The sequence below is a fragment of the Silene latifolia genome, chromosome 10 (assembly GCF_048544455.1).
Source record: "Silene latifolia isolate original U9 population chromosome 10, ASM4854445v1, whole genome shotgun sequence".
NCBI lineage: Eukaryota > Viridiplantae > Streptophyta > Magnoliopsida > Caryophyllales > Caryophyllaceae > Silene > Silene latifolia.
In genome coordinates, this window is record NC_133535.1 from 20,895,068 (window position 1) to 20,967,156 (window position 72,089).

The window sequence follows — 72,089 nt, forward strand, 5'->3', positions numbered from 1 at the left end:
CAACTCATGGCAACGACATATATTAGACTGGAAATACTACCGTTAACATAACCACACCACTAATTAATTCCTTAGTCAGTGGAATAACCTTCTGATGAAGAATCCTTTGGCTTCCATAACTCCTCCTCAAGATAACTGAAATAAATCTCGTATAAATCGATCTTCTCAAGCGTGCCTGCGAATATCTCACCGATGGCCGAGCATAGGTGATGTATAGTCATGGGAGGGATGATCGTTTCACACCTCTTGAATAACTCAATAACCTCAGCCTCTAGATTGCCTAATTCATTCCTTTTCAATATGACAATTTCTGAATAAGAACATAAAGGTATAAAGTTAAGAAAAGCGAAAGCGAAAATGTATATTATAACGAGTTAATTATAACACATATTTGTACCTCTCGTTATGTTTTCATCAGGGGCGTGTGGATTATTGTGTCTGTAACGCGGTCCCATCATTAGTGCTAGTGACGTGAGACGGGGTTCACCTTGTTCCAAGAAGTTCCAAATAACGTCATTATTCAGCACTATCATTAGGCGGTGGAATAATCCCTTGAATCCATTAACAATTTCATCAATTTTATTTTGTAAATAATGAACCTCTTCAACATTATTCATAGGCATAATGAAGAATAAAGAAATTGATAAGAGAGATTTTAGAGAGAATAAAGAAGATAAGGGGAGTTGTGTGCAAATTATGGGTTGGTGAAGCTCACTTTAAATAGAGCAGAAATTAGGGTTTGTTCTATCCAAATTACGGATAAGATTGTTTAAACTTATCTTTGTTGTTTGATCATGGTTGGTCTACATGAATTACAGATAAGATTGAATAAATTTGGATAAACAATAGCCCAGTTGTTTGATCGTGGTTGGTCTATCTAGATTACAGATAAGATTGGATAAACTTGGATAAACGATATCCCAGTTGTTTGATCGTGGTTGGTCTATCAAGATTACAGATAAGATTGGATAAATTTGGATAAATGACCTCCAAAGGCTCCTACAAATCGGTGCTCACCGAGGGTTCCCTGGAATGATGGGAAGTATTGATTGCATGCATTGGCAATGGAAGAATTGCCCGGTTGGTTGGAGGGGGATGTATCAAGGCCGAAGTGGTAGAGCTACTGTCATTCTTGAAGCAGCTGCCTCACAAGACCTTTGGAGATGTCATTCTTTTTTTGGGATTCCAGGGTCTTGTAATGACTTGAATGTACTCCATCGCTCTCCTATTTTTGATGATATGATGAATGGGCGCGCACCTCGTGTTAACTATATGGTTAATGGAAAACATTATAACACGGGGTATTATCTAACCGATGGGATCTATCCACAGTGGACGACTTTCATACAATCAAATCCACTCCCACAAACACCCAAGGATAGATTCTTTGCAGAGCGTCAAGAAGCGGCTCGTAAAGATGTTGAGCGGGCATTCGTCGTACTACAAGCTAGATTTGCAGTCATTCGTAAACCAGCACTTACTTGGAGCGAGCAACTAATGCGCAAAATTTTAAAATGTTGCGTCATAATACATAACATGGTAGTGGAAGATTAAAGGGATACGTATGCTAACTACTCTGACCCCTCTGAGTTCGACAATAACGAGAATGAGGAAGGTCATCTTCATGTTGAAGATCCCGAGTATGAAGTTGGATACACAACTCCTATAACTGCGTATATTCAAAACAGAAATCGTATAAGAAATGCAAGGGCACATCAAGTCCTAAGAGCAGATCTAATTGAAAATATTTGGCAAAAATTTGGTGACCACAACTAATATTCGTATACTTTTTTCTTTTTTTGTGTTCTTTTTTTAAAAATAAAAAATAAGGGTCATTTTTTTCGAGAGATGTCCTTTCGTTTGTTTTTTTTTTCTTTCTCCGTTTTTTTGTTTTTGTTAAAAATAAATACAACATGAAATGCCTGGTGTCTAATTCAGCAATTTGTTTGGTTTCCACTTTAAGCTAATTAATTTGTTTAATATCCCAACTCAGGAATTAAATCAACTATTTTATAAATTTGTAACCGGTAATTATGGATGGCCATACATTTTTTTAGCGTTTAAACTTTGTCAGACCATAGTCCCCATTTGCAAATGAATACGTAGGTGTTTTTTTTTTTGTTGTATTCAAAAGGAAGACAGGCTAGAAACGTTTATTTTGAGAAATTTTAAAATGGTAAAAACAGGATTGTTTATAAGCCGGATGGCATGCATAGATAGTTTTGGTTGGGAGCCTGCCCTAGAGACAGTGGAACCCTAGAAAAGGGGGAGTCGGGTGAAACAATGGTGTCGCTCATTCGAGGAAGTAGAAGTCAAAAGGGGAGTTTATTTCCCTCCTTTACGAATGCTATTATAACTACTTATTTGGGATCTAATCATTAGAAGGTGCTTGCCCGAAACGAACAACCATTAGTGCTGGAACACATATTTAATTTACATATAGGAGGGATAATTTTTACATCAACTTTCTAATAGTTCAAACTTAAACTTCGATGGTGTCGTAGCGATATGGTTTAAGTACATACAACATTTGGTGCATTACAGTTATTTACAAGAGTTTACAGGAGTCGCAAACCACGGATACCAGTTGTGCAACAAAATATAGGAGGTGGCAGTTTTCCATGACAAAAGATTGCGGTGTCGTTCAAAGATCAGGTAACACATTCTTTACTTGTTGGTACCATACATAGTAAGCCGTAGGTTGTGGCTTGCAAATGTTGATTTCCAAATGCACCTCTTTAGTGTTGATTGTTGAGGCGACCTATCATAGAATTTACGGAAAAATGTAATGCTTTGTCGTACATGGATGGACACCAGTAATGTGTGCACAGACATAAGAATGGACGTCCATTGTAATCACAATAAATGAGTAATTGAGTGTTTAGACTTACATTGTAGCAGATGAGTAATCAATTATTAGGAGCCAGGTCTTCGCTGATGGACATACGCATATAATGCAGCCATGAGCCCACGGATCAACGACAGCATGACATACCCACCCACCAAAACATCTTTTGACTCAACGGAACACTCAAGACAATGAAAAAAGAAAGAGCCAAAAAGAGCAGAAAACAATTAGAGAATAAGCCACCAGGAGAACCGGCATACTCTAGAAGTCAGTTTAAAAGCAATCAAAGCAGTACGAGGCAAAATTTGATTTCTATTTCAAGCTGACACAGGTTTTCAAATCGTAATACGTAGTTCACATTACAAATGCAATCATCAAGTATTTCAAGCAATGTCGTGGAAAGAAATGCTAACGAACTATTGAAAGCTCACCAAGAAGGCCGGAGTACTTTTAAGGTGCAGCACATCCAAGCGTTAGTTCTTATTAACTGCCTTCCATCCGCCATCCGGCTCGTGATTTTATAAACGGCCAGGTTGTAGTGAGACAAGTAACCGAGGTTTTCTTGGTGGGATTCAATAGTTCCTTAAAACAAATCCAACCACTCTAAAAGCCAATGCACACCCACCATAAAGGTCACAATGAATGGTATATCATTATTCACATTACATACTTGCTTGATAATGACTTGAACTTACCCATAAGGAAAGGACATCATTTATTAGTAAAAGTGTCAACAAAACATGATTATTCATTTAACATCGTCAACAAAAATGCAAAATAATGAGAAGGGTGAAAAAAATGAAAAAAAAAATGGCTATTCCTAGGGACAGCATGGTACACTGTACAAGTTAGCACGCTTCACTCTACAGAAAACTATAGTTTACCTTTAAGTGGCAGCTGCTGAAACTTTACCAGCAAGGAACAAAACTTCATATGACATGACATTCTTGTTCAAAGTTGCAGGTGTTGTTGCTTGTCTCGATGCTGTGATCACTGTAATCTGTGACGCCTTCAGTGCCTTTGCCAGCGCTACATATAGCTGTCAAGGAGCAAAACATGGTCATGGTAAGTACATAGTATACACGCAAGCAAAGGAGGTAAAGACAAAATTAGAGAACTACCAGTCGCAGGTAGTTGTCATAAGTTACTATTGGACCGGACACGGGTAGTGTTAACACGCATACAACATCGCGCAATTTCTTTAAAACGTATGGACAAGCGAGAAGTACTGATAGATTGTATGCATGCGCAGCGGCATTGCACGTAAACTTCCAAATACCAAGTCTAAATTTCGGAAGTAGCCCTAGCAGTGGTTGGTATGAACACGCCAAGCGTGGCAACAGCCATTGATGATTACACTAATCAATAAAACCAGGCATATTTGAAGCCCCTTAAGAGACGGCTAAGGAACACAGCTACTTGTAACGCGTGATTCAATCCACCAGGCCACTAATAGATACACCAGTGAATGATCACAATTTCCAATCGTCGCCTTCCCTCTAAATAGCGTTAGTGGCAGAAGTGATAATGCCTTGACTATATGGAGTGCCCGCTAGGTACGCGTGGCAATCTATGTGGAGAGGATAAACGGGTGGGGGGGGGGGGGGGAGAGTAGTGGGAGCCGGCGCTTAAACAATAACAGAAACGCCGCCAACGTTTACTCCGTTCATGTGTATTTTAATTTTTTTCCAAAAGCACGATTAATACACATTGACCCCCTTTTTTGGTGCCTTATAAATACCTGACTGATAAAGTCGATACCTCACTCCGTATTTCAAATTAACAAGATAGGTTGCACGGTGTCCTGCCCAGACACTTTGGGTTTTTATTTGTAGCTTTATCTGCATTTCACACAACTTAATGTTAGCGTCAGAAGGATCGTGGGAATGTAAACTACAATTTGCAGTTCATCAGTTTATAACTCGATACGGTTCATACCTGCAGGCACAAACTCAAATCTGTTAGTCGAACTCATCAAGGTATCGCTTATGCATCGTGCCGTAAACATATGAGGTTTAGCGGCCTGTCCTAGTACCACCTTCATCCGAACTGCTAAGTACTAGCAAAACATCCATTTTAAAACACTACAGACGTCAAAGACGCAGGTAGATTAAATAAACCCCAAAAAATTTTAAAAAAAAAACCCAAAAAAAAGGTAGAAACTTACTTTGGTTTAGGGTCAGCAAACAAAGCCTCTTAGGTAGTGCAGCTTGGGTCTACCGGTGTTAGTTGGTAAACAGGTGGCCAATTCTATTCACAAGTAACGGTTGTTGCCAAACGAACAGGATCTCGAAAAGTAACAGGTGGTCGATTCTTGGCAGGAGCGACCACACAAAACACTACCTAAATCTCGAAAAGATCAGGAAATCTGTAATACCGAGGAATAACATACAGAAAGAGGTTAGGAAACCCCTAAAAGTTCAAGGAATCTGTTTGTTACTAAATACCCCCCCCCCCAATGTATCTACAAACAGCAGAACGTGCAGGTGCCTACCAGGCACCGTCATTTCTAAATAGGGAAGCTACCTGGGTATTCAAGACAAGGTTGTTCCCGACTCTTTAGCCCTATATGTAAAACAACAAAAAGCTCAGAAATAACAATAACAACAGAAACAACAATCACAACAGTCACAACAACGGTAACAACAACTTCACCTGTAGTTGCGCGAGAGCCGTACAGGCTAGCGTCTCCGCGGTTCAAACGGAGAAAGCTAAGAGTAAAAATAACAATCGGTTAAAAGAAGGACAAACGTATACAAAGCAAGTACGTCAGTTAACCAGTAATATGAGAACACTATAAGCATGCAGAGCCCCGGGGTGGAACTACCACAAGCAAGTAAGCGTGCATAATCAAGTTAAAAGTTTCAACAAAAAGAAGAAAACATCTTGACGTTCAAGCTATGAGGATACCACAGTCGAGAAAACACACGTTCAAACCACAGGCACCAACCGCAAAATGAACATAGAAGGCAAATCCGACAGTCCACAGCAGCCCGTAAGCGACACAAGTAAGTTAATGCTCTTCTTTAAGATACCACAGTTAAGACCGAGCAGAATCAGCGCCTAAATATGCACTACCAAAACCCTAAATTAGCAAGCAAGAACATACGAACGTCCTCAATAACCCTGACAAATTAAGATCCAATAAAAAACATATGCTTAAAGATTAAGCCCAACACCATCACTGTTTGTAACAGTGTTAACCTAAACTAAAAGAACGGAAAGTGTTCACCAGCTAGACACCTAGCGGTACCCTCAGTTCCTGGAGGTTTTAAACACGCAAAATCAAAATCCCAAACACAAATACTTCACCAATGGCACAAGTCTATTCACCGATAACCTATGGTCACCAACACAAAGCACTCAAATAGGCATTTAGCAAAAAAAACAAATTATGCTAAACTATTTCAGACACTAAAACTTTCAGCACACTATGTCTTGTGTCCTGTTCCAGATTAACAAACACACAGTTATGTTGTTTGTTTCAGATCGGGGCAGGCCACCATAATGTCTGGTGTTTTTACGCCTGTAATGCCTGGCTGCTATTTTTTTTCTTTCTTTTTATCCCCCCAATGAGGCTCTGGCCCACTTTAATTAATCTCGAAATCCAAATTCATTCCAAAGAAATAGAACAAACAAACTACAAGTCACCTGAAGAGTGCAATAAGCCAGACTTAAGCCACAACTCCCTATACAGTTTGCGATACTTCACCAATGGCACAGGTCTATTCACAGATAACCTATGGTCACCAACACAAAGCACTCAAATAGGCATTTAGCAAAAAACACAAATTATGCTAAACTATTTCAGACACTAAAACTTTAAGCACGCTATGTCTTGTGTCCTGTTCGAGATTAACAAACACACAGTTATGTTGTTTGTTTCGGATCGGGGAAGGCCACCATAATGTTTGGTGTTTTTACGCCTGTAATGCCCGGCTGCTACTTTTTTTCTTTCTTTTTTTCCCCCAATGAGGCTCTGGCCCACTTTAATTAATCTCGAAATCCAAATTCATTCCAAAGAAATAGAACAAACAAACTACAAGTCACCTGAAGAGTGCAATAAGCCAGACTTAAGCCACAACTCCCTCGACAGTCTGCGATACCACCTACAACAAGTATCGCAATACACAATAAGCACTTCCTAACTATAAACTGACCGTTGTTGGATCTGCTAGTAACCTTAAAACGGAGGTAAAATCACCAAATGTAGCCGTGATCGCTAGGTAGCTTAAAAAACAACTAACCCATCGTAGGGTTGCAGGCTGTGACTTTAAGTCTTTAACCCCAGACAGAGGCAAGCAGCAGCCCCAGAAATACAAGCGCATGCAACAAAAAACAATTAGAAAAATATCCTCGGACACGTAAACAGAAAATTAAATGAACAAACCAAACACAGGCAATGAATTGGAATGAACAAACGAAGACGTTAATCAGAAGCCCAAGTATTTCAGAACATATTAGTAAAGACAATTTGAAAGACAAGGTTGTTCATCGGCCTCTAGCGAAAATAAGTAAACAAAAGGTACCTCCAAGGAAGAGAAGCATGAGGATCACCAAACACAAGACGGGAGTCCGGAAACATTTTTCAAGTACAACAGGGGACACAAGTAACAATTCACAGTAAACATGGCTTAAATATGAATGAAACCACTGTTGTCAAGAAATTATTGGACATAGGACGGAACACAGAGAAGAAAAAAAAAAGGAAAAGGAAAAGGAGTTTTTTTTTTAAAAAAAGAAAAAAAAATGGAAGCCGTACTCCATGACCCTAATTACAATCCCAGATTTCAGCACACGACAGGACTCCTAGTTCATTTCTAACTAAGTTTCAAATTGAGACTCGGCCACGTAATCAAATAACCCAATAAACAATTGAACACGAGCCCTGGGTTGAATTGTACAATTGAACACACACCTAATAGTCCAAAGGAAACCACGAACAAAGGCAGTGTTGTCACCGAAAAGAACCTTTCTGAGAAAGGAAAAGCAACTGCAGGCATAGACCAGAAAGCAGTTACGCCCAAACAACTGGAGGCTTTAGAAAACAACAACCACACGAACGATGGACCTGTACCTTACCAAACATTAATAGGTAAGAAAGCAGTTACGCTAAAACCCAGGCCAAAACAGAGAGGGTAAGCGTAAAGCACCTTAAAGGAGAGGCATGTTTGAATCTGGCCTACTAAAAGGCGAGCCCTGAAAATTGCCAACGATTACAACAATCACATTAGTCATGGAACACAGCAAGCATAGGTAAAAACATCAACAAAGTTGTTGGCGGAACCACTAATAACCTTTAAGAGGAGGGAGAAATCAACTGCAGAGCCAACTCACGTTCAAGAATCCAAGCCTAGTTTGTAGCCTCCTAGTAATTCAAGGCACATTTAAATCATAAAAGTAAAAAAAAACAACCTGACATCCTGACAACGTAATTAAATTACACAATGAACAAATAAACATTAACTATGAATTGAAAGGACCCAATATACACGCAGTTCAATGGTGAAAGCAAATAGGAACATCAATAGAAAATATACCTTCTCTAATGTTTGTACGAAAACAATAACAAAGAAGGCGCCCCCAAGGAGAGGTAGGATGAGAACCACCAAACCAACAATCCGAGCCTGTAAGCATCCAACAGTATAAAAATAACATTAACCCGAAAGTACAGTTAGTATCACCAAATATCAACAAACCCGTTGCCATACCTGCCAATAACCTTTTAGAGGAAGTCAGAACGATGGGATCCGTGATCTATCATCCACATCCCAATCCAGGTGGTCGCATCCTCAGAAGTCCAAGCACACTAAAAATTAAAAAATCCAAAAAACTAATCACCCTAAATGAAAAGAAGGCACAAATCAACACGGTAAATGAAATGAAATAGACAAATAAACAACTAACTTGATGCTCAAACCAAATCACAACATAATTATCAATATAACCCCAAACTCACTATAATTTAAAAGATCAGAAGCTACATATTAACCATCCACAACAACAGATGAATAACTATAAACCACCTCTACAGTGATCACGCGCAATTAAAACCCAAAGTTACTCAATTGAAGTAGAAATCTGATTAAGCAAGGAAAACTCTCTAACAACTGTTGAGCCAAAGCAACATAACATGAAAACCCCGAATTCACTAAAGACACAATAAAGTAAACAAACAAATTAGACATTACCCAACAGAATCAAACACTGGACATACCCTGAAAACTAAACATTTTTCTTAAATCTAATTCATGATCAAGATCCCAATCCTAGGCAGTAGCATCCTGGTAATCCAAAGCACTTTTTAAAAAAAATCCAATATGATACCCGACCACGTAAGTAAATTACCAAATGAACAAATCAACACGACGATGAATTGAAAGGACCAAATAAACACGTAGCTTATCGGTCAAAGCAAATAAAAACATAAATAGAAGATATACTTCCGTAAGCCCTAAACGAAAACAATAAAACGGAAGGGGCCTCCAAGGAAAGGCAGCATGAGACCCCCCAAACCAAAGCCGCGAGCCTGAAAACATCCAACAATCACATCAATCCGAAATCACAGTAAGCATCATAAAAATATCAACAAAATCGTTGCTGTAACAGCGACTAACCTTTCGGAGGAACCCAAATCAACTGAAGTCGTAGTCTATGATCCTAATTCCAATCCCAGGTAGTTGCATCCTCAGAACTCCAAGCACATAAAAAGAACTAATTACCAAATAAAACAAATGTACAAATCAACACGGACAATGAAATGAAATGGACAAATAAACACCTAACTCATCGTTCAAATCAATCAGAACATAATTAGAAGACATACCTTCAAAGACAAGGCTGATCGTAAGCCCCAAACGAAAACAATGAAATCATGATACCTAACAATGCCGACATCAAATCGAAACAACAACAAAAAAGCAACGCACATCTCATAATAAGAATAAGATAAGAAAAAGCAAATACCTCTGGTGAGAACCTCGATGGAGAGATCTCCTTACTAGAGTTGTTACCATCATAAAAGGAACGATCAAGAGTTAGAGGCATTGATGAGTTATTGAGGAGTGAGGAGGAGTAAGCTGGAAAGGAGTGGATGAGAGTGGTATGTCGTAAAGGAGTGGTTAGGAAGTAAAAGAGAAATGGAGGGCTGTGATCAAAAGGGGAAAATCCAACAGCAAAGGGAGAACTTGAGGTAGCACTATTCGTAGCTACAGTTATATCAAGTTTAAACTTTTATAGGAGTTAAAAACGGAGGTAAAATCATCAAATGTAGCCGTGATCGCTAGGTAGCGTTAAAAACAACTAACCCATCGTAGGGTTGCAGGCTGTGATTTTAAGTCTTTAACCCCAGACAGAGGCAAGCAGCAGCCCCAGAAATACAAGCGCATGCAACAAAAAACAATTAGAAAAATATCCTCGGACACGTAAACAGAAAATTAAATGAACAAACCAAACACAGGCAATGAATTGGAATGAACAAACGAAGACGTTAATCAGAAGCCCAAGTATTTCAGAACATATTAGTAAAGACAATTTGAAAGACAAAGTTGCTCATCAGCCTCTAGCGAAAATAAGTAAACAAAAGGTACCTCCAAGGAAGAGAAGCATGAGGATCACCAAACACAAGACGAGAGTCCGGAAACATTTTTCAAGTACAACAGGGGACACAAGTAACAATTCACAGTATACATGGCTTAAATATGAATGAAACCACTGTTGTCAAGAAATTATTGGACATAGGACGGAACACAGAGAAAAAAAAAAGGAAAAGGAAAAGGAGTTTTTTTTAAAAAAAAAAGAAAAAAAAAATGGAAGCCGTACCCCATGACCCTAATTACAATCCCAGATTTCAGCACACGACAGGACTCCTAGTTCATTTCTAACTAAGTTTCAAAATGAGACTCGGCCACGTAATCAAATAACCCAATAAACAATTCAACACAAGCCCTGGGTTGAATTGTACAATTGAATACGCACCTAATAGTCCAAAGGAAACCACGAACAAAGGCAGTGTTGTCACCGAAAAGAACCTTTCTGAGAAAGGAAAAGCAACTGCATGCATAGACCAGAAAGCAGTTACGCCCAAACAACTGGAGGCTTTAGAAAACAACCACCACACGAACAATGGACCTGTACCATACCAAACATTAATAGGTAAGAACGCAGTTACGCTAAAACCCAAAACAGGGAGGGTAAGCGTAAAGCACCTTAAAGGAGAGGCATGTTTGAATCTGACCTACTAAAAGGCGAGCCCTGAAAATTGCCAACGATTACAACAATCACATTAGTCATGGAACACAGCAAGCATAGGTAAAAACATCAACAAAGTTGTTGGCGGAACCACTAATAACCTTTAAGAGGAGGGAGAAATCAACTGCAGAGCCAACTCACGTTCAAGAATCCAAGCCTAGTTTGTAGCCTCCTAGTAATTCAAGGCACATTTAAATCATAAAAGTAAAAAAAACAACCTGACATCCTGACAACGTAATTAAATTACACAATGAACAAATAAACATGAACTATGAATTGAAAGGATCCAATATACACGCAGTTCAATGGTGAAAGCAAATAGGAAAATCAATAAAAAATATACCTTCTCTAATGTTTGTACGAAAACAATAACAAAGAAGGCGCCCCCAAGGAGAGGTAGGATGAGAACCACCAAACCAACAGTCCGAGCCTGTAAGCATCCAACAGTACAAAAATAACATTAACCCGAAAGTACAGTTAATATCACCAAATATCAACAAACCCGTTGCCAAACCTGCCAATAACCTTTTAGAGGAAGTTAGAACGATGGGATCCGTGATCTATCATCCACATCCCAATCCAGGTGGTCGCATCCTCAGAAGTCCAAGCACACTAAAAATTAAAAAATCCAAAAAACTAATCACCCTAAATGAAAATAAGGCACAAATCAACACGGTAAATGAAATGAAATAGACAAATAAACAACTAACTTGATGTTCATACCAAATCACAACATAATTATCAATATAACCCCAAACTCACTATAATTTAAAAGATCAGAAGCTACACATTAACCATCCACAACAACAGATGAATAACTATAAACCACCTCTACAGTGATCACGCACAATTAAAACCCAAAGTTACTCAATTGAAGTAGAAATCTGATTAAGCAAGGAAAACTCTCTAACAACTGTTGAGCCAAAGCAACATAACATTAAAACCCCGAATTCACTAAAGACACAATAAAGTAAACAAACAAATTAGACATTACCCAACAGAATCAAACACTGGACATACCCCGAAAACTAAACATTTTTCTTAAATCTAATTCATGATCAAGATCCCAATCCCAGGTAGTAGCATCCTGATAATTCAAAGCACTTTTAAAAAAAAAATTCCAAGATGATACCCGACCACGTAAGTAAATTACCAAATGAACAAATCAACCCGACGATGAATTGAAAGGACCAAATAAACACGTAGCTTATCGGTCAAAGCAAATAAAAACATAAATAGAAGATATACCTTCCGTAAGCCCTAAACGAAAACAATAAAACGGAAGGGGCCTCCAAGGAAAGGCAGCATGAGACCCCCCAAACCAAAGCCGCGAGCCTGAAAACATCCAACAATCACATCAATCCGAAATCACAGTAAGCATCATCAAAATATCAACAAAGCCGTTGTTGTAACCGCGACTAACCTTTCGGAGGAAGCCAAATCAACTGAAGTCGTAGTCTATGATCCAAATTCCAATCCCAGGTAGTTGCATCCTCAGAACTCCAAGCACATAAAAAGAACTAATTACCAAATAAAACAAATGTACAAATCAACACGGACAATGAAATGAAATGGACAAATAAACACCTAACTCATCGTTCAAATCAATCAGAACATACTTAGAAGACATACCTTCAAAGCCAAATCAACTAAAGTCGTAGTCTATGATCCAAATTCCAATCCCAGGTAGTTGCATCTTCAGAACTCCAAGCACATAAAAAGAACTAATTACCAAATAAAATAAATGTACAAATCAACACGGACAATGAAATGAAATGGACAAATAAACACCTAACTCATCGTTCAAATCAATCAGAACATAATTAGAAGACATACCTTCAAAGACAAGGCTGATCGTAAGCCCCAATCGAAAACAATGAAATCATGATACCTAACAATGCCGACATCAAATCGAAACAACAACAAAAAAGCAACGCACATCTCATAATAAGAATAAGATAAGAAAAAGCAAATACCTCTGGTGAGAACCTCGACGGAGAGATCTCCTTGCTAGAGTTGTTACCATCATAAAAGGAACGATCAAGAGTTAGAGGCATTGATGAGTTATTGAGGAGTGAGGAGGAGTAAGCTGGAAAGGAGTGGATGAGAGTGGTATGTCGTAAAGGAGTGGTTAGGAAGTAAAAGAGAAATGGAGGGCTGTGATCAAAAGGGGAAAATCCAACGGCAAAGGGAAAGCTTGAGGTAGCACTATTCATAGCTACAGTTATATCAAGTTTAAACTTTTATAGGAGTTAAGGATTTTCCATCTTATTCTTCTTACTTATCTTTTACTATATTTTTAATTTACATATTACTTATTATTCTCTCATATTTATCCATTTTATGGATCCAAATAATCCAAGACCACCTTATTATGAAAATCACGATCCTAGAATATTAGAATTGTGGAATGAATTTCAACAAACTCATAGTAATATTATACAAGAAAATTCATTGCCCTCACAAAATCCGTATCTCCGACAAAATACGTCACCCACACAAATTCCATATCCCCCTCAAAATCAATATCCCTCTCGACAATATAATATTAATCCATTTCAACAAACTCATTCTAATCCTCCACCGCCACCGCCATTATATCGACCAAATATTAATATTTTACCATTGAGTCATAATTTCTCATCACATGAAAATAATTACCTTATTTCAGACGGACAATTTTGGTCTTATCATAAACAAAAATTGAAAATATAAAAGACAACAGCTGTAAATTAGCAAGACTATATATAATCGACCTGAAAACAAACAGTTAAATAGAGAAACATAAAAAGTGAGTAGTAGACAAACATAGATTGAATATATACTTGTATGTATAGTCGTATAGGTATATCCTTGCACAAATTCTTGTTTCAGACGGACAATTTTGGTCTTATTTGTCAGACGGATAAAATATTGCCATTTTTTAAGAAAATGTAACCAATTAATTCACAAAATGTTATGACTAGAGGTGTCATTTTTTACCCTGAAAATGATGTGAACAATAATGGTAACATGTTATCAAAAAATAACAACATTTTATTGTAAAATGATGACATGTTACCCGTCTTATTTCAGACCAAAAGCAATGATCTTAAGAAAAACGGACCAATCTCCTTAATTAGTTTGTGAATTGTGAGTGACTCTAATAGCATAATAGGATATGATCTAGAATATGATATAGAGTAGAGTTTGTTCTTATAATCTTGTTTGAAATTCACTTTTACTCGTCATTATTAGTACACATGTATTGGCTATATGAATTCGTAACTTTTACCCGTCACTTTTATTCGAGAGTATGATTCCATTTGATAATGTAGATGTACACTCGAGTTTAAAAAAACATACTCCTTCCTATTCATAATAACTCTCCCCCCTTCCTTATTTAATAAAGTTTTATACTTATTTTAAGAGTAAATTAGATTTTACTCCCTTTTAAAATCAACTTTTTTAAAATTACTCCCTTTTGAATTTTTTTTTAAAATTACTCCCTTAAATTGATTTTTTGTTAAAATTACTCTCTTAAGTTGTATTTTTTTTGCTAAAATTACTACTTTAAATTGCATTTTTCCTAAAATTGATTCAAAACTCCATTTTAAGTTGACTTATTTCCTCTATTTTTGAACTCCCCCTACATTTGTCAACATAGGTATGCCTTTCAAAGTATATCTTTTGACAAAGCCATAAATGGAATAAGTTCAAAAACAGATGAAATAAGTCACTTAAAGTAGAGTTTGGAGCAATTTTAGGAAAAAATGTAATTTAAGAGAGTAATTTTAGCAAAAAAATTCAAAAGGGGGTAATTTTAAAAATTGTGATTTTAAAAGGGAGTAAAATTTAATTTACTCTTATTTTAATCACCTCACTCCACAACAATACCTCACAATACTCATACTTTATCTTATTTTAATCACTTTACCCCACAACAATACTTATTTTAATCATCTTACCCTATAATAATACCTTACCTCTCTCCAATTACCTTACACTTAGGGATGGCAGTGGTCGGGGACCCGACCCAGACCCTGAGGGTCGGACCCTAATGTGTCGGGTATGGGTCTCATTTTTTCAGACCCAATGGGTATGGGCCGGGTATGGGTCTTAAGAAAATATTTCAGGTCCGGGTCCGGGTCCGGGTCTAAGTTATGAGACTCATACCCGACCCTTAGACCCTTTATTAAAAAAAAATCACTTCTCTGAATTCATACTAGCAGACCGTAGAAACCAAAGCAACTAAAGTCTCTTTCTCTTCCCTCATCCCATAAAGTGATAAAATTAATTTAGGTCTTCTTTGTCTTTCTTAATCTCTTTGGTATGTATATTTAATTTGGTAGTGTACAATAGAGATTAATAAACTCATAATGTTAAAGTAGTATGATTTTTTTTTTAATATTATAGACCCCATAGCTGTTAATCATGCTATTAAAATGGCTAAAAATCGGACTCGCGGATAGACCCAGACCCTTGCGGGTCTAGGTCGGGTACGGGTCAAAATGGAAAATCTCAGGTTCGGGTCTGGATCTGGGTGGACCCTACCCAGACCCTATCCATTGCCATCCCTAGGACAATACTTTACAATAAAATCACTACTACAAATCCAGGCAACTATAACGCCCCTTTAACAACGCTTATTCACGAAAATCACCATAAGACGTTGTAGAACGGATGGAGCGAATTTTATTAAAATTAATTACAACGGTTATGGTTAGATAACCGTTGTTATAAGTTTTAACAACGGGTCAAACATGCACAACTGTTGTTAATAATTTGGCGCAAAATTGGCGCAAAGTTAGTGAAAAGTAATTACAACGGTTATTTTTTAAACCCGTTGTTAATACTTTTTAGCAACGGTTTTTGTTTAACAACCGTTGTCAATACTTTCCATACTATAAACTACACAAACACAGATCAGCTAAAGCCACAAAACACAAACCTAACACAAACACAAACATACACAAACACAAACACAAACACAAACACAAACACAAACACAACACAAACACAAACACAAACACAAACACAAACACAAACACAAACACAAACACAAACACACACTTTCTCATCGTCTCTTTCTCTCTTTCTCATCGTCGCTTTATCATCTCGCCGTCACTGTTGGTTTCATCGTCTCTTACTTTCTCTAATTATCAGGTAAATATGCATGGTTTAATTTAGGTTTTGTCATCTCAGTCATTATTTTCTTTTTCTAATTATTTCATTTGCATGTGTTTTTATCGATCATTATATTATTTCTCTAAGTATTATTCGCTTAATTAGTTTTGTCACTGTTGTTTTCCTGCATTTATTAGCTTGTAAAACAAATTAAATAAAATAAAACAAAGAAGAAACAAGATGATAGAGAGGAATGCATGATAAACTTAATTAATACAAAGTATATATATATATATATATATATATATATATATATATATATATATATATATATATATATATATATATATATATATATATATATATATATATATATATAGTGTCAAGTTCAAATAAGTCCCTTATATCTTTTGAGTCCATAAGTCCCTCCCACAACCCTTGGATCATGCATGGTGGAAGGTTGAGATTGAAAGCAAGAAACACACTTAACACTAATTAATTTACTTCTCTCTCTAGTTTTAGTAATACATTCACTAATTCATTATCATACACAATTAACACCACCTTTTGTCTTATACTTCAAAGTTTGTGAAAATTTTGTTAACATTTTTCCTGGTTCGGTTTTTTCATTTTTTTTTCGAGACAATTTTTCGACATTTTAGGATTTTACGAGTGTAATTCTAACAGCAAAAAGTGTAATTTTAAGGAATATTTTCGAGAATTTAGCGTTTTACAAAGTTTAACTTCAATTTTTTCCGAGTGATTTTAACGAATAATATTTTGAATTTTTGTAATTTTATCACAAGTTATTGTAATTTAGCATTTTACGAGTGTTATTTTAATGACAAAAAGTGTTATTTTAGTCCAGGTAAGTGTAATTTCAGTCCAATGAAATTGTTATTTTTAGTCAAGGAGAATGTAATTTTAGTCCAGAAAAGTGTAATTTTAGTCCAGGAAAGTATAATTTCAGTCCACTGAGAATGTAATTTTAGTCCATTGAGAATGTAACATTAGTCCAATGAGAATATGAGAATATGACCAAATCCATTGAGAGTATAACATTAGTCCAATAGAGGTAAGTGTAATTCTAACAGAAAAAAGTGTAATTCTAACAACAAAAAGTGTAATTCTAACAACAAAAAGTGTAATTTTAGCCGAAAAAAGTGTTATTCTAGCAAAAAAAAAGTGTAATTTTAACAGAAAAAAGTGTAATTCTAACAACAAAAAGTGTAATTTTAGCCGAAAAAAGTGTTATTCTAGCAAAAAAAAGTGTAATTTTAACAGAAAAAAGTGTAATTATAACAACAAAAAGTGTAATTTTAGCCGAAAAAAGTATTATTCTAGCAAAAAAAAGTATAATTTTAACAGAAAAAAGTGTAATTTTAATGGAGAAAAGTGTAATTTTAACAGAAAAGGTGTAATTCTAACGACAACAAAAAGTGTAATTTTAGCAGAAAAAGTGTAATTTTAGCAGAAAAAGTGTAATTTTAGTCGAAAAAAGTGTTATTCTAGCAGAAAAAAGTGTTATTCTAGCAGAAAAAAGGTAATTTTAAAAGTGTAATTTTAATAGAAAAAAGTGTAATTTTAATAAAGAAAAGTGTAACTTTAATAATAGAGAAAAATGTAACTTTAATAGAAAGAGTGTAACTTTAATAGAAAAAAGTGTAATTTTAATAAAAAAAAAAGTGTAATTTTAATGAAAAAAGTGTAATACCTTAAAAATAAGACTATATTTTAAATATATCTAAGATTAAAATCAACAAATAATCTTAGATCTATTTAGTACATCTAAAAATAAAATAAAAATATCTCACAAAATAAAAATAAGAACTAAGAAAAAAAATATAAAGAAAATATTTCATATTTAGTAGATTTAATATTAAAATCAAAATATTATAGATCTAACATTAAAATAAAAGTAACATTTAAAAAAACGAAATTTGTAAAGAAAATCTGAAAAAAAATAATACTATACATAAAAACGAGATCTAAAAAAAACGATAACATAATGGATTTAAACAAGACGGGATTTAAAAAAAACAAGACAACCACCGCACCAACATCCCCATTAACTTCGATCCGCACCCACACCAACACCCAACATCTAACAAAATAAATAACAAAAATATTAACTTTGAAAAAGAAAAAAAAAAACGACATCTACAAATCTAAAAAGGAACGACATCTACACATCTACAAAACTGAAACACAAACAACCACCAACTCTCCCACCACCATCACAACCAACCTCCAAATCTGGAAAAAAATAGAAGAAACGGAGGAGTGTGTGGTGGCGGCAGCCACGCGGCAGAGGAGGGAGGAGGAAGACGGCAGATCTGAGAGAGGAAGGAGAGGTAAGGAGAAAAAGAGGAAGGAGGAGGTTGGTGGTAGACGTGGTGGTGGTGGGGGATGATGGTGGCGTGCGGCGTGCAGAGGTGTGGCGTGAGGTGCGGAGGTGAGCGTGGGGTGTGGCGTGAGTAGAGGTGTAGGTGGAAGTGCGGGTGGTGGTTGTGATGGTGGGTTGTCGTCAGGTGGAGAGGGCGAGGGAGGTGAGGCTGTGAGTGGTTAATGGTGGTGGTCGTGGGGGTCGGATCTGAAGTGGTGGGTCGCGGCTGTTGTGGGTGGGCGTGGGTGTGGATGTGAGTAGGTGAGGGTGGGTGGTGGGGGAATGGAGGGTCAGGGTGGTGATCGGTAGTAGGGCCGGTGGGGGTGGGTGGGAGAGGAAAATGGAGGGAATTTTTTTAATTTTTCAGATTTTGAATTTTTTTGGTTTTTGAGAAATGAGAGGTTTTTGAGAGATAAATGAGTGAAATTGTGTTGATGTGAGATAAGTAAGTGTAAAAATAAATTATATATAGTGAATTAGTTTTTAATTAGGAGGATTAGTGAGGGTAGAGTGAGAAAGTGTTAAATTGGCTAATTAATCACCTTTTTTCCCTTTTAATCTCAACCACCCATCTCCCTCATCCAATGGCCCTAAAGAGGACTTATGGACTCACATGTAAGACATGGACTTACTTGATCCTAATACTATATATATATATATATATATATATATATATATATATATATATATATATATATATATATATATATATATATATATATATATATATATATATATATATCTCAATCAAGTTGTCCGAACACTAAAGTCAAGATCATTTCTCTTCTTCACAAGAGCTGGTTCCTATTATCAAAAATCCTCCTGAAATAAAAAATTTTAATTTTCAATATGATGTTAAAAATGAAAAGCTAATAAGTAAGTTAGCTGAAAAGATTTCACAATTAAGTTTAAACACTTTAAATGAAGAATTATACCCAGATTTCAAAGATGATTTAAATGTTGTCACAAGACGGAGAAGTTGGGGTCAAGAACCTGTTAATACTTTGTATTATAATAAAAGACCTACACTGTAGATATTATGCGGGAAGAAAATGCTTTGAGATTATCGATAACGATTATCGTGGAACTGATATCTATGAATGGAATATAGACTATTTTCTTTGAAAAACAAATTCATAACCACTGTCATAGAATGCTTATGTATTCTCAATGTTGTAAGAGTGCAAACAATAGTGATTCTAATGTTGCTAAAATGATAGTATCGGGATTTACAAATCAACTTAAAGGATGGTGGGATAATTATCTCACTCATGAACAAAAAATAGCTATTCTTACAAATACAGAAATTAAAGATGAAGTGCCCACAGAAACTGCGGTTTACACTTTACTTGTCAATATACTTGAACATTTTACTGGTCAGTATGGAAATAATTATGATTCCACAAGAACTCTTTTACAAAATTTTAGATGTAAAACTTTAACTGATTTTATATGGTACAAAGACACCTTCCTTAGCAGAGTCATGCTTTTACCTGAATGCAATAGCTCCCATTGGAAAGCTAAATTTATTGATGGTTTACCACATTTATTTGCGAAAAGAATCGAAAGATTCTTCGTGGAGATAATCCTTCTATTAATTATGAACGATATAATTATGGTCACCTTATTAAAGCTTGTACAATGAAGGTATAAACCTTTGTAATTAAATTAAATTAAACCAACAACTCAAGCACCAAAATATTATTGAAAGAAACCAATTAGGAGAATTTTGTGAACAATTTGGTATGGATATGCCTTCTACTTCTCGTAGAAAACAACACAAAGGCAAGGATAAAACTTATTATCCTAGATATAAAAAGAGAAGATATTCTAGAGAAAAATTAGAAGAAAAAACTCATCGGAAAAATCAAAGAAAATTTCATAAAAAATATTACAAGAAAAAAGATTATATACCTCCAAAGGAAATAAGATGTTACAAATGTAATAAAAAAGGTCATATGGCAAATAATTGCTGGACCCAAAAACAAATTAATAATTTGGATATAGATGATGATCTTAAAGACAAGATTTCAAAATTATTTCTTAATAAACAAGATCTACAAAGTGGAACTGAAACTTTGTCAGATGATTCTAGTAATTCCAGTAATAATTTAAAAATTCTTAAAGATGATTCTTTTTATACAGATAGTAGTTCTGCAAATACTAGTTCAGAATGTGAACCATGTGGTCAGGGAAAAGTTTATATTAATCCCAAAAAAGATGACTTCTTTAATCTTTTATCCAATTTTCAAGATGCAAAAATTCAAGTTCTTACCAATAATAATTGGTTAGATATGTTAAAAGCTATCCCAAATGCAGAATTAAGATCTCAAATTATTGAAAATATACCCAGTACCTCTCATAATAATCTTGAGTATGACAAGATTAAGAATTTTTCAGAAGAAAAACCTTACTCTTTAAAAGAAGTTTATAAACGTCTTCAAAATAAAAATACAACTTCTAGTCCTTCTTCTTTACAAGATATTTTGAAAGAGATGGATAATTTAAAATCTGAGATTAAACGTCTTAAAATTGAAGAACAAAGAAATGATATAAGAATTTCTAATCTTGAACAACTTTTTATTTTTCAACATGATTTGAGAAATAATGATTCAGAGTCTAAAGGTGAAGAGGTTGATAACAATGACATTCCTATCCCTAAATTAGATGGTAAAAATCAAGCTATGCAGCTTGTTAATACACCCCCAGAATTAGAAAAGAATAAGAAATTTCTCCAAACCATAAATATGGTTGCCGGCCAAAAATGGTATGTTAAGATCTTACTTAGGATCAATAATCAATTTTCTAAAGAATTTATTGCTTTAATTGACACAGGAGCAAACTTAAATGTTATACAAGAAGGAGAAATTGACTTCAGATATTTTGTCAAAACTACTCATAGTTTATGCCAGGCAGGAGGAGATAAATTAGATATTGAATTTAAACTCCCAAAAGCTGATATATGTGTTAATAACACCTGTATTCCTTTAACCTTTCTTTTAGTCAAGAATAAACTCTCAGTTCCTATTATTCTTGGAACACCTTTCATAACAAAAATTTATCCTTTTACTGCAGATAATAAGAGTTTAACTGCAAATTATCAAGGAAAAACTATTACTTTTAATTTTATTATGAAACCTTTTATGAAGGCGATAAATGAAATTTATAGAAAAATTTCTTTAAAAGAAAATCAATTAAGTTTTTTAAAACATGAAGTTAATATTTTGACATTAGATCAAAAGCTTAATAATCCTAAATTAAAACAAAAAATTATTGATATTGAAAACCAATTTTCTTTATCTATTTGCAATGATCATCCTAATGCTTTTTGGAATAGAAAAAAGCATATAGTAAATCTTCCTTATGAAGAAGATTTTAAAGAAAAAAATTTTCCTACCAAGGCTAGACCTTGTCAAATGAATTCAGAATATTTGGAATTTTGCAAAAAAGAAATAAGTTCTCTTATAGAGAAAAAACTTATTGGACCATCCAAATCACCATGGTCATGTACAGCTTTTTATGTTAACAAAAACGATTTATTAGATCGTTTGTATAAAGCTCTCATATTCTCTAAATTTGATTTAAAATCTGGTTATTGGCAGATTCAAATTGACCCAGCAGACAGATACAAAACTGCTTTTAATGTTCCTTTTGGACAATATGAATGGCATGTTATGCCTTTTGGTTTAAAAAATGCTCCATCGAATTTGAAAAATTATGAATGATATTTTTAACAATTATAGTCATTTTATCATAGTTTATATTGATGACATTCTCATCTTCTCTATGAATATAGAAGAACATTTTAAGCATTTAGATATTTTCAAAAAAATTGTCATATCTAATGGTTTAGTTATTTCTAAAACTAAAATGTCTTTATTTCAGACTAAAATCAGATTTTTGGGTCATAATATTGAGAAAGGCCAAATTATTCCAATCAATAGAAGCATTGAATTTGGATCTAAATTCCCAGGATGAAATTACGATAAAACTCAACTTCAAAGATTCTTAGGAAGTTTGAATTATATTTCACCTTATTATGATGATTTGGCAAAAGATACAGCTATTTTATATGACAGGTTGAAGAAAAATCCCTGTGCTTGGTCTAATGATCACACTAGAGCTGTCAGGAAAATTAAGAGTAAAGTTATATCTTTACCATGCCTTAGTTTGGCAAACCCTCATTGGAAAAAAATAGTAGAAACTGATGCTTCAGACATTGGTTATGGAGGGATTCTTAAACAAATAGATCCCAATAATAAACAGGAATTTTTAGTCCGTTTTTATTCAGGAAAATGGAATTCTGCACAATCTAATTATGCAACGGTTGCTAAAGAAGTTTTAGCCATAGTCAGATGTGTTTTAAAATTTCAAAATGATTTATATAACCAAAAATTTACAATAAGAACTGATTGTAGTTCTGCGAAATTTATGTTTCAAAAAGATTTTAAACATGATGTTTCCAAACAAATGTTTGCAAGGTGGCAAGCTCATTTAGCCCCTTTTAATTTTGAAATACATTATAAAAAAGGATCTGATAATCATCTCCCTGATTTTTTAACAAGGGAGTATTTAACTCTATAAGAGTTTGTTATTTGTTTCAGGAATGGATTTTGGCCGTGGCCGTGGCCGCTTTATGCATCCTTCTAATAGAGGGAGAGGCAGACAATCATCCTCAATTATCAGATATGGGAATAACCCAGGACAATCATCCTCAATTATCGGATATGGGAATAACCCAGGACAATCATCCGAAATTATCAGAGCTGGGAATAACCCAGAACCAGGTTCATCATCTGGTTATATAAGACCAAGTAATACCTTGGCACAATATGGGGGAAAAAGGCTAATAGCCAAAAATTTATGTGATAATATCACGAAAGAAGAATATGATGAATTCCAAATATGGAAACAAAAAGAACTTAATATAAGTTCTCCATCTTTCAAAAAAATTATGAAAGATTCTCTTGATGAGAAAGAGAAAATGGTGAAATCACCAGAGGAAAGGGAGATTATTATACTCCAGAATTCTGACAAAAAATGGGAAGATAATCCCTGGTTATTATATAACCGCTATTTAACAAATAACCAGTATCCAATGGAGACTTATAAAAGTCGAGGTTTTTATGAAGGAATCCTTTCTGATAATGAGTGCAATTTCTCTCATTGGGAAGATCCAGGAAATTTCTGAAAATTTTCAAAAATTAATATCAAGAGGATAATATCCATAGAAGAATGGGGAATAACTCCATCTACTTCCAAAACTTTGATAAACAAAAATAATGTCAAAGTTGAGTACAATTACTGGGATTATATCCAGGCTTTCGACAAAGTTTTCTTATATGAAAACCCTACAAAGAGCCACACATGGCTAATAAAAATTTACCCGGAAGTTTTTGACCAAAATTTACCAAATTGGTTAATCAAATGGTGGCAATTTTATGGAACTAATGAAGACATTCTGCCACAAATGTTAAAAAATCTTTATAACGAATGGAAAGATTTGCTTCCAAAAACTGATCAGGATGATATTCCTGGAATTATTCAATTAAATTTCTTTATTGAATTTTCTATTCCCTGGATTTGGAAATTTATCCCCAAAACAGGATATAATGATCTCAAATTATTTTGTTTAAAAAGAGAATCTTATTCTCGATTTTGGGACGCAATGATGAGACAAGATAAAGATACAAATTAGTTAAAGTGTATTTACACAATCAATTTAATTCAAGACAAAATTGATAGTCTGATTATCTTTAATGCGGAAGAATCTGGCGAATTGGAAGAACACCAGTTACCTGAAAAATTATTTCAGGCCGAAAATAAAACTGAAGCTGAAATACTTAGCCATTATTCTAAATTGGCAAAAAGGGCTTTAGCTCAAAGACAAATGCATGAGGATAGTAAATCCGAGACAAGCGATGTATCAATAGCAATATCCACAGCATCCAATATATTAGCATCTGTTAAAGATAATTGTAAATTTGGATAAACATCAAAATAGACTGGACCATGGGCCAGACTGGATTTAACAACTCCAATAATTGACTTTTGCCAATTCAAATTTCTGCCATCTCTTAAGGCTGCAATAAAACTTTCTGGTAATCCTTCCAGAGTTAAAGGTTTAAAAGCTACTTGAACTAAACCAATATGAATAAATTGATGTTTAGATTTTCTAAATGGTTCCAAATCATTATTATTTAAAAGTTGGAGATACATTTCTTCATTATTTAGAGAACAATTGGTCTCCCTTGTGACGGGTTACCATTTGTGACGGATATTTTGTGAGATAAAATGGTAACAAAATGGGTTAGTGGAGAAAGGGGACCACATGAATAGTGTTGCAGAGAGAGAAAAAGTGGGTACATTGTGAGGTAAAATGGTATCCGTCTTCAGCTTGTGACGGATATGTCATGTCTTCAATGAGAATTTGTGTTTAGAGAAATAGATTCCTCTGTGGTTTTAACTCTGTGTTTTAACCCAATATATTCAAAAAACCCATAATTGTAAATAGTTCTTTTGCTAACTTCTGGAATTGTCCATTTGTTTAGCAAATCTAAATTCTGAGGATATTCAACCTCTTCAGTCATACTGTTTTTCACAGTAGACTTACCCGTATCAATAACACGTAAACTCATAAGATGAGAAAAAGTTGAATTATGACTTAACTATATATATATATATATATATATATATATATATATATATATATATATATATATATATATATATATATATATATATATATATATATATATATATATATATATATATATATATATATATATATACATACATAAATTAAAAAACGAATTACATTGATAAAAATGCAATTCTTAGATATCCATAGAGAGTCTTATTCTCTTCTATGATATCCATCCTCTCCTCCTTAGCTATTTGGAGGTTTCGTTCAGTAGTTGCTATATTGTCATATAGCTGCAACAACTGCTGCTCTGTCAAGCCATTTTTTTTGGCGTCCTTGAGTGCGGATCGAGCATCCACAAGGTAGCTCCTGAACCTGTCCTCGATGTCGAGCAACCGGCGGATGAAACTCTTGCTGTGCTCGGTCATAGTAACAGTCTTACGGATGGTATCATTCATTTGTTGATGAAGTTTGGAGTCTGTTTGAAAGATTTAGGGTTTGGAGTTTGTTTTAGCAGTTAAGGTTTGGAGATAGTGAGATAATGGAATGGTGATTGAGATAATGCATGTATTTATACTAAGTAATGTGTCGTTTGAGTTGTTTTTTAATTAATATATGTTTAGGAAGTTGGCCACCATATCTCTGCTTCAAATCTTATAACCCTTCTCATTCCATATATGTCCATTCATATGCAGGGATGGTAGTAATAATGCATACATCGGAATTATAACGGACCGTAATTCTGCATGCATCTAGTAATATTTAATTTAAATTTTTTTTTAAATAACAACGGTTATTTAGAAAAAACCCGTTGTCTTTAGTTATAACAACGGTTTTTTATATTGTAACCGTTGTTATAACTTTCCCATCAAAATTTAGTCACCCTTTCCACAACGGTTTTTTATACTTAAAATCGTTGTTAATAGTTTTCACAACGGGTTTCTTAAGAAAACCAACCATTGTTAAAACCTTTAACAACGGACGCTTTAACAACGTCCGCTTTTTTATATAACAACGGTTTTTAACCGTTGTTATAGCTTGTATCTGTAGTAGTGAATAACCCTTCCCTTAATAAGTTGTATTGGGCTCGCTAGTCCAAGCCCGTAATTCCGATAGATTTATATTGCTTTCTTCTGTTGAAAGAAACTCTCGACTTGCGATGTAATATAAATACCGATCTAATTGTTAATGAGAAGGATACGATTGTTTTGATAGCTAAATATATTTTAGCACCTTTTGAAAGGGGAGAGTTATTATGAATATGAGGGGTATATGTTTGCAAAACTCTAGCTTCAACAAATCTATGCTCTTATAGACACCAAATACATTATAGGTTTAAAGGCTAAATTCCTCATAAACAACCACGTGAGTGACACAATTCTAGGAAAATAACTGAGTGACAAATATAATAATGTAAATGTTACTTCCTCCATTTTCATATGATATACCCATTTTATTAAAATAATCCACTCATATATTCAACAAATGGATACATCATATAAAAACGGAGGAAGTACAATCTTTTGTAAATTTTTTCAAGTACATACTATCTCCTTGAACCTAAGATGAATTGTCTAATTTATATTTCTCCATTTCATTCAATTCCATACATTTACCTTTTTGAACACTATTCACAAGTAAGGAGAATTTCAATACAACTTCTAATATATAGCGCATAAAATATAGTTATGTGAGATCTTATTTTAATTGTCTTACCAAATCCGTTATAAATAACAAATTTTTATAATTTTTATTAATATGTAACTAAAGATATGAACAAAAGAAAACGAGCATTGATATACGTGTATAAAGCAAATGTATGAAATTAAATGAAATGGAGGAAGTATAGTTGCAGCATACGGGAAAGTCGCCTACAATGAAAAATCCACTGCCCCTCGAGCACAATTTTTTAATGGGATGTAGTAGAAAATTATAGAGTTCATTATTAACATAATGGTCCCGACTAATATAAAAATACAAGTAAAAGGCATACATATTTCTTGCCATAAGAATACGAATAGTGAAAATTCAGATGTTGAACTAAAGCGTAAACAACTTAATCTTAATGAAAAAGGCATACAAAAATTCAAAACACCAAAGAAATTGTAGTTTGATAAATTAACTCAATCTCGGCCGATCCTTCATTCGGTCGAAGCTCCTAAATTTGAAACTTGTATTTGAATCTTCATATATATGTCCTAGATACTGATAAAAGTTATTTAATCATACATCTCATAAGCAAATAAAATAAAGGAGGCAAAATCGAAAGACTTTAAGACGTATTGTTAATGATATGAAGGTGTTCTAATTAGAATATGCTCTGTTAACAAAACTTTCTCAAATTCAAGCTCGCAATAAAAAACCTATAAAAACTTGTATATTCCTTTCATCCCGATCATTTATTTACCGATTTTATTTTGCACTTTGAGAATAGAACTCATTCATTAAGGCCACATACAACACTCTTGCAATCGGTAATTACAAAAATATTGGAACGCAATATGTAGTTGTAAGAATTCATGACATTTGTTCAATCAATAAACAAATTAGATTTATCACCTTACTATAAAATCGTACCCGTACCCTTTTGTCAAGTTTTTCTCCCGAAATCCTGTAATTAAAAATCAAGCAATTCATTAGTTCAGAAATAAAAATTAGTAACACAGCGACACAAAATTAAATTAATGAAAAAATTGGTTGTTACTATACCCATATTATGAGATAGGAGGCAACATTAAACTTGGTAAGTATTTATATATGTTAGAAGTTTATAACTATTAATGTTCTATTTTTGGTAGAATTTTTGTTGCATTAGCGTTTGATTATAAAGGTTCTTGCTCTAATTATTTTTAAATACCCAATCTTAGACATGAACTTTACAAACATCGATCGTCAATAATAGCGCCAAAGACGATCTGTACAGATGAAGACGGTATCCCGCCAATGTAATAGCTCTCCTATTCGGTCTTCCATGATCCCAACCTACGAAAAAAAAAACAAAATTGTAAAATCAAATTAGATAATCTCAAATATACAAAAAGTACAACGTAAATAACATGCTACAATGATTTAGAAATTTAATACACACTTTATAAGAGAAAACAAAGAGGCAAACATCTATAGCTTCAAATTTAAAAAAAAAAAAATCAAAAAATTAGAATATAGGCTACATAAATAAAAAGGCAGTATATATAGGATAAAAAAGTTGGGCAAGAAATTTGATTTATACATGGAATGTAATGCATCTGTATATAAGTATTTTTTTTTACAAATATATTTGAGGTGTAGTTAAACACCTTCTTTTCTGTTTGTTATTAGGTTAGATAGCATAGCATCCGTGGATATTGTTTTAGAAGAGTAATAACTCTTAATTAATTTTTTAATATGACGTGTTTTGATATAGTTGGACTCTCTGTAATCGCTCGAAAAAAAAGTTTTCTTTATTAATATAGATAGATAGATAGATAGATAGATAGATAGATAGATAGATAGATAGATAGAAGATAGATTGTTATTATTATTATTATTATTATTATTATTATTATTATTATTATTATTATTATTATTATTATTATTATTATTATTATTATTATTATTATTATTATTATTATTATTATTATTATTATTATTATTATTATTATTATATAAATCGGATGAATTTCCATTTTATTTAAAATAAGATTTTATTTAATAAAAATAACGTATTCTGTCTTTATTTCTTAAAATAGTAAAAGTATGCCGCTATTGAAACTGCTTTTATATTCTACTTCAAATCTCGACATTTTAGCTCGAATAGCTCGAGCTGGATTTTAAAAGCTTGTATTTTCATTTTGGGCATTTTTCATTTTGAATCGAAACGAATCTTTGAACTCGGAAACATGCCCATTGATTGACTAAACCTAAAAAAGTACAACTAAAAGCTTCTGTACAACTTTTGTTTTAATTTTATAAAGCCGTCATCTCCTTCCTTCGTGTAAACCAAGCTCTAATGGCTGATGTGTTTCTTTGGTTCCGTTCTCCTTCTTTACTCCATCGTTTTGCGTGATTCTTGCGCCAATTGATTGTACTCACATCCGAATTCAAATCCATGCTTTGGGTATCGTCCTTAGCATCCCTTATTTCATATAAAACAGGCCGCAATATCCCTCGGCGCAAAAACAGCGGCTGCAGTTGCGGTTTCGCATCATCAAGTTCGTGGGCTTAGTTCTCTTTACTCGGGACGACCCATTTGAAACCGAGACTTCCGGGTGATAGCCCGTGATGTCTGGAACCGTTCGATGATGGTCGTTTTTCAATATATGTCTATTTGATCCATCGAAATCAAATCCTTCGAGCAGTTCGCAGTTTTGATCCTTTTTCGAGTACCCAACTTAAAACCTTTGTATCTCCCTCGTTTCGTAGCGGAATGCAGTGATTCTCGCGTCATTTGTACCTTCTTTTGTAATTCGTGCCTTAGTAATGAAAACGAGCCAACACCCTCTGTTTCGTGAAAACAGAGTGTCGCGGCCAGCACTTGTTCTTGACCTTTTTCAGCACACCTCCCACAATCTTTGACCTTCTAACTGATTATATTCACAAAATAGGATGTCCCAAGATTTTAAAACACTAAAGAACACAAAAATCCGTCTTCATTTGACCCTCCAATCGTCTCAGCAAAGAACGTCGCACATAAACATCCAGATTTCGAAAAGAATCGTTTATACCTCTTGTCAACCATTTACATTTTGGGATCGACATTGTTTCGTAGGCTATCAAGATGACCCTCATGAAGGCAGGTATTACTTCCAATCGGACAGCGAATAAAGGTAACGTGTGATGGTTGACTCGATATTTCATTAAGTGAATTGAGTAGTTGCATGTCTTAAAACAGTTTTAATGTTTTTATATGATTTTAATTGAATTTGTGTTTTTCGAAAACTATGATTTACGATGTTATAAGATTAATGAATAATTGGATTTGCAGAAGTTAGTATTGGCTGAGACTATTGTTAGAGTATGTGTCAAAATTTTTATATATTGTTCTTATTAATGTTTTTAAGTAAAGTTTCAGCACTTTGTCAAATCTGTCTGTCCTTTTTTACAATTTATTTCTCCATCTTAAACTGTTCGTCTTTGAAAATATTGAAAATAGACTCTAATAGACTAATAGCATTAATAGAAGTCTTAAAGCTAGTAGTCTTAATGTTTGTATTTGGGGAAGAGGAATGGTCACCTCTTCACCTTCCTAAGCTTTACCCCTCCACCTTCCTACCTCTTCACCTTCCTATGCCTTTACCTTCCTATGCCTTTGTACTATAAATACATTCTCCATATGCAATGAAAGATATAGAAGATTATTGTGCTAATTGTGTTTAACATGGTATCAGAGCCTCGTTCTTGAGGTCTCTATAAACCGCTTCCGCATTCTTACCGGTGGGTGGCCGAAAATTTACACCCACCGGTAGGATTTTTCAACCACAAATAATAATTTCTGTTTTCTAAAAAAAAAAAAAAAAAAAAAGAAAAAAAAAAAAAAATTCGTCCACAGATGGTGATGGAATTTGATAAAATACCATTGAAGACTTGAAGTTAACCATTGAAGTTATCAATGATATGCTTTCTTTGACATTCAAATGGATGTTTTTCCTTTTGATCGAAATTTGTCATTCCCAGATTTCTTTTTGCTGAAAAAAAAAAAGCTTCTAATAATGTTTTTTTATCCTTTTATCGAGATTGCTCTAAAAGAAAATTTTCGATTTTTTGATCAAGGTGGTACAAAAGAAAAAAAAACTGGCGAGTTACGCAAGAAAATTGTCTGGCGAGACCAATACGCACTGAAAAAAACTGGCGAGTTACGCACTGAAAAACTGGCGAGTTACGCACTGAAAAAAACTGGCGAGTTACGCACGAAAAAAACTGGCGAGTTACGCACCCAAAAAAACTGGCGAGTTACGCAAGAAAATTGTCTGGCGAGACCAATACGCACTGAAAAAAACTGGCGAGTTACGCACGAAAAAACTGGCGAGTTACGCACGAAAAAACTGGCGAGTTACGCACTGAAAAAAACTGGCGAGTTACGCACGAAAAAAACTGGCGAGTTACGCAATGAAAAGTGTCTGGCGAGTCCTATACGCAATGAAAAGTGTTTGGCGAGTCCTATACGCAATGAAAAAAAAAACTGGCGAGTTACGCATGAAAAAACTGGCGAGTAACGCAATGAAAAGTGTCTGGCGAGTCCTATACGCAATGAATATTGTCTGGCGAGACCAATACGCACTGAAAAAACTGGCGAGTTACGCACTGAAAAAAACTGGCGAGTTACGCACGAAAAAACTGGCGAGTTACGCAATGAAAAGTGTCTGGCGAGTCCTATACGCAATGAAAAGTGTCTGGCGAGTCCTATACGCACCCCTTACCACCCTGTGAAGATGAGAAGATTTTCCGAAGAGAGATCGAGATGAAGACGTTTTTTTTTATTGATTATGTTTTTATTGTAATTCTCCAATCGTAAAGTTCGTACTATGTACTGCCTTTACGATTGCGGGAGGGTAATAGACTAATAGCATTAATAGAAGTCTTAAAGCTAGTAGTCTTAATGTTTGTATTTGGGGAAGAGGAATGGTCACCTCTTCACCTTCCTAAGCTTTACCCCTCCACCTTCCTACCTCTTCACCTTCCTATGCCTTTACCTTCCTATGCCTTTGTACTATAAATACATTCTCCATATGCAATGAAAGATATAGAAGATTATTGTGCTAATTGTGTTTAACAGACTCATATTTATTTCAAGTCTATATTCTATCTGTAAAATTTCGTAATTTTTGTACGTGTCGTTTGTTCACAATAAAATATTTATAAACAGCGCGCTGAAATACTCGTGAAACGGACAGTAGCCCAAAGATTATTTCGAAAACCTATTTTATCCTTGGAGAATAATATGGGTCTTTTTTGTAATTAAAATTTGAAGAGTCTAGATGATGTTAAAATTTTACTTTACCCAAAAATGATTTGTTAAAACCGTTTTATGAACCGATATATTTTGTACGACGATTTCTGTCAGACTTTAAAGATCAATTTCTAAACCCTTGTTAAGTTCATCATTTGGGAATGTTTATCTCACAAAGGTTGAAACTAATAATCTTAGAAATCCAACCCAATTGACTTTGCATCATTTCGATTTTACTAGAATTAGTTATGAGTTTTATAGCAAGACTGTTCTGTTTTGGGAAATCTGTAAATTTGTTTGTTAAGCCTTTTTTTTTTTTTTTTTTTTTTTTTTTTTTTACTATTTCGGCCTTTGCCATTTATGAATAGATTGAATTTCTATTTTAGTGTCCTCTTAAAAATGAATTCAACATTTTATACAATAATTATGATATATGTCTCAAGGCCTATTAATAGCTATTTGGATATAATACCTAGTTTAACGGTTTACTCTATCGAATAATTACTATTTTTATGAATTTTCTATTTTAAGAAAGTTTCCATTGTTGATTGCAAAGTCACTCTATACGAAAGTTACTATTTTTTGGAAAGTTTCCATGTTTAGAAAGTTGGCTTTTTAGGAAAGTTTCCTTTTAAAGGATTTGAATAATAAACACTCTTGAAGTGGTTTTGGATACTTATGAAACATTTAGGTGTAAGGCTTAGAATAATAAACTTAGGATATGCTTAGTTTTGTCATTAGCTATAGAACTGATGATTGTCATCGGTGGTCATCTGGGAGTGTTGCACCCCGGAAGTTATGTACATACACTTAGACTAGGGTCTCGCACAGCGGAGTAAGACACCGCCCTATTATGGTTGTGGAATCGCGGTACTATAGCATAATCTAAGTGAAAATCTATACTAAGTCATTAACCTGGTTTTCCATAAGGAGTATTCGATATTGTATCTTATACTCATTGTTGTCAGAATCCCGATTTAATCATACGATTCTACGATTTTACGATCTAAAAATGCTTCCGATCCTGATCTTACGGTTCTATCACGGTTATAGAATCTTACGATCCTAATCATCTGAAAATTTATAGAGGTAGAATCATAATACGATCTAACGATCCTACGATCCGATACCATAGTAAAAAAACTTAATATATATTTTTATATAATGACATCGTAAAACTCAAATTTTGGGTAAGTTGTAGAAACTTGTTCATATAATAATATTAAATCATTAATTATCAATATTTTATGGATAAATATTAATAAATAAGTATTTTGATATTCAATTATATGTTTTTACCAAATAAAGCACTATAATAGGTGAGTTTGTAGAATCTTACGATTCTACGATCCGATTCTACCGATTCGATCCTAACCTCCCCATCGATCCAAAGTGGAATCCCGATCCTGGCAATATTGCTTATACTTTAATGTGTTTGGACTTGACTTGGATTTTCAATTGTTCAAATGCTTATTTATGTTTTAACATATTATGATGTACTGAGTTTCATATTTCAAGTAATTGCGGTTTTAGCATTTGCTTGCCTTTAACTTGATGAAATATGGTTGGGAGAACGTCCGAGTTACTCTCCACTGATTGTGGCTGCTATGTATATAACATGCCAGGTTTTGGATGTTGCTGGGGTTCGAGTGAGAGCTAGCGAGTAAGAGAGCCTACTCTTTTTTTTTTTTTTTTTTTTTTTTTTTTTTTTTTTTGGATATTGTTACACACTTTTGAGGTTTAAATTTTTAGCGCTTTTTAGCAAAAGTGGCATTTGTATCGACTTTGTAATACTACTGTTTTCTATGTCTATGATACTCTGTTAAATAAGTAGCTTTTTACGCAAAACAGTAGTCTGCATGTAGGGTACTCGATCGAGTAAGTTGGGGACTCGATCGAGTAAGGGGCACTCGATCGAGTAAGTCACTTACTCGATCGAGTAAGTGTGTTTTACGGGTTTGTTTAGACGAGTTTTGTTAATAACGCGAGATTAATATAAAAGGCTTCCGTCATTACTGTTAAACACTTTTTAACATTCTAAAAACCTTTCAAGAGAAGAACAACAGTTACGTAGGTCACATCTCTCGCGTTATTGACAAATCCCTAAGGCTAGGTTCGTCGGATCATCTCGTTCGTTATATCGTTGTGATCGTCGTGTCAAGGGTAAGTTCTTAGTATAATTTTTATAGCGTTTGGCTGAGTTCCATTAAAATCCTAATTGGGTAATCTTGGGGGTTTTTGGGTGTTTTGTGATGTGTAGTTGGTAGTTGTATATGTGCATGTTATAGGGGGATGATTCGTAGAAGAGAGATTCTGATTAGCCGCTAGATTATCTGTGGTGATTGTTATTCCAGGTAGGGTTTCCCTATTCAGTATTGCTTACATGGTTGTGTTGGTAATTATCTGTTGTTGTATATCGTATTGACATTGGTTTCTGAATTGGTGATTGTTGGTAGTGTGATGTGATTATCATATAACTGTATGTGGGTGCGTCCCTCGTTGAGTGAAGTCACTTGCGGGAGAGGCTTCACGCCCTTGATTTGCCTTCTGTGGAATCCGCCACAGAAGAGATGTGCACATTAAGGAACATGGGCTTATCGCTCAGATAAGATGAGCGGGGCTTAGGTGGGAACGGCTGCGGTCCTCCACTGGTGGTGTGGAATACTTGTTGCGATGCGTATTTTGGCAGGACTACACACTTTAGTGTGTAGTCAGGTGTGTGGTGATGTGACGGAGTTGGTGGATTGGATTTGCTTGTATTGTTTTTTTATTGCAGCTGTCTGTTTGTGTAATCAGTACCGAACCCGTTTAATTGTTTTAAAAACTGTGGTGATCCATTCGGAGATGGTGAGCAGTGGGTGTCGCCACTTTTGTCGGACCGTGTATCATTACGTGGGGTTCGAAGAAGCAAAATTCAGTTGCTCTCTCAACTACTGAAGCCGAATATATTACTGCAGGACCGGTATGTACTCAATTATTATGGCTTAAGCAACAATTACGTGATTATGGTATTGATGTAGGATGTATTCCTATTTTATGTGATAATACTAGTGCAATTATTATTTCTAAAAATCCCGCACAACATTCACGTACCAAACACATTGAAATAAGACATCATTTTATTTGAGACCATGTTGCGAAGGGGAATATAAAACTTGAATTTTGTAGTACTGAAAAACAATGGGCAGACATTTTGACAAAATCATTAGCTAGAGAACGATTTGAGACTTTACGGTTGGAAATTGGTTTAATCAGTGGTACCTAAGTTTCTATACACGTTCAATTTTCCTATGACTGACTAGTTAAGTTAAGATTGTATGACTGTGTCCGTATATTGCGTTGCATGAATAATTTCGTTATAGGAATATATATTTGTTATAAATTTCTAATTGTTATTTAGAATTTTATTATTTATACAAACTTAATTCCTTATAAAATAAATATGGCACACCATATCTTTTATATTTCCAATTCACAAAAATCTTTCCTAATTTGCTATTCATGGTACACGACTCAATACACTCCATATACAATTCTAATTCCTAATTTTTATCTCTTACCTTATTAATTCTATCACTTAATTTCCTATACCTACCATAACTCCTATTCATATTTGACACTTACCATAATTGCTTACCACTTGCTATGACCTAGACCTAGACCACTCCTATATCTACCCCCCTCCCTTGCGTGTAAACCGTAAATGAGCATGTATGAGTAGATGCGCATGGGATAACTAGGTTGAGTCATCGCGATATGTATTAGAAGTCTTCCGCTGTGTCGAATGTTCTTTCATTTTGTTTAGTTGGTTTAACATTTGAGAACAGTTGTGCGTTTTATATTAGAAGTTTTGGTTGAACTTGTATCACGTTAAACTATTTATTAAAGTACGTTTCTTTAAGGTCTATTTGATTATCATTGACTCGGGTAACCGAGATGGTAGCACTTCCATGCCTTAAGTGGTCCTGGTAAGGCACTTGGAGTATAAGGGTGCACATTAAGGGACAAGGTTATCGTTCGTTGATGAGCGAGGTTTAGGTGGGTATTGGCTACGGTCCCCCACTAGCGGCAAGGATTACATGTTGCGATGGGTAATCTGGCAGGGCTACACACCTCGGTGTGTAGTCGGTTACTGTGCGAGATCGGGGGACCGGAGATGGCGGATGATCATCTAGTTACTTATCGTACTTGTCTTATCTTAATTGTTCAATAACTGACCCCATGTTATGTTTTCAAAACTGTGGTGATCTATTCGGGGATGGTGAGCAGTAGGCTTAGCAGGTACCGTTGGTCTGTTGCTGTTGGGCATGGAGGGAATCGAGTTACCACGCTACCGGCATAGATGTTTAGATGCATGAGTTCTATAGCAGTCATAGTTATCACTTGTATCCATTTTTGTACCGTGGTTGTAAAGTGTTAAAGTAATTAATTATAAGTGTTCTTTTATTGTCTATTTGATCTACTATCTCGGGTGACCGAGATGGTAACACCTTCATACACTTTGATGGTCCTTGGTAAGGCATCCTGAAATGCGGGGGTGTTACACATAATCTAGACCAACCTCTTTTTCCCTAGACACAAGCAATGGTCTCAAGTTAGTGTTTTCTTGGTTGAACCTACACAAGTGATGAACAATTTTTGTAACCAACCCTCCTAAGACAATACAACTATTCTTAGGGTTACATTGTTTGGTCAAGTGGACCGCAAAGTGGTAGGGGATATTGATTCCCCATTCAACATCACCATTAGAATTCAAGAATGTACCCAAAATCTCTACCTCAATTTTCGTCACCGTGTGAGGCTCATTTGTCCCAAAAAAGGTCCATCCCATAAACCTTTGCCAAACCCTTATGTCCGGGTAATGTATATATTGATGAGGGTAATGGTCCCAACATTGAAAAAGGAAGTGAGAAATGGCATTCCATGTCAAAACGGAGTTATAAGAATCGGGTGATTCGGTAGGTAAGTCTTTATGGGGCAATTGGAAGATGTTAGCGAAATCCGTTAGGTCCATCTTATGGTCTTCATTAAACAATCGGAAGGTCACAAAAAGCACAAAACCGGGTTTCCTAGACCTATGAAACTCAAAAGAGCTTAAGAACTCAAGGGCGAGTTCAGGAAAGGTCTTATAATTCATTGTATAACAATGCTTCATACCAAGATTTTTAAACAAACTCTTAACATTTTTCTCAATTCCAATGTTGTTTAAAGAAGCTTGGTTGATCAATTTGGTTGGTTTTTTACCTTTGCTCTTTAGGATGACCCAATTTTTGTATTACTTTTGTGAATTAAAGTTCACTCCGGAAAAATTTGGGTCTTGCCACTTCGGGATCTCTTCCATTTGCACATCCTCCGCAACATTTGAGGATTCCGCCTCACCTCTTCTCCTTTTAGAAACACCTTGGGTAGGAGGTCTTCTTGGTGCAATTTTTCTGAAATTTAAGACAAAAATTCATCTTAAGGCAAACCAAAATTCACCCAAATAGACATAGTAGAACGAATTGGTGAACTAATTCATACTACAAACATGAATAACGCATTCTACAATAAATTTCTAGTACTAAAAAGCACAAAATCAAATTCCCCCAAATTGAGTCAGGGTTTGCATAATTCGATTTAATTGACTGAAATTGATGAAATTAAAGATAAAAGGGAAGAAAACTTACTTGTTGATGTTAATGGTTGATTAATTCTTGCAAAATTGATGAAGAAAGTGATGTTCCTTGTGATTGTAGGTGAAGAAATGAAGAAAATAATGATCGAGATAGAGAGGAGAAGGTACCGTCAGGATGAATGATAGAATGAATTCTGTCTTTTTTTCTTTTACCCGTGTAAAGCTGCAGCCAAGAAATCATAAACCCACGTCCCCGATCGGGGCTGGCAACCCCGATCGGGACTGGCAACCCTGATTGGAGTTGACCTGACCTTGCCTTTTTTACTCGCTTCCGTGTTTTATTTTAAATTCCGTCCATTTTTTCGAAAACCACGTCCCCGAACATGGTTCTTGCATGGAGAAGCGTGCCAGATTCTCCTCTAAGTCTCCCTTCTTCATTTTCACCTAAAAATCACAAAAAAGAAACATCGTCAAGTCGAGCATTTTATAACTAATCTACGAAAAATAGTAAATTGCGGGAAATTAAAATCAAAAATAAATAAAAGCAAATAAAAAGCTTCGGTTGCCTCCTAAGAAGCGTTGGTTTAACGTCTCGCACGACGTAAAAGCTATTTTTATCAAGTCTCGTCATTGCGCTTGCCACCACCCAAGCTCCATTTCATAGCCATTTTTGCATTCCGCAACCATTTCAAATTGTTCAAATAAAATTTCCTTTTCTTTTTGGCACTCTTAGCAATAGTGCCCTTAGCATTGTCACTTACAAAACAAACAACGCCAATATCGTCCTCCAACGGATCCATTAGTAAGGATCCAAGCGTAGTAGAGGCATTAAGAGAGTCCACAGTGCTAAATAAATAACAAGACTCTTGTAACATTGGGCTTCTAATGGTGTTGTTTTTGTTAAAGGAAACCCGGTCATCGCCCACTTCTAACGTCAACCTCCCATTTTTCACATCAATTAGTGCACCCGTTGTGCGTAAAAATGGCCTACCCAATATAATTAGGGTTTGTGAGTTCTCGGCCATATCAAGTATGAGGAAGTCAACGGGTATGAAAAACTTGCAAACTTTGATGGGTACGTCTTCTAAGACACCTAAAGGTCGCTTTAAAGAACGCTCCGCCATTTGCAATGTTGTACTTGTGCATTTTAGAGCACCCATGTTAAGTTTTTCACAAAGGGAATAGGGCATGACACTTACACTAGCACCTAGGTCGCAAAGGGCCTTATCAATGGTATATGTGCCTATAGTGCAAGGAATAGAATAGCTACCAGGGTCCTTAAGTTTCGGGGGAGACTTGTTTTGTAAGAGAGCACTGTACTTTTCGGTGAAAGCAATGGTCTAAACCTCATTGAAGGATCGCTTCTTTGAGAGAATTTCCTTCATAAACTTTGCATAGGAGGGGACTTGGCTAAATAATTCAATAGGACGGTGACTTGCAAATTCTTACAAACTTCCAAAAACTTACCGAACTTACCTTCCTTCTTGTGCTTTGCTAGACGATGGGGAAACGGTACTTGAACAACTTCCGTTGGAGGAGCATCCTCTACATCTCTCACTTTCACTTTCTCATTCTTAATGAGAACATCCACCTTCTTTGAAGCGGCATCACTCTCCTTAGCATTAGGAGAGATTTCCTTAACAATTCCAACGTCACTTTATTTGGACAATGGGGACTCAACATTTGTAGCATCAAGCTTGGTCTTTCTCTTTAGCATCAATAACCAATGAGGAAACGGCACACGATCCTTAACAAAAGGCTCTTCACTAGCCTTCTTTTTGTTATTTCCCCCAAGCTTGGCCCTTTTAACAATCACCTCGTCATTCAAAGTCATGGATGACCCATCATAGCTTGTACCACTTCTCAAGGAAATAGAATTAACGGTCTCGTGGGATTGCGTACCTTGAGGTGGTAGTTGGCCGGTTTTCCTTTGAGAGCTAGAAGCGGATAGTTGAGCCACTTGTTGCTCCAATATCTTGATTGCGGCACTATGAGCTTGATCATTCCTTTGAATTTGAGACAATGATTCCCTTTGCATTTTTACTATCAAGCCCTCAAGTTTACCTCCTCCTTGGTTGTTTTGTTGGCTATTTTGAGGTGGTGGCCCTTGTTGATAGTTTTTTTGAGGTATCCTTTGTTGGTTTTGATAACCCGGTGGAGGATTATACTTTTGTTGTTGAAGAACATAGACATTTTGTTGTGGTGGGGTTGAGGGTTAAGTACATTGCTAGTATAAGACAAGTTCGGATGAAATTTTGAATTCGGGTTATAAGTGTTGGAAAATGTACCCGGTGGACATGAACTTTGTATAAAAGCTTGAAACGCATTTACCTCTTCTATAGGAGCTCGACAATGAGCGTTGTAATGACCCGCACCTTCGCAACCGTCACAAACAATTATTTGATTTGTAGAAGATACAGCATTGAGTTGTTGTAGGGAATCTCTAGCATCTCTTTCCGCCAATTGTTGTTGAAGTAAAGGCAATTTGAGCTAGAAAGACAGAGTTGTCGGAGGATTCTTCTTTACCTTTGAGTGACACACTTCGGGAATTGACATATTGTGCATCATGGATCGTCATAGATTCAATCATGGCATGAGCAATATCGGTGCCAATTTGATCAAACCGCCCATTGTTGGCGGAATTAAGAATCCTTCGGGACTCGGCACAACATCAATTGTAGAATGTTATAGCTAGAAACTAATAATCTAGCCCATGATGTGGGCATTGCCTTTGTAGCTATTTGTACCTCTCCCACGCTTCATATATGCTCTCAAGAGCTTGTTGACGGAATCCGGTGATTTGGCTCCTTAAAGTTTGAGTTTTCTCCAGTGAAAAAACTTTTGATAGAAAGCAAGAGCCAATGTATCCCAATTGGTGATTCCCATGGCGGTGCGGTCAAGGCTATTGATCCAAAGTTTGGCCTTGTCTTTCAAAGAGAAAGGAAAAAGTATTTCCTTTATATGGGCTTGCGTGACGCCCGTTTGATGGATCATGGAGCAATAGTCACAGAAATTTTGCACATGCAAATTGGGATCCTCCAAAGGACTTCCCCCAAATTGCTTCCTCTCCACAAGGCTAATGAAAGCCGGTTTGATTTCGAAGTCCGGCGCGGTAATTTGAGTAGTTGTGATACCGGCTGGAAGCATGACCGCGATGGGGTTTGAGTGATCGGAAAGTTTCACCATTTGTTTAGTAGTAGTTGGTGGTGGTGGTGGAGATGATGAACTTGAAACCTCCTCCTCTTCAAGAATTTTTAGATCGTCAAGGTAAGACGTTCTAGCACCTTCAAGTTATTCGGGAGAAGAGGCCTCTTTAATTTCCTTCCAAAAACGTCGTCTTCTCCTAAAGGTTTTCTTGGGATCGGAATCCGGTGAAATCAATTCTCCACTACGAGAGGACCTGGGCATAAGACAACAATTTCTAGGAAAATGATAAGTAACGGTCTCAAGGAACAAGTGTTCTTCAAGATAAAAGAAAACAAGATAAAAATCGACAATTCCAAACGCAATAAAACCGTGCTCCCCGACAACGGCGCCAAAATTTGATAGGCTTGTCGTGTACCTATGCAAAGATAATTACCCTAGACCCAAATTAATGTAGCAATAGGGGTCGAACACAAGGAGACGAGAATTGCATTGTGAAATGCTATGGGAAGATTTCTATCAAAATCGATTTCGTTTTGGGTTTGTTTGTTTGGTTTGATGACTAACAAAAATTATGATATAAACTATATAATAAAAGGGAGTCTAGGGGACACACATGCAAAGGTAAATACACGATCATGTTAAATTCGGTAATAGTATCATTGTCAATTGTTTAGGCTTAGAGACACCCACCTTACGGCATTAGTGTCAACCATAGACCGGGTCCTAGAGAAACTCTCGTCCATGACTAGGTTGTCCTACTACACATGCTTAGTCTAATTCAATTCCGTGCCTCTCGACTTTAGAACGAATGAACAAACTTAATCGATGCATAAGGCCTTTTAAACATAGATTAAACGTGACGATCACTAATGGAAAAAATCCCTATTGCGTCAGTTGTAAATGGCTTTGTGCATCGGTTTTGACCTGACGTATATCAAGGGTCGTATTTGCTATGCCTCAGTTGTATAACTGACGCAAATGCTTAACAATTGCGTCAGTTGTACTTTCAGAACCGACGCAAATAGTTGATATTTTGCGTCATTTCTTGATAAAAAAATAGTTGCAAATGGGCGAAAAACTGACGAAAATGATCCAGCATTTGCGCCTGTTATTTGGAAAACCGATGCTTTGGCCTTTACCTTTTGCGTCAGTTGTTCTCGTAACTGATATTATTGACTTTTGGTTTTAGCGCCAATTTGGTTCACTTTTTACGTCTGCTGTTTGGAAAACCGATACAATTGCTTTTTACTTTTTGCGTCATTTATTGTAAAAACTGACGCAAAAAGTATTTATATTTTTTTTAAAAAAAATATAAAAAATTGCTACCGAAATTTGGGCAGCATATCCCCATAAAATTGATAATCAAAATGTCAACAATTTAAAACCTGCAATAAGATATCCAACCAAAGGACATTACATTTCAATCCAACCAACAACGTCCAAAATACAATCCAACCAACAACGTTCCAAAATAAAATCCAACCAACGCCGTTTCAAAATACAATAATCCAACCTAACAACGTTCCAAAATAATCCAATGCATAAATAACCAACGAAAGTCATAGTTACTAAGGTAATCTATACTAAATGTATGTTATCTAAACATTTATTCACCCAAACTTCTCTAGCCACATTCATATCGATCATTGACATGGGTGAAGTTGCAATATTCTGCATTTTCAATATCAGTATTAGATAGTAATAAATGTAAATGAAAAAAGAAAATTGACAATGAAAAGTTAAAGTAAGAATCAATTACCTGTTCAAATTGTATCTCCGGAGCTTTACAATAGTAGAAGGTTATGTCATACATCCATTTCATAACATAATAACCACACTCATTATCCTCAGGTTGTTGTGGACACTAAAGTTTAAAAAAAATATGCAATTAATAATAAGTATTAGTTGATACATAATAAGAATTCCATTATACCCGACTCATAATAAGAAGCGAGAATGTGGGAGAGCCGACGAGAGGTCATTTAAGGTGGGCGAGAGCATATTACAACAACATAATATAATGCAGCTTGAGGTGTTAAGACCACATAATAACTATGTTCCTTCGACACTTCACTTTGAGTGTGTCTCAAATGTCCGACACTCTTGATCTTACGACATTCTGACACTTGACTGTTTGGTCCAAAAAATGTGTCTGCTACCTAAACTCGCCACTGTGTCAGGTCGGGCAGGTGTGGCTGAGTTACGACTTACGACAGTGAGAACCCGAGTAGTATAGCTACAACAACCAATTTCATCAACCAAAACAAACCCAGAGTCCCAAATATAGTTCCGTCATCATACAAACTAGTGCAGACAAAAAATGTGCCTAATTTAGCAATTAATTTTGTATCCAATATCATCACATTATTAATTATATATTGTCTCCATCCAAAAAATAACATCATCAGCATCCAATTTTAATCGGATCCAAACAACGGACCCGTATTAGCCTTCACTATAACAAGTAAATTGGGAAAACCCAAACATGCGTACAATTAACTTAATCAGAATGGATGTCAAAGGTGTATAACTGCCAAATTTCTGACAAATGATGTACAACGGATCCATAGACAGAATTTAATAACCAAATAACTTCTAGTGGAATACAAAAATTTACATAAACTTGTGTAAGACGGTTTTACGGAGGATTTGTGAATTGAAATAGGTATTAAGGTTATAACCGCCGCTCAAACTAGGTGAGACCGTCACTCAAAAGACTTTAAAAAAAATTGTATCATCAAATGGGTTAATCCTAGCATGAACACAGTTGGGTATCATCAAATGGGTTAATCCTAGCATGAACACAGTTGGGTAATAAAAAAAAATTATTACGACCTAAATAGTTCGTCAAAATAGACGGTTAAGTTTATGAAGACATAATCCTACCTAAATTATCAATTGGGTAAGAGAGGGAGGGAGATAAAGGGATAAAGGGGGTTGCCGGAGGGAGGTAAAGGGAAGGGAGTTCAGAAAAATCAATTGGGTAAGAGAGAAAAAAATTGACAAGGGTATAATTGTTACGTACCTGGATCTCTTTGATATATAGTTTAGTACTTTTATTATTATAGTTGCATCGTCCTCCATAAGCACAATATAGTATCCAAGCACCTTCCAGAACCTTTTTTATGTCCATCTTCTTAGGATCCTTTTTTCGCGAGTCCAAAATATACATTGTGTTCAATCCCACGCAAACGACAACCAACATCCAATGATTACTGTGATCAAAATATGACAAAATCATTACATATCAAGAATTAGAACTTATCTGCACATGACAATACTAACCTTACATTTCAATTTCAAAATCTGATGATGACGGTAAAAAAAATTAGGCACTAAACTATAGCAGCTGAAGTAGCTTTTAATTTTTAATGGAGTGAAACAAAATGAGAAGCTTGCTTGGTTCGGTTTGGCCCTAGAAGAAGAGGCTGACTTCACATCTTCTCAAAAAAAAAAATTGGCATTCTTTTTTACGAGTTTTTAAAAAAGCAAGAGCCGTTGTACATCTACAGTTAGAGTATAGTACAATTAACTAAGTACAACTAACTAACTCCACTTACGACTTTAATACTTACCCTTCATGAAATACTCCCATGATATATTTCTTATCTTCTTGAATTTTCATTGCATGGACAATATACGCTTCATAAATTATGCATATACTCCACAAGTTTCACGGGACACAAGTATGCAACTAATTTAGTACTTTCGATTGTAGTTGCACACTGGTACAAGAAACTACAATTTTCACCATAAAACCGTGAGGAAATTAGTTATCAAACTATTAGTGAACAAAAGACCAATAAATGAAATAGGTTCATATATACATACATTTCCCAAGCTTGAAGCATAACAACATTTAGCCATAAATATCGGAACATCTGCCTAATTTCAACGACGGTCAAATAGCATTCAATATCATTATTATTCTCTTGGTAATTAAATATTGAGGCATCAATCACAATTTTGATGCATGCAGTGGTCGACAAGGAGCACAACTTCTGTTCTAAGATCTGACAGTGATAACTCAAGGCTTTCACTTCCTCTACACTAAGAGGAGCTATGTCATCTTCTTCACCTCTTTGTTGTTTCCCCTTGTCCATTTCAAGGGATGCTGCCTAATATAATATAAAAAGAGTATATAAAAGTGCTAAAATAATATTACATTGTAATTGATCTAACCTTAGCATCAGAACCTATAAAATAAATATAATTGAACTTAACTACCTTCTTTTGAACCTTATTTTAGTATCTTTCGACTTGACTTTTCTCTTTCGTGTCTTTTCTCCTTTATCAGCCTAATAAAAATAATAATATTTGATGAGGGCAATGCTAGGTTTCTTATAAGTATGACATTAGTCTAAATGCTATAGATTAAAAATCAAGTTACCTCATCTTCGCCTAACAAAATTAAGGTTTTCGGCCATTGCGCAAAACTCCCTTCCACTTCTCCAACCTTACTAAATCTATTCCATGGAAGTCGCGCGCCAGCTTTAATAACTTCATCGATGGACACTTGAGCGTTCTACATGGTCAATGGTGTGTTGTGTACCTTTTTGCCTTCAACCCATGGTGAAACCATCCCATGAGCAACAACTGTCACTTCTCCATCTTCAATGATAGCAAGTCGACATGGAACTCTCTCCTAAGTCAAAAGATATGTATCAAAAGATAAGGTAAAATAACCAGACAGTTTGTCAGTTGGTTAGTTTGTTTGAATATACAAAAATCTCAGACGTAAGACGCGAAACTCTCTGACTCAAGACGCTAAATTGAACCCCAGGTGCCGAAGACCTTGCTCGTGAAGTAAAGAGGTGTAAAACTATCTGTTTGTAGGCTGTTCACCACTTGTTGACACACTCGGATCATTTTCATTATAGGAAAATGCTAATGTTCTGAGGGCTTAGCATGATCAGCACAAGGGTGTTGTATAAAGTCTTAGCTGCCGTGATAAAGCTGAAATGTCAGGTTTCTTAGCTGAGTTTCCTAAGATTTTTTGGCTATTTAGGCTTTAGGAATTGGGTTCGAAGGCCAAATGCGAGGTAAGGCAGTTTGGATTTATGCAGCATGTCTAGTTTTCTCATCTTTTTCATTAACAATGACAATAAAATGCTAAGAGTGCACATACAGTCCTAGCAACATTCACAAACCTATCTAATCCTAAAACTTAATTTGATTCATATGTTTTGATCAAACTTGAATAAATTCTCATGCTACAGCAGCAATAGAGACAAACAGCTAAAAGGGTATACAGAAATGACAAATTTCTAGGAATTTACTAACTTAAAATTAACTAATCAACCAATGATCATAACTACTTTAACCAAAAACAAAAATCAACAAAATTAAGTACTTAATAAAGGGATACTTACAAATTTGGAAAGCTTCATGTTTTATGAAAATAAAGGGAAGTGTGGTAATTTGTTTAAGATGGATATATGATTGTATCGAAACTAAGAATATTTCTAATTTATCATATTGACTCTATTTGGTTCAATCAAGCCGCCTCCAGACTTTAAAACTCAAGGTTACATAGACGTTCTTAAATCTTTTTTGATGATAACTTACCTATAATTCGATGAATGGGTCACTAAGATGAGTTGAGTGGCAACTATTATGATCATGTTCATCAGGAGAATGATTCTTTGGCAAATCTTCCAAAATAGCATCAGATATTAACATTTTCCCACCATTACTCAATGCTTCAGCTATTTTCTTTTCCATCAGTGTATTCATTTGCTCCATAGCTTTACTCTTTGCCTTCTCAATAAGTAACTTGATGTCATCATCTGTATACCCCTTTCCACGATTATCTCGACTCGGTGGTTTTCCAAAATAAGTTTGGAGACCAACACAGCCGCCCACTCCTCTCGTTCTCCATGTGTGCTCTGGTTTCCTTAATGTTTTCACCAACGCATCCTCAAATCTAGAAGGAACAAACTCCCCTTTTTCCTCTTTTTCCTTCCAAATCCCCTGTTTTAAAGGAAAGATGGTACGATGCAATAATAATAAACACACTAACATATTTACTGAATTGATAAGAAAAAATATTAATTTGTTTAGAATGAACTTACATATTCATCAATAACTTTTTGCAATTCCGGGGGAGGCTCAGCACTAGTTGGCGGGGTATGTGCTTTGATCCAAGCATAACCCCGATCACTAAGACGTTCCACTACCGTTTTCTGTGTAAGAGCGGGATCTTTATTAGGTTGATTCTCTGCCTCTTTCGTAAGCTCTTCTACATACCATTTATCTTGCTTGTCTACATACCCAACTCTTCCCAAATAATATGGATGTACATTTTGCTTCTGAGCATTTTGAGCCTTTTTTTCTCTTTTCCTATAAAAAAAACGAATCCAAAATATGACCAAAATGTTATAACATAAGTAAATGAACATGGTAGCAGCTAAATAGGGGAATAAAGATAAGAGCAATTGAGGGCATTCATAGAAATAATCTGTCATACAGTTAGCAAATAAATCCAATATACTCTATCAGGTCTGGAAGGCTTAGCATGATATTTTACTTCATCTTTGGATGGAGGAGACTAGTGTTAGAATGAAGAGCAACTTCATGCAAAGAGAAAAAAGTGACTTTGGTAAACACTTATAAACTCAGATAAACTCAGGGGCATCGGTTGAGAATTAGCATATCATTAGGTTAACAAAATATGACCAAAATTTATAACATTAGTAAATGAACATGGTAAGTGAAGGGTTATGGATTTATTGAATTTGATTCTGTGGAGACATCTGCCCACGTTTGTCAGGACTTACAGGTAAGTGAAGTATTTTGTATAGGAACGGTAGTAAGTTCTTTTAGTTGCCAGTTAGCTTCCCATTCTAGTGCCTAGGAGTTGGTGTGTAACAAATATCTAATACGACGATTTTTCATAGGGAACGACTTTGGATGGCCATGCCTTCATTTTTGGAATCTGTCGCGCCAAAGAGTCTGAGAAGGTCTCAAATAAAGCGGAAAATGGTAGAAGCTCGACGAAAATAACAGTAAGGAATGTAGCATTTGAGGCAACAGAAAAGGAACTAAGACAGCTATTCAGCCCATTTGGTCAGGTGAGAATTTATCTTTAGTTTAAGTTTCATATACCACACCGGTGGAATTTGTTCTTTTGAGCAAGTGTTGCCCGTTTTAATATGTAACAATTACTGCTAAAAAAAGTCATATCTCTGACATGGAAAGTTGTGCTTGGTAAGTTCTAATCTGATCCATTTTCTCGAGCAGTGTAACCTGAAAAATTTTCGGCAATGGGAATTGAATAACGTCCTGGTTGATTATGGCCAGAGATTTGCAACTAGTAAAAAAAATTGGCCTGAAATTTATAACTTAATTTTCACGAGCATATTTGTTAGGTAGCCACTTGCTGCGAGTACACAACTGACAGTTATATTTGTTGGTTTGCCAAACTGACAGCAGGGGATGCAACAAAGCAATTCATAAAATTGAATACACAGTTAGCCAAACTCAGTCACTCGTACTTTTACTACAATTCTCTCTGCTTATTTTTTCAAATTCACTCTTCTAGATGTGTTACACCAGACCAATATTCCCTTTCGCTTTATGCCAAATCAGAGGACTTGGGTTATGTTAATTTAGTCACTATTAGAAGCTTGTCGCTAACTAAACAGCAAATCATTTGAATCCTGTAAAAAACTGACCTGAAAATCAGCAGTCATGTGCTGCTTAAGAAACTCATCTCAATCCTCTTGCGTGAGTTGTTTGTACTTTCCAACTAGATTTTTAATAGTGACTTCTCCATCATCAGAATTTTCTTCTCCATCGTCAGACTTTTCTTCTCCATCAACAGTCTTTTCTTTAGGGAAAATGTAGGTGCTTGTCATCCTCGTCTTCCAATCCTTAAATCCATTACACACAACCCTCAGAATAAATTTCTTTTTGTCATTCTCAAGATTCCATGTTTTCTCGGAAAAAAAAAGGATAATGCTACTAATGTTCTAATATAAAATTTTTAAATCAAATAATCATAATGCTAATCATTTACTACCTTAGCACAACGGCACATTGTAGTTTTCTCGCCATTTGTTACATCTTTCCAGCTTTTAATGATCCTGATATTTCGCGCCAACTTTCCCATATCAGACCTAAATTTCTTCAACCACCGTCCATAAGGCTGACCAAGCTCATTAAAATCAATATACAGTTTCTCTTTTTTTTTTTTCTCATTTTTCCCTTGGTCTTCTGCATTCTCCTGATTACTAAGAATTTCTTCAAAAGTTTTTCCCGTTGACGGGCCCCTCGTCTTCTCTTTTGGACGGGAATCTTTATCTCCATTTTTACCCATATTGTGTACCTGAATCAAATTAGAAAAATATGAGTATGAATAAATGAAGAAAAATAACCTCACACATAAATAGGAGTAGCATTGGAGGTTCAAATAACAGCCTAATAAAAAAATTTAAAAAAATGAACATAAAGATAAACAGGTCATCAATTAGTAAAAGACGATGAATAAAGAAAACTGATTCTCCAAAACATACAATTAGAAGGCATAATCTAGCTAACTTCGTTCATGACTTGACAATTGATTCTATCCAATTCATACCACTAACAGACTTACACTTAAATTGATAATTCTTAAGTCTATTTTGTACATCTTGCTTAACTAAATGAACAAGGTTTCCTGGCCGTAGCAGCACCTAGTCAATCCTGCACCTATTTCTAGCCATCCAAATATGATAGATCAGACCTGCCATGATGACACCTAAAATTTTCTTCTTACTAAGGTTCCTGTACCGTTTCCTACACCACCAATTTATACAGTCTTCTTCTGGCAGGGAGTCATTACACCAGTCAATTATCAATTTGCAGCATTGCCTACTTTATATACACTTAAAAAACAAGTGATTATGTGTTTCCTGCTGCATCCCACATAAGTATCAGAGGTTGGACTGAATAATCTTCATACTCATCAGCGTATCCTAAGTAAGACGCCTATTATGACCTGCAAGCCAGCTAATAAACCCATGCTTTGGGACTGCCCAAGCATTAAGAGTCCAAGGATTATGTGTTTCCTAGCTACATCCCAGTAGTTCTTCCTATTTCATTCACCAACATGTCATCCATACCATTACAATAATAACTAGACTTCTCCTTATTCATTTTCAAGCCTGAAGCTTTGGAGAAATAGGTGAAAGCCTGTAGGATTAAATAAATGGAAGCCCTTTCTCCCTTGCAAAAAAGGATCAAGTCATCAGCAAAGCATAAGTGTGAGAGCTCAATTCTCTTGCAAAGAGGGTGAAACCTGAACTTGGGATGTTTCTGAGTTCCCAACAAAATTCTGCTAGACTATGCCTTCTAATTGTATGTTTTGGAGATTATGATATTAATGATAAGCTTACCTTTTCCCAAAAAATAAATATAATTAGCTGATAACATTACTTCATATAAAAAATCTCAGTTCAAATAATTATAGCGCAAATGACATAATGACAATCGTCTACAAACTAGTTCAAAAATCAGCGAAGGATGTTATCTATTATTTGGAGTTATCAAACCATAATCCCTCGTCATGGTCATCTCGCACATAGACTTCGTCACATAGTACTTGCACATTTTGGCAAGTGGTCGAAAAAGGAGAAAGTTCATCAACTTGATCATACTCTTCTTCATTAACAGCACCATCTATGCCAAGAATACGTCTTTTACCATTATGAACAACTGACCGTTTCTTATCTAAAGGATCCTCAATATAGAAAATTTCCTTTCCTTGAGATGCTAGAATATAGAGGTCGTCTTTGTGACCTAGAAAATTGAAATCTACTAAAGTGAAACCCATATCATCAACATTAACTCCCTTATCACAATCGGCCACTTACAATGAAATAAAGGTACTAAAAAATCATGATAATCAAGCTCCCATATTTCTTCAATTACCCTATAATAAGGCTTTGTTATATCTACATGCTTTTTACCTTTTCCTACATATTCAACTGACGATGCCATAATTGTAACGCCGCTATTTTGCATCGTACTTTTCGCATCCTGACGACTTGTGTAAAAGCAGAACCCATTGATATCATACCCTTCATAAGATATGATAGTGAGCTTGGGACCATATGCTAACCATCTTAAGTTATCACTTAGGTCATGTGTTCTGTTTGACAACTCTTTCATCACCTTTTCTTTAAACCAGTGTACAAATGTCCGATTGTGTTCACTTACCAACCAACCTTCACGTTTATGTGGATTTTGTCTTTTTATTAAGGCAAAATGATCAATTAAATATGGATGTACTTCGGTCATATGTTGCAAAACATACATATGTGCCTTATCAAAACAAACACAGTCAACTGTAATAATTTTTTTCCCAAAGTACCCTTCCCTTGAAGTCGTCCCTCGTGCCTAGAGGTAGGGAATCCGATAGATTGCACACTGGTCAGGTAATCTTGGCAAAATCAAGTGTCTCACAAGCAATAGTTGCTTCAACAATGCTAGCCTCAGGTTGATATCGATTCTTCACACGCCTCTTATGTCCCCATGTCTCGCTCCATTGCCCACATGTTTCTGAGGAACACCGTGCCACAAAGTTTAATTTCTCTAACCAAATGAATGATTAAGTGAACCATAATGTCGAAAAAGCTGATGGGAAAGTACATTTCAAGATCGCAAAGTATCATAATAATATCAGCTTGTAGCTCATCTAAAGACTCCAGATCAATGTCCTTGACATTAATTGCACTAAAGAATCTGCAAAGCTTAATGATCACTTGTCTAACATGTTTAGGTAAAACAGACCGAATAGCCACAAGGAGGAGTTGTGTCAACAGAACATGACAATCATGAGATTTCAGTCCCACTAACTTCAAATCTTTTAGTGATACAAGACGGCTTATGTTGGAGGAATACCCATGTGGTACCTTCATACCCTTTATAGACTCACACAATGCGTCTTCTCCTTCCTCGATAGAGTTGTGCAAGTTGGGGGTAAGTAGGTACGTTTCCCCTTTTCAACTGGTTTTACCTCAAAACGCCCCCTAGCAACCATGTCATATCTAGCTTTGACCCCATCCTTGGTCTTATTAGGCATATTCAACAAAGTACCAATGATACTATGAAACACATTATTCTCTACGTGCATGACATCAATACAATGCCTAACTGACAAGTGCTCCCAATATGGTAGGTCCCAAAAGATGGACCTCTTTGTGTAGTACACCCCGTCCGGTGGAGGTCTGTGCGGTTTTCCAAATTCTGTGGTGATGTTCATAACTCGTTTGTGATACTCTTTTCCACTCAAAAATAATGGAGCCGGTCGGTGCTAAGTTTTTCCAAATAATGCCTTCTTCCACTTACGATATTGATGATTTTCTTCAAGAAATCGACGACTACCTGTGTTTGCATATTTCCCGCAATTCTCCAACCATTCAGATTCGGTGTCATCACCACATACGGGGCACCCCTTGTCAGTCTTCAGCCTATAACCATAAAGGTTTCCATAAGCCGGGAAATCATTAATTGTACAATATAGCATAACACGCATTTGAAAGTGTGAACCGCTAGCTGCATCAAACACCCGCATACCAACATTCCATAACAATTTCAAGTCTTCTATTAGTGGCGCCAAATAAACGTCTATGTCATTACCAGGTTGTTTAGGACTCGATATTAGGAATGTAAGTAAAATGTACTTACTCTTTGTTGTAAGCCAAAGAGGCAGATTGTAGCATTACTGACCAACTGCTATGTTGGGTACTAAGAGTCCCAAAAGGATTAATTCCATCGGTACAAATCCATAGTCTTAAATTCCTAGGCTCTCCACCAAAGTCAGGAAAGGTTCTATCAATTGTTCTCCATTGGGGTGCATCGGCCACATGCCATAGTTTACCATTTTTATTTCTCTCTTCGTAATGCCACACCATATATTATGCATCTTTTGGATTTGCAAAAAACCGCATAAACCTTGGTATAATTGGCAAATACCATAAGGTCTTGATCGGGCTCCCTTTCTTCTTATCTCCTGCTTTGATCTTGTACCTCGCTGCTTTACATCGTGGACACTCATCTAAGTCACTATAATCTTTCCAGAACAAAATGCAGTCATTCATGAATTTTTTTGTAACTCGTAGCCAATGGACACAACACTTTCTTACATCGATAAGTATTAGCTGGAAGCTCATTACCTTTTGGCAAAATTTCTATAAAAGTTGCACTAAAGCGGTGAAACTCTTATCACTCCATCCATTTGCCGCTTTCAAGGTATACAATTTCAACACAGCTGATAAACGGGTGAATTTGGAACCCGGATATAACGGTTTCTTAGAATCATCAACTAGCCCCTGGAAAATTTCCGGACATTCTATGAAATCTTTTTCTAAATCATCCATCATTCTATCAATATTCTCAACCTCTACGTTGTTATCCTTATCATGACTATCATCGTTATCATTGTCCACATTAATCAGAATGTTATTAAAATCTAAACCATGCATCTCAAATTCATCCACATTATCAAACTTGTTCCCTTGATTTACAGCGTTTGAGGTACCTTGCATGTCATTTTCTTTCTCTCCATGCCATATCCACACATGATAATCAGGTTTAAACCCCTTTCGTTACCAAATGATTCCTCATTTCCTTCGCAGAGCTTACCTTTACCCGGTTCTTACATACGCTACACGGACAAATGAGATGCTCCTCATCCCCATGTTGTTTTTGATGTGCAACAACATGGCTGATAAATTCATCAACCTATTGAAGAAAATAGAAATCTCGTTTTCCATACATCCAATTTCGATCCATACCCAACATAACACACCACTAAAAATAGAATAAAGGCTTGTATTAGAATAATGGTTAGACAGAGTGGCGGACCTGGTTTTGGAATTTTTTTTTATAAATAAACATCGAGAAAAAGTATGTATATAATTTGCGTGAAACAATGAGAATTGATTGTAGTGCAGCGGATAAAAATATGGGATTACAGTGATGTGCATGCCAGGCCAGGCCAAGACTCCTTGGAAGATTTTGAGTAGTTTTTAATTAACTATTCCACTCTTTTCCTCTTTCACTATTGTTTTTGGCGGTTCCCTTTTTATTTTTGTTCAATGGTTTTTATTTTCAAATTATTTTTGAGTAATTTTTTTTTATGTTACAAAGTAGTGCAATATTAGCCATTTCGTCGCAACTTCCATAAAACCGATAAAAATAATTCGAGGACATATTAAATTTCCGAAAAATACAACAACCACCCAGATATTAATATTAAACTTAAAAATGTATTTTTTAAATATAATTTTATAAAATTATTATTTATGCCAAAAAATAATATTTTTACCGCGTAAAGCAAATATCTCACCCATCATCGTAATAACCCATTTAAAATTTCCAAAGAATCCTTATAATTATTTTTCATCACAAATAAGTAATTGGTGACATAAATTTTATTAAAACACCAGATTTCAAAAATTAGAAATGGACAGCAATAGCGTATTCTCGGCCAAATGGAAACTGAGACGGATTTTTACGCAAAATCGTAATTAACAAGTGACTATATTAAAACAGAAACATTAACATCGAAACTGAAATTTTTATAGACACGACCCTATGTCTCGGCCAGATTATTAATTTAGGGTAAAAATTAACATTAAGCATATGATTTATTTGAACAAGACGATTACTAATTTTGGGTAAAACTTAACATGAACCAAAATCGAAATTAAAAAATTTGCGCTTGGGTTTGTCCATCCTCAAGTGAATAACAAAAGTGTCCTAACAATTACTTAACATGACGGTCATTTTTACGAGTCATTATCCTCTCCAATTCAGAAATTACTCACTTCCATTGTAAAAGTGAAGCCCTAGGTGCCTCATCTGTTTTATGGAAGCATTAACTCAATAACCCTAATTTCCACAAACAAAAGCAACTATTAAAAATAGCAGAGAGTGTATTGGGCAAAAGCTGATCAGCAGAGAGCGTATTGGGCAAAAGCTGTATAGATTAGATATAATATTCCGAAGCATAATTTCATCTTTTGGCTTATTCAGAGGCATAGGTTTCTTACTTTGGATAGGTTGCAGAAAATGGGGATCACTTCTTCTGGGGACTGTCTCTTATGTGTTAGGCAGCAGGAATCTCATTAGCATTTGTTTTAGGATTGTATTTATGCTAAGATCTGTTATCACTTGCTACTCAGTTGGCTGCAGATAACTCAGGTTGTTGACATTACAGCTAGGAAAATGCTATTGAATAGGAAGTTCTCAGGTTTTTAGCGATTAGTTTTGAGTTCATTAGTGTTAGCAGTGCAATACGAACTGTGGCATATTAGGAATATTTGTAGAGGAGACTGCTATGTTGTTAATCCAGGTATTCTCATCCAGAAAGTAAAAGAGGGGTGCGGGCCGAGCTGGGAAATTGTTATTACTGTGTTTACTGTGTGTAAATGCTATACTCATCCAGAGAGTAAACTACTCAATATTTTCTTCCTAATGCCTATAACCGTCACATATTCAAAACACGATTAAGGATTTTGTACTCAAGTGATCAGACTAACAGCCTGATGATGTCAATTAAGGATCCAATTCCAATTATTTAAGCATGTAGATAATAATAGCTAGTTTTTACCACATAAAGAAGACAATCAATAATCGATAAACTCAATGAACAACAAAATAAAAAGACAGTAAGACGGAGAGTATAGCGAGCATACCCTAATACAGACGATCGAACAATTATCAACTAAAGAGGGCAGCACGATGTTGGTATTAAAGGGCAGCGAAGAAGGGTGGCGATGGCAGAACGACGGCGGGGACAGCAGAAGCACGCGGGCAATAAATTATTAAATCCCGACAGACCACGGCAACGTCAGAAACACAACATGGCAGAATCGCGTTGGTGGCCGATGGTGGGGTGCGACAATAGCACGGTGGTGGTGGTGGTACGATGACTGCGCAACACGGTGGTGGTGGGGGGAGGGGGGGGGGGAGGGGGGGTTGAATATGTGAGGAAGATTAAGGGTTTGATGTAATTTGGGAATGAAGGTTTGAAGCAATTGGAAACTGTGATGATACGTAATAGCGAAGTATCGTGTTTTTTTTTTAATTATCATTTATATCTGTTTGTAAAAAAACTGATGCAAAAACTTAAGGTCAAATAAGTCGGTTATATAAAATAACTGATGTATTTTGTCAAATACGTCAGTTTTCAATCAAACCGATGTATTTTATACGTCAGTTATTTATAAAAAGCGACGCAAAAAGCTGGATTATAGGGCCAAACTGGGTTCCTGCCAAAAGTAAGTGTTTTTTGCGTCAGTTTTTTTACAACCGGCGTAAATTGATTGACGCAATAGATATTTTTTCTACTAGTGGATGCAAACATGTGATAGAAATAATTGGACAATATTATTATCAACCTATTTTAACATTTTATATATTTGATTTTGAATGACTTCCCTAGCCCTTAGACTAAGAAATTTAGCTACTCATATTAAAGTATAATAATTTATAAACTATGTTGTAAGAAATGCTAAACATGATTGTATGATTTATATAAACTAAATGATATAACATGTAAAAGAAAATAATGCTAATGTAATGTAAATAAAGTACTAACGATAAACTTATGCGTAAATTAAATAGAAATGTAAAATCGTAAACAAGAAATAGAAATACCTTAGTGGGAAAGAACTTGTATGGAAGAAACAAATTAGAACCAAAAGCTTGAAATATATTAAGAACTAAGTGTTTGATTACTACAAGCTTAACAATATTGAAAACTTAATATGAAAACTATTGAGAGAAAATAATGCTTAAGGCTATTGTAGAGTATATGAAACGTAAGAATAAGATGATATTTGGATGCATACAAGTCCCCTTTATATAGGACTTTGGAAGTGAAATGTAAGAAACAGAGAGAGAGCCAACCCCGATCAGGGGCGTGGTTACCCGGGTTAATTCCCTTAATTTCTAGATTAATTCCTTGAAGAATATCTATGCTCGCGCTTAAATGCTCCTTAATCACCCGGTATTACTTCACATTCCTAGCATCCAATGTTCTCACTCTAATTTGGACTTTCATTTCTTTGGGCTTGACTTTGCTTTTGCTTTTTGTTGCCCATCTACATTTTGATCCATCAATTTGGCATCCCCCCTACTTCTAAGAGAATAAAAATTCTCTTATTTTTCCCTCCAAAGAACATCTAGCAAAATAAGGTAACAAGTAAAAAAAAATTCATTACATTATTATCTTTTTAATTAATATATTCTTATAATTTATTATGCAATCATTTCCATTTTTATAGCTTTTTTCATTATAATTCATATTATGGTCATCACTTACACCCTTATAACAAAAAAATCATATTTATAGCTTTTTTATGATAATTCATAACTTATTATGCAATTATTTCCATTTTCATAGATATTATTTTCATCAGTTACACTCTAAAATTACGCAAACCTCTTCTTATGCAGTCTTTAACATAATTATGGTCATCACTTACACCCTAAAATTACGTAAATCTGTTTCTTATATTATCCTTTATCACTTACACTCTAAATATGGTGTATATTTTAAAGGACGTAACAATTTTTATGTATTTTTTTAATTAAAAATAAAAAAGTATTAGTCTAATTATTCGAAAATCGTCTTTTTAAGTGCGTGGTATACTGTTTTTACCTTTTTTTTGTTATAAGTTTTATACGCGTTTTAATTAGATTTTACATTTTTACATCACTTCATTGTAATTTAACGTCATAAATTAGTTTCATGCAATGATATAGCATTATAGAGTTAATTTTTATAGTAAAATAAAAATGGTTTAAGACAAAAATAACTTAACTTAAAGCTTCTTTTGATGGTAATAAACTTTCATTTACTACCTTTTACTAAGATTATATTAGTACGTTATAACATTAAAAGTACAGTTAATTTATGCAATTAATTTAATGAGAATGTTTCTTATAAAATAAAACTAAAAATACCGTGCTGTAGCACGGGGTTCTACACTAGTTGATAATCAATGCAATTCATCCATGCTAGCTAGTCCATTATCTTCCTTAGCTTAGCCACTTAGTTTATGCTCCTAGTAGTTGCAAATGTTGTAGAATTAAGCTTCTAAAAGCTTATATACCTACAAAACATGATAAAACATACAAATGGAACTAGAAAGCAAATATTAACTCATTAAACACTAAAGTTTAGTGCATAATACAAATAAAATGGAGCTAATAATAGGGTAAAAATGTATAAATAATGGACTTATCACTTTCTTTACTAAAATACACGATATTTCACCTTTATCCGTGGGATTACCAAATGGCGATTTAACAATTACCACCCAAAGTGGCAATATTTATTTATCGTCTCAACTCATTTTACTTAATGTTTTGTACGCTACCAATTTAAATTACAATTTAATTTCCGTCTCAAATTTATTGCTTGATACGTCACTCACTATTCAATTTTCTCAAAAACTATGTCTTATTCGGGACCGTTCCTCAAAGACGGTGATTGGTGCTGGTGAACAACAGGAGGGGCCATATTATTTAAAAGGTGTTCAAAGGAACGAGGCTCAAACGTATACCGCTGGCTGTGTTGACTCCGTTGAACTCTGGCATCGGAGGTTGGGGCACCCTTCAACATCTATTTCTCATTTTATTCCGTTTTTGCATTCAAGTACTAAAACTTCTTTTCATAGCAAACATTGTGAAGCTTGTCTTCGCGCTAAACAAACTCGGGAATATTTTACGTTAAGTTCTAATAAAGCAGGCGGTATTTTTGATTTAGTTCACTGTGATTTATGGGGTCCATACTTCGAAAATGCTTCTTGTGTGTCACAATATTCTTTAAAAATTGTCGATGATTTTTCCCGAGCTACATGGTTCTATTTACTACGTCGAAAATTGACATTCGTCAAACCTTATTAAATTTCATTGCTATGGTTGAGCGATAATTTGATACAAAAATAAAAATTTTAAGAAGTGACAATGTCAATGAATTTACGTGCTTACATAAATTTTTTACCGAAAATGGCATTTTTTTCAAACTTCAAATGTTGACACTCCTCAACAAAACGGTTGAGTCGAACGCAAACATCGTCATATTCTCAATGTGGCTCGTGCCTTATTATTTCAAGCAAGTCTACCTATTTTTTTTGGGGAGAGTGTATTCTTGCAGCGGTTTATCTTATTAACCGCACTCCATCTTGTATTCACAAAGGTAAAATACCATACGAACTTCTTTTTAATAAAACACCGCCCTATGGATCATATTCGGACATTCGGATGCCTTTGCTATGCACGAAATATAAACCGAGCTCACGATAAATTCGCATCTCGTAGCCGGAAGTGTATTTTTTTGGGTTATCCTTTTGGTAAAAAGGGGTGGCGTGTCTATGACTTAGACAGTGGCACCTATTTTTCATCTCGCGATGTCGTTTTTGTCGAACACGATTTTCTTTTCCAATCTTTAAACATTCCTTGATGATTCTCTTACACCCATCGACCATATACTCGTTCCAATACCCCACCATGACAACACACAGGAAAACACACCAAATCCGCCACCTCAGCAACCCAATACCGAGACTACCACCGTGACTAACACCGAGACTACCACCGAGACTACCACCGGGATCACCACCGACATTCCCTCTGACAAACCAACCTCTGAGCCCACAGCCACCTCTACTCCCAACGAAACCATGGACATGGGGAAAGGACATCGTACGAAATACCCGAACTCTAGTCTCAAAGGTTTTGTTAAGCCATCTCGCCGCCCCTCGACACATTTCATCACCGCACCTTCATCATCTTCGGGTACTAAATACCCGATTTCTCACTCCGTTAATTACACTAATTTCTCCTAACCATAAATGTTTCTTGTCGGCCGTGACTAAAAATCATGAGCCAAGTTCTTTTCGTGAAGCAATGCAGGTAAAACAATGGCGAGACGCTATGAAGGATGAAATTGATGCTCTTGAACGAAACAAAACATGGACTCTCGAAGACCTTTCGCCCCACAAAAAGGCAATCGGATCAAAATGGGTTTATAAAATTAAATACAATGCCCATGGGACGATTGTATGATACAAGGCTCGCCTAGTAATAATGGGTAATCGCCATATCGAAGAAGTGGATTTCACTGAAACGTTTGCTCCGACTATTAAGATGGTCACTGCTAACACATTACTCGTTGTAGCCGCAGCTAAGAACTGGGCCCTTCATCAAATGGATGTCCATAATGCCTTTCTTCATGGTGATCTCAACGAAGAAGTCTATATGAGACCACCACCCGGTTTTCACTCTAATACTAACGACAAAGTATGTCGGCTTCAAAAGTCATTATATGGGCTTCGCCAGGCTCCCCGATGTTGGTACGCAAAACTCGCTTCCGCTCTTACCTCATACGGATTCAAGCAATGTCCATATGACCACTCCTTATTCTCCATCATCAACTCCGAAATTGAGGTACATGTACTCATTTACGTTGATGATCTAGTCATTTGTGGTAACAATGTGGTCATGATTGACCAATTCAAAGCCTATCTAGACACTCGATGTGACACCCCCATATACCAAGTAGCCTTAACAAGACCTTCCCTAGCATATAAGGGCATCACCATCTCGGTTGCCCGAGGATAGTAATGATCAAATGTCGATAAAAGAACAATTTAAGTTTATTACAAGTGATTAAACAAACTAAGATAACAAGATACAACTCGGACTGCTATCAACTAGGTGATCTACACTTCTGTCATGACTCGTGAAGGACTCACCCCGCCAAATATCCAGCTATCATCCAAGACATCACCTGCGAAGACTGACTGCTCACCATAAGGGATCACGGCAGACACAACAGAAAACAAACAAGAAGACAAAACCACACAAGGTCAGTAGCTGAAGAGACACACCAACCACTGACATAACAATGCAGACGCAACAGTACACACACCAGCCACATCTCCTCCACTCAATCCTCGTCAACGACTGTCCACTGGACCAGCCCTGCTAGTGGGGACCGCAACCGTTCCCACCTAAGCCCCGCTCATCATACCGAGCGATAACCCTGTCCTATTAATGTGCACATCCCCTCCGGTGGCAGGTTCCACGGAGGGCGAAACTAGGGCGTGTAGCCACTCCCACAAGTGACTCCACTCAGCCGAGGACGCACCTCGAGAACCAGAGACAACAACCACATATAGCTGTACCACAACAACGATAATCAACACAATGCAATCCAACTAATTACAATAACCAATCAACCATAAGTCATAACAACATAACCCACAACAAGAGACCCACTAAACATTCAACAGTACTGAGTAGGCAAACCTACCTTTAGCGCACCGCAGCGATTCCATCTCCGACCGCAAGTTGTCAAACAACAACCACGCAACACACCTATACAGACAGTACAATCATCCAACACAACCACTATAACTCTAACTGAAAACAACGACAACGATGATGATGACGACATACCTACACATAGCTATCAGGCGTCAAAACCGCTACCCGACTCAAGCAACTTATCTCCATGGCATAAGCATCTTCAAAGACCTCAAGGAAGGACAAGGGTGAAGGAGAAGAAAGAGTGACGACATCTAGGTTTAGGAAATGAATGGCGGAAATGACTTGAGGTTTCACGAAACACGATATATAAATCCTCGCTGTAAACACGCTACTCGATCGAGTAACTAACTTACTCAATCGAGTGGCCCCTACTCGATTGAGTGGCCCCGACTAGATTGAGTACTACACACCCAACGCTTAACATGACAGAAGGTATCTCTCGTAAGGTTTCCCAAAGACCAAGACATGTCACTAAGGTCGGTTAACGCCAGTTAATGGGTCCCTAAAAGGACGGGTATTACACTCTTCCCCTCTTAAAAAGAACTTCGTCCCCGAAGTTGGACTCATCCTCTCCCGAACAACACGACAAAGAACCAAGGCTGACATCCCTGTTTACTCGACACAGGTTAACAAAACTTGTTTTGAAATGCTATCCCACTACGTATGTCCATCAAACATCATCATCATCAACCACCTAACACACGACACACACACAATCCCTAAGGAGTTACTGAACGCATACCATGCACCAACACGACCAACTCGACGATCACTTATACTACAACGTCACATTATTCAAACATGCACTAACACAACCACGAGACTATACACTCATTCATCACCGACCAACCATTACTAATTTTAAGACATATAACACAACGGTCTTATCATATATTCAAAACAACACATGTTCCTGACTTACACCACATATGTTTTATTATACCCGACTACTTTAACCCTACAACACAATCCTGCTAATAACATTAAATTCTCAAGTCATCACAACAGTAACTACTGAAATAAAGTATAAAACATGCTACTTCATTCAACAATTGTAAATTCTTACCCAACTGTACTCTTACCACTTATGAAGCTATGCCCACAATCATATGAAACTATTCAAACAATCATTCACGTACTTTAAAATACCACAAAAATATTGCAAATTTGTTGTAATTACATCATTTTTCTTTTGCGACATTACTCTTCCCCTCTTAAAAGGAACTTCGTCCTCGAAGTTTACCATCAGACGACCTCCATGTCCCTTAACCCGATGCATTTGATATCCCGCTGACATTACTCATACATCATAAACAACATTGATTCACACTAACACAACCTAGTAGCTAACATTATGTGACTACAACTCATACCAACGTAAAACCATTGGAATTATGTGGCATATCGCGGGAGATATTTTTACAACCTAGCAGAAATTTATTCATTATATGTTATACGACCGTACCGAACAAATCACAACATTATAAACATAGTATTAGATTTATCAATCTCGACTGCAGATAGACCACAAAGTAATACAAATACCACTGAGAACTGTATGAGTTGACCACAATGCACATCCGGCTCATGATAACAACAATACTTCCTTGACATTACCAACACCTAACTCACATGATATATATATATATATATATATATATATAGATTTAGGATCCGGTGAGAACGAACATTCGGTGAGAACGGTGAGAACGACCTTATTAACAATGAGACCAAAAGAAATCATGGCCCACCCTTTATCTTACACGTCAAAATAACCCAAAACACAAATAGCCCAAACAAAAGTCCCCTAACATCAGCCCAAACAAAAGTCCCCCTGCTTCCTTCGTTATTTCGAAATCCCAATCCTCATCTTCTAATTAAGTAAGACAAATCACTTTAATTGGCAATTTTATTTAGTTCACCATTGTTAACGATAATTCAACTACACATTAACGCCTGGTTTCGTCGCGGCGACCCCCGCACCACCAGCGATGCGCTTGTTTGACGGCACCGCACCACCCCCAGATCTCCGACAGCCACCACTACCATAAACCTTCAACATACAGCCACCAAAGGTACTAATTGTCTCGCCGGCGTGATGCTACCAACGACGACGGAGTTGATTATCCTTCAATGTGTATACATTAATCATTGATGTATCTAACCCCTATTTAAATGTATCTTAATATAGATACACAAAATTAGTCACCGGGTACATCGAAATTGATCGCAGATACATCAATATTTAACCCAGATACACTATTTCGTTAGCTCCAACAATGATGAATTTGATGATAGTGATCGAGAAAGCAAATGTGATAATGATGAGAATATCTCTTGTGATTAGAAGTGGTGTCAGGAAAAAAGGAAATGCCGGAGTCGGGGATGCTCGATGGTGTCACCGGAGTCGGGGATGCTCAATCCTCTCGCTGCTGGCACACATTTTCGGCAGTAATTCATGTCTTGCTGAGCGTATTCTGAAACAAATGCTGATGCTTTCTCATAATATCATTATTCCAGTCCCTCTTACACTGGGCACGTCAGCACGGTACCAAAAGCGACTATAACCTACAATATGTCCAAAATTCTATCAAAGGATAATGAGCTTGTATGAGTTGTGTTGTGTTATTTGGATATGTTCGGTGTTTTTCTAGCTTGACAACATTGGTGCTCCGGTCACAAACGATTAAATAGGCTCAAAGCCACTCCAAAACTTTAAATTCCAAGATCAAATCTTTGGGCCACTCACGAGCATAGTGTTTTCTGTAGATGCTTCGGATATCTTTCTATTTTGCATAGGTGCCCCTGATCTCTGACTTATAGCTTTTGCTGCTTGTGCCTCCAATTCATCAAGATCAATCCCCTCGTACATTAAAATTTGTTTGAGATACATCAATATATAAACTAGATACACTAATTTTGATTAAACCAGATGCACTAATTTTGATTAGCTCTGACAGTAATGGGTCTACTCTAATGATTTCTGGTGAGTAATACAGGTAGCAGATTAGGAGAAGGAGATTATTCAGACGATGTCGACGATTGTTGTGGAGGCGATTTTATAAGATGGTCGGTGGTGGTAAAGGGGTATGGTGTTGCTTTTGATGTCGACGGTGATGGTGGCTGCCGGTGATGTCGACAGTACTTGTGGCTACCGTTGATGTCGAAGGCGGTACGGTGGTAGCTGCGGCGGCACAGTGAGAGCCTTTGGGTGGTGACGGTGAACCACAGTGATGAACTTGGTGATGCGTGTGTTAGGTGTGAATAGAGATGAGAGATTTAGTGGGTCAGTTAGGCGTGGGTTATATATGTAGCTTATAAGTGTCGTTCTCACCGTTCTCACCGAGTGATCGTTCTCACCTGATCCCACCTCTCTCTCTCTCTCTCTCTATATATATATATATACACACACACATACGATTATCAGCTTGAACAGTAACAGTACCTCCGCATATTATGGTTCCTGAAAAAAAAAAATTTCTCATTCCGACCCACATATACCGCATAAAATTGAAAACTATACTCATAAGACAACCTCATACAATTACAAAATTGACGGTGAAGCTAAACAATGTTACTAAACACCCACAACAAGGATTAATATAAAAGCATTCAAAAATACGATGATTCAAACAAATCTCAACTCGAAAAGTTCTTGTAACAGTGACACTCAATCGAGTTGGTCAGACACTCGATCGAGCTAGCCCTACTCAATCAAGTTCATCAGCTACTCGATCGAGTAGGCAGAGATCAGAATACTCCTCCATTGACACACCTGCAGCTACTCGATTGAGTTGCCACAGGTCGAAAAGTCCCGTGAACTTCAAATATAATGCACACAACCATATAAATACGAGTCGGGATGCTTGCCCGACCCTCAAATCCTGCATAAAAGTCTAACAGTACTCAAAATACGGCCTTATAGCCCACCATACAAACCAAGATCCCAAAAGTATCAACCAAAAACAGAACAATATCTACCATAAACTATAAAACATAAGAAGAATAAAATGGAGTATCATCACTCCTCCTGCTGATCGTCCATCACCGCATCATCCCCACCGCCACCACCAGAAGTACCTGCTCCCGCCGTGTCCTGACCCGCATCACCACCAACTCCAACATCTGCGCCCACGTGCCAAGGGGCCAAACAACCATAGGGGTACGACTGAGGCTCTCCCCAAGTAGACCTATCCACACCATAAGAGTGGAAGACCCCACTGTCGTTCCCGACACCTCTCCACCAAACCGGCTGAGGTCCCGTGGTCCCAATGCTCTGAACGTAAGCCATCACGTGCAGGTTTCGGAGTGTCAGTGTAGAAGACACTCTCTCTATAAGGTAGCTCTCATGCATCTCCGGGCTATGGAACGAAGGGTAACCAGGGAAATGGTACTGTGGCGGCACTGGCTGCGCCGGCTGCACTAGTTGAGTCTCAGCCATCCTCTCTCTCACTCGGCGTGGTCCCCTCCCCACTCTAGGTCGGTCATCCTCAGCTCTCACATTCTCCCCTTTCCTCGGCTCGGGTATCACCTGTAGGATCTCTGGGTCGATGAGGCACGTCTGCTCCGCAGGACGCTCATCCTCCTCCTCGTCAGAATCGACAGACACCACTGCCGCTACTAAAGGCTCTGTAGCGGGAAGGTGCTCAGGAGCTGGTATCCTCATCCAACTCATACCCCACACTCTCCACGCTAACCCACCACCCTCCAAAGTTCTCAATCATTTCTGATCGAGGAAATAGTCTCGGTCCAGGGTAGGCATCGTGGTGGTCAAAGGAGTGTAGGCCGAAGAGGCCTCAAAGTTAGGCAGCCTGGTAGGCTTATCGTGTACCTACGCAAAGATAATTACCCTAAACCACAAGTTAATGTAGTAATAGGGGTCGAACACAAGGAAACGGGAATTACGTTGTGAAATGCTATGGAAAGATTCTATCAAGGTCAATTTTGTTTTTGGTTTGGTTTGTTTGTTTGATGACTAATAAAAACAATGGTGTCAATTATATAATTAAAAAAGAAGTCTAAAGGGTTCGGGTCACACATGCAAAGGTAAACCTATGATCATGATAAATTCGGTACTAATAACATTGTCAATTGTTTAGGCTTAGAGATACCCACCTTACGGCATTAGTATCAACCATAGACCGGGTCCTAGAGAAACGCTCGTCCATGACTAGGTCGTCATACTACACATGCTTAGTCTAATTCAATTCCGTGCCTCTCGACTTTAGAACGAATGAACAAAGTTATTCTACGATTACTGCCGATAACTAAAGATTAAACGTGACAATGCAAACATGTGATAGAAACAATTGAACAATATTATTATCAACCTATTTAAACATGTTATATATTTGATTTTGCATGGCTCCCCTAGCCTCTAGACTAGGAAATTTAGCTACTCATGTTGGAATATAAATTACAAACTATATTATAAGAAATGCTAGGCCTGATTATGTGATTTAAATAAATTAGGTGATATAACATGTGAAAGAAATAAAACTAGAGTAATATAAATAAAATACTTAATTATAAACTATGTATAAACTAAATAGAATTGTAAAATTATAAACTAGAAATAGAAATACCTTTAAAGAGATGAACTTGTATGGAAGAAACAAATAATAACCAAATTCTTGAAGTTTATTAAGAACCAAATGTTGATGACTACAAGATTAACTTATAATGAAATCTAAAATGAAAACTATTGAGAGAATTGTATTGCTTAAGGCTATATATGAAAATGAGACGTAAAAATTGGATACCCTAAGCTATGAAGTGCCTCTTCTATTTATAGGAGAGGAAAAAGAAACTTAAGAGACCAAGAATCAGCCAACCCCGATCGGGGCCCTAGTCATCCGGGTAGTTTCCACTTAATTCCTCACTTAATTGTTGAGGAATCCAAAGAACGTGATTAATGACCCTTAATGCACCTGGGTAAATGCTTTATCTATCATCTTTAGAGCTTCCAAAAAGTATCCTATGCATGTTGGAATCTTATGCTTTCCACCTTGACTTGGACTTGAACATTGGGCTTGAGTTTGATTGTTGACTTCCCTTGTATTTTGATCCAACATTTCCTTCATGCAAAGTCCATGCAACATCCAACTCTTAGTCCATTTGCTCTTCTTTCCACTTAGCTTGCAAATTCTAGCAACTTTGTAGTATTTTAGCTCCAAAAAGCTTATTTCCTACAAAATATGTCAAAACATCCAAAACAACTAGAAATGCAAATATTAGCTATAAAACACTTAAGATAAGTGCTAAAGACATGTAAAATCAAGCTAATATAGGGGGTTAAAATGTATAAAATAAGCACTTATCACAGCCTCTCCGCCAACCGAGTGGCTATGGCTCCACAACTCAGCAAACAGGTGTCGGAAGAAGCCATGAGCGCTAAACTGGCACACACTATAGCAGGGGCACTAAAGGTCATTCTTTGAGACCGGGCGGGGTTAAGGTACACCATGAGCAACATCAACTCGTGTGAGTTTAACTTACTCACATCTCTCTCTCATAAAGTAAACATGTCATGGCACGAAGGAAGATCTTCAAAGTGACATGTTGAACATCGTTAATCAACATGTTACTCGAAGTAGGAGCTGATTTACCGGTAAGACAAGGCATGAGACTACTAACCCCACACTCAGCCGGTATATCCCGAAGAGCTCCCTTGGCGGGTTTAGCAAGGCCAAGGTGAGTAGCAAACATATCCATAGTGAGGTAAAAGCTTGTGTTCATGAGGCAGAACTCAACGTTTGTTCCACCGCATCATACTTGAAGGAGCTCATAAACTCGAGAGTCAAGAAAGCATAGGAGTGCTTACGGAGGTGGTATAACCCAGTCATCCCCAAGGTCTCAAAGATGTGTCTGACATCGATTTCAATCCCCAGGTCAGTCAGAAGGGTCGTGTCTATACAGCGGGTAGGTTTCATCTTACGTCTCTGCAAGGCCACAAAATTATCCCTTTGGGTAAAATCCACAAAGACTACCAACGGGTACTCCGGTACCGCTGGGACCGTAGGTCCACTTCCCTCTCCTACCTCGGGCTCAGAAGCCCTCCCCCTCTTGCTCTGTCGGGTTCCCACTGTTGGTCTCAACATCTGTTCAACATATAACTTAAATATACAACCACATATATTTGAAAAACATGAAAGACATTCACGTATAATCATAGAAAGGAGCAACTAAGTACACACTTTCACCAACAACCCAAAAGTTATAAGTATAACTCTCAATTCTAGACATCAGACGGTCTCTACAGCTGTTAAAATTACAACAAGTATGCCATCCATTTACATCATAACTACTAATTTTGAGAAATCAACTTTCAAACTAACTTTACCAATAAACAAATTTCATCATAATGTAAGACGAATTTCAGTTTGGGGCACTTTTAAGACGGAGTTTTAAGGCAAATTTTCAGGGAAAATCATCAAAATCAACTCTAAACATGATGTGTATAACATATATTACCCATTTTTCATCCTTTTACATACAAAAGACAACCAAAATTTAATTCAAAAATGCAAACCCTAGAAAATTCGGGTCATATAAACTCCCAATTTGATTCGATTTTTGCATAAAAAATGCCAATATTCAACAAATTGAAGCAATTAGATCATATTACAACCATTATAAGCAAGTTTTAGCCCACATAAATCGATCTTCTAGAAATTTTCAACATCCTACATGTTTCTAATTACTTAAAAACATCAAAATAAGGTATATATTCATACCTTGATTGATTAGTAAGCAAAAGGAACGAATTAAGCAAAGAAATCACCAAGGTTCAAGCACAATTCAACAAGAACAAAAGTATTTGAGAGATATTAGAGATTAGGGTTTTGGGGTTGAAGAAAGAATGAAGAAGAAAGAATAGAGAAAAGGGTATAAGACCCCGCGTATCAGCAGCACTGTAGCAACTTACTCGATCGAGTAAGTACGTTACTTGATCGAGTGGCTTCCACTCGATCGAGTTGGAGCTACTCGGTCGAGTTTTCGTGGTAAATTCCAACTTTCTCGACATTATAGCTTCCTAACTAGATCGAATGAGGTCTACTCGGTCTAGTAAGCACTCGTACTCGGTCAAGTAAGGCTAGGTACGTGATCGGAAATATAAGATTAAGTAAAGATTCCTGTAAAACAACAACGCATGTCGATTTCAAAATGAATTCGGAAATCGTCACAGGTTATTATACTCATCCACGACAAATTACTACTATGCAAGTACAACGTATCGATTCTACAAACATATTACTTGTGCAATACGTTTAACTTTATTCCATGACGACATTACGCAACCAATTGACTATACTATAAGCTTTCCCATGTATACATTCAACACGTTCCTTTCAATTATGATCGTACATTTATAACTTTGACAACACAAATTACAATACATCACTCTTAAGCATCCGTCTAGCATTAAGCTATGACTTACCGTTCAAACTCACTAACAACTTAACCATGTCACAACTATCATCAAGTAGTTTACTCAGCTTAATTACAGGACATTGCGGAAGCATTCAACCATACATCTATCACATTCTTCCCGTACTACGTTGACAATTGCTATAACTCATTTAAAACTTACTAATTACCATCATTACTACTTACTATATTCACAATTTCTTCTACATCCAGTACTATACCAATCATTTAGAACAAACATTACCAACATTATACCATACACACTGTCATGTTTTACAAACATATCACCATTCCATTACTACTCAGCTATAGATTCTCACAGTTCTAATCAGATTTACACACACTAACATCCATAAAGACTTTACCACAAACGTTCCTAACACCTCTATTATACGCACTAAGCACATAATTCATGACTCGATATCCCCATAATCGGTGACTGGCTTTAGCATAATGGGGCCATGATTTTGACATGAGGACGCCTACTCACCCAAAATCTAGCATCAGCTGGGGCTCCTAATATACATACACCAGGTTCATTTTATTAGACTCAATACATTCATTAGGTTTATTTGTTATTGGTTCCAAAATCGTCTCTCTGATACCACTTTGTGACACCCTCATATACCAAGGAGCCTTAACAATACCTTCCCTTGCATATAAGGGCATCACCATATCGGTTGCCCGAGGATAGTAATGATTAACTGTCGATAAAAGAACAATTTAAGTTTATTACAAGTGATTAAACAAACTAAGATAACAAGATACAACTCGGAGTACTATCAACTAGGTGATCTACACTTCTATCATGACTCGTGAAGGACTCATCCCGCCAAGTATCCAGCTATCATCCAAGACATCACCTACTCAGACTGACTTATCACCATAAGGGACCAAGGCAGACATAACAGAAACAAACAGGAAGACAAAACCACACAAGGTCAGTAACTGACGAGACACACCAACCACTGACATAACAATGCAGACGCAACAGTACACACGCTAGCCACATCTCCTCCACTCAATCCTCGTCACAGACTATCCACTGGACCAGCCCTGCCAGTGGGGGACCGCAGCCGTTCCCACCTAAGCCGCGCTCATCATACCGAGCGATAACCCTGTCCCATTAATGTGCACATCCCCTCCCGTAGCGGATTCCACGGAGGGCGAAACTAGGACGTGAAGCCACTCCCACAAGTGACTCCACTCAGTCGAGGACGCACCTCGAGAACCAGAGACAACAACCACAGACAGCTGTACCACAACAATGATAATCAACACAATGCAATCCAACTAATTACAATAACCAATCAACCACAAGTCATAACAACAATCAACCCACAACAAGAGACCCACTAAACATTCAACAGTACTGAGTAGGCGAACCTTTAGCGCACCGCAACGATTCCATCTCCGACCACAAGATGTCAAACAACAACCACGTAACACACCTATACAAACAGTACAATCATCCATCACAACCACTATAACCCTAACTGAAAACAAGAACGACAACGATGATGACGATGACATACCTACGCATAGCTATCCGGCGTCAAGACCGCTACCCAACTCAAGCAACCTATCCCCATGGCATAAGCATCTTCAAGGACCTCAAGGAAGGACAAAGGTGAAGGAGAAGGAAGAATGACGACATCTAGGTTTAGGAAATGAATGGCGGAAATGACTTGAGGTTTCACGAAACACGATATATAAATCCTCACTGTAAACACGCTACTCGATCGAGTGACTAACTTACTCGATCGAGTGGCCCCTACTCGATCGAGCCTCCCATCTACTCAATCGAGTGGCCCCGACTAGATCGAGTACCACACACCCAACGCTTAACATGACACAAGGTATCTCTCGTAAGGTTTCCCAAACACCAATACATGTCACTAAGGTCGGTCAACGTCAGTCAACGGGTCCCTAAAAGGACGGGTATTACACTCGATTTCATATGAAGGATCTTGGTCCTCTTAAATATTTTTTGGGACTTGAAATTACACGAAATAAAACTGGTCTCTTTGTCTCGCAAAGGAAATATGCCCTCGAAATCCTCACAGAAACAGGTCTCCTAGCGTCAAAGCCGTCACATGTCCCTATAGAACCAAATCACAACGTCGGCATTTCGACTTCTCCTGTTGTCAATGATCCTCAATCATATTAACGGCTGGTAGGTCGACTGGTTTACCTTACTATTACCCGTTCAGAGTTAATCTATGTCGTTCATATCCTTGCACAGTTTATGCACGCCCCTCAAATTGATCACTGGCACGCCGCTCTACAAGTAGTTCATTATCTTAAAATAATCGAGCCAAGAATTACTCTTTCGCTCCAACATTGCTCTCTCCTTACACGCCTACTGTGACACAAGTTATGCGAGCTGTCCGACTAGTTGTCGCTCCT

At 36.3% G+C, this 72,089-nt stretch overlaps 2 long non-coding RNA genes and 1 other non-coding gene across 3 annotated transcripts; 1 reads left to right on the forward strand and 2 right to left on the reverse strand.

Moving 5' to 3' along the window:
* Positions 1–7,771: 7,771 nt before the first annotated feature.
* On the reverse strand, positions 7,772–8,771 carry LOC141608479 (uncharacterized). Its single transcript, XR_012527006.1, has 5 exons — positions 8,560–8,771; positions 8,389–8,475; positions 8,146–8,216; positions 8,002–8,047; positions 7,772–7,919 (listed from the first exon to the last, which is right to left on the reverse strand). It is a non-coding gene; the product is annotated as an uncharacterized LOC141608479 (long non-coding RNA).
* Positions 8,772–11,620: 2,849 nt separating this feature from the next.
* On the reverse strand, positions 11,621–12,620 carry LOC141608484 (uncharacterized). The gene is made up of 3 exons (XR_012527007.1): positions 12,522–12,620; positions 12,347–12,433; positions 11,621–11,710 (listed from the first exon to the last, which is right to left on the reverse strand). It is a non-coding gene; the product is annotated as an uncharacterized LOC141608484 (long non-coding RNA).
* Positions 12,621–40,480: 27,860 nt separating this feature from the next.
* Positions 40,481–40,588, forward strand: LOC141610360 (small nucleolar RNA R71). Its single transcript, XR_012528264.1, has one exon. It is a non-coding gene; the product is annotated as a small nucleolar RNA R71 (small nucleolar RNA).
* Positions 40,589–72,089: the final 31,501 nt, after the last annotated feature.